The following is a 60948-nucleotide window of genomic DNA, read 5'->3' on the forward strand; positions in this document are numbered from 1 at the left end:
CGGGAGCAAAGACACGTCTGGCGCACCTGAGCTCCGGGAGACCGGGAGCTGTGACGTTTTCGAGGAGGAACAGATGGAAGCAGCTGAGGACAACCCAATGCTCTCTGCCTACAAGACCCCCCTGATGTCACCCGAGCGGCACAAGCCCTGCATGAAAACTCAGGAGGGGTTTCTGAGCCCAACCAACGTGAAACTGCTTGCGCACACGATGGGTATGCAGGAACATCCCGAAGGGGAAGGACTGGGACTAGCGAGGACAAATGGTATGGGAAGCAACAACTAATTTTTAGTAAAAAATGGGTGAAAGAATTGCTTCCATTAATGTGCGTAGCATTAAATCTACTACGCGATGTGTTTCAACCTTGGATTACCTTGCCAAGGTCAAAGCTGACCGACTGTTTCTGCAGGAGTGTGGAATACCACACCTCAGCACCTACAGGCAGTGGTCGCGATGGTGGTCCCACGGGCCATCGATCTGGTCGGGGGGTAATGACTGCCGTTCCTCCGGCCTGGGTATTCTGCTGCGGGGAGGTAACTTCACCATCTCCGGTTAAGGAGGTGGTGGGCGGTCGCCTCCTCGTAGCAGACGTGATGTACAACAACGCTCCGCTCCGGTTGATCAACGTGTACGCCCCGGTACAACGCAGCGAGCGGCTGACCGTCTTCCAGCAGCTCCCACTGCTAGGCGGTGACTTCAACTGCATCATCGATGTGGCTGGACGATCCGGCAGTGACGACAGCAAACTGGACGCTACGTCCAGATTCCTAATAGAAACAGTTAAAGATGCCAAACTGCACGACGTCTTCAGCAAACCTGCAGACGGAGCGCAGCGCAGATACACATGGTCAAGATCGGACGGGTCTGCCCGTTCCAGGATTGACTTCCTGTTTGTGTCCCGTGCTGTCACGGTCGGATCCACCGACGTCAAGCCGGTGTTCTTCTCCGACCACTGCCTCTTACTGGCCGACTGTCACTTACAGGACGACCAGCGGGTTGGCAGAGGGACGTGGAAGCTCAATGCGACACTGCTGACCCCAGAGAACGTTGAGGAACTCAAAAGGGATTACAATGGTTGGAGGACCGTGAAACCCCTCTTTGAGTCTCCAGTTCACTGGTGGGAAGCGATTAAGGAGAACATCAAGAGGTTCTTCATCCACAAAGGTGTTCAGAAGGCGAGAGAGAGACAGAGGGAAGTGTCCCGACTCCAGAAAATTATGCAAAATCTACTCCGGTTGCAGTCAATGGGGGTCGAGGTCAAGGAGGACCTCCAAGAGGTGAAGAGCCAGCAGGCCTCGCTCTTTGCCAAGGAGGCCTCCAAGATCATCTTCCGGTCCAGAGTCCGCTCCATCGAGCAGGATGAGACGTGCTCGCGTTACTTCTTCCAAAAGGTACACAGAGAGAGCTCTGTTATCAGCAGCCTGAAGGAAGAAGATGGCTCGGTAACGTCTTCGCAGTCCGACATACTAAGGATCAGCAAATCCTTTTATGCTGGGCTGTATGACGCGAAGCCCACAGACAGCAGAGCCTCCCAGTCCTTCCTGTCATCTATCACAGAGGTCTTAGATGACAGCAGGAGGGAGAGACTGGACAAGCCGCTAATTCTAGACGAGCTGACAAAGGCCGTCGAGTCTTTCGAGACGAGTAAAACACCCGGGAGCGACGGCTTACCGGTCGAGTTGTACTCGGCCCTGTGGGACTGGGTCGGCCCGGACCTGCTGGAAGTATACGAGAGTATGCTCCTGGCCGGCAGCATGTCAGAATCCATGAGAAAAGGCATCATCACCCTCATTTACAAGCAGAAGGGGGAGAGGGCAGAAATCAGAAATTGGCGGCCCATCTCACTGCTTAATGTTGATTACAAGATTCTGTCCAAAGTCATAGCCAGTCGAGTCAAGTCTGCTCTGGAGTTGGTGATTCACCCCGATCAGACCTGTACTGTACCCGGCAGGAAGATCTCTGATAGTCTCGCGCTACTCAGGGATACGATCGCCTACGTATGGGACAGGAGGGTGGACACCTGCCTCATCAGCCTGGACCAGGAGAAGGCTTTTGACAGGATATCGCACACCTACATGATGGACGTGCTTTCCAAAATGGGGTTTGGGGAGGGAATCTGCAATTGGATCCAACTGCTCTGCACAAACATCAGTAGCGCAGTCTCAATCAACGGGTGGGAATCTGAAAGTTTCCCGATCAAATCTGGAGTCAGACAGGGCTGCCCTCTGTCCCCGGTCTTGTTTGTTTGCTGTATTGAACCCTTTGCTGAGTCTATTAGGAAGGATGCGAGCATAAGAGGGGTGACAATCCCAGGCAGCGGAGGCACTCAGGTCAAAACCTCCCTGTACATGGATGACGTCGCCGTTTTCTGCTCGGATCCGCTGTCCGTGCGCAGACTGATGAGCATCTGCGACCAGTTCGAACTGGCCTCGGGAGCCAAAGTTAACCACGGCAAGAGCGAGGCCATGTTCTTTGGCAACTGGGCTGACCGATCCTTTGTCCCCTTCACCGTCAGGTCAGACTACCTGAAGGTGCTGGGGGTATGGTTCGGAAGGGCCGGGGCGTGCACCAAAACATGGGAGGAGCGAGTAGCCAAGGTACGACAAAAGTTGGGCATGTGGGGGCAGCGATCTCTCTCCATTGTGGGTAAGAACCTGGTCATCAGGTGCGAGGCGCTCACGTTGTTGCTCTACGTGGCGCAGGTCTGGCCCATACCCCACTCCTGCGCCGTGGCAGTCACCCGAGCCATTTTCCGCTTCGTCTGGGGATCTAAAATGGACCGGGTCCGGAGGGACACGATGTTCAAATCTCTGGACAAGGGCGGGAAAAATGTACCCAACGCGGCCCTCATCCTGATGACCACCTTCGTGTGCGGCTGCATCAAGCTGTGTGTAGATCCCCAATACGCAAACTCCAAGTGTCACTACGTGCTGAGGTTCTATCTGTCCCCGGTGTTGCGAAGGATGGGCCTGGTCACATTGCCGCGGAATGCTCCGTGCAGTTGGGCGGTGCCGTACCACCTATCCTTCGTGGAGCAGTTTCTGCGGGAAAACACCTTTGACCACCGGTCCATCAGGCAGTGGTCTGCATGGAATGTCCTCAAGGCCCTACGGGAAAAGGAGATGGTGGATCCTGTCGAATGGTTCCCCGAGCAGACCGTCAAAGTCATTTGGCGGAATGCCTCATCACCAGAACTTTCAAACAAGCACCAAGACGTAGCTTGGCTGGTGGTGAGAAGGGCCCTCCCCGTCAGATCCTTCATGCACAGCCGAAGTCTCGCCCCCTCCGCACAGTGCCCCCGCGTTGGCTGTGGTGGGGAAGAGACGGTCGCCCACCTCCTCCTGGAATGTGCCTTTGCAAAGCAGGTGTGGAAAGAGATGCAGTGGTTTTTGTCAAGGTTCATCCCAAGCAGCTCTGTAACACAGGAGTCTGTGCTCTACGGGCTGTTCCCAGGGACGCACACCGAGACAAACATCAACTGCTGCTGGAGGGCTATCAATTCGGTGAAAGACGCCCTTTGGTCTGCCCGAAACTTGCTGGTCTTCCAGCGCAAAGAGTTGTCCACCGCCGAATGTTGCAGACTGGCACATTCCAAGGTCCAGGACTACGTGCTGAGGGACGCACTAAGGCTTGGGGCAGCCGCAGCAAAGGCTCAATGGGGAAAGACCACAGTGTAAGGTTCCCCCACCAAGCTGGACTGAGGGGCTGGATCCATGGGAAACCCCTCGAACTGTATCGTTAATATTCTCAATTGCTGTAAATGTAAAACTGTAATTGACATGACAATTGTGAAACAGAAGGGTTGGGAAGAAACTCATGACAGTATTGAAAGAAACTGATCTCTTTTGCAATGTTTGTATTTTTTGGTGTGGTTTGGAAACTGTTTGGCAATGTAATTTTTACAGATTTTTATGAATAAAGTATATTTTGGAAAAAAAAAAGAAATTCAATGCAGAAAAATGTGAGGTGATATATTTGGTAGGAAGAATGAGGGGAGACAGTGCATACTAAATGACAACATTTTAAAGGCGGTACAAAAACAAAGAGAATTGGAGATGTTTATGCACAAATCTTTGAAGTTAGCTGGGCAGGTTAATGAAGTAGTTAATACAGCATAAGGAATCCTGGGCTTTATAAATAGAGGCATAGAGTACAAAAGCCAGGAAGTTATGCTAAACCTATATCAAACACTCGTTGGGCCTCAACTGGAGTATTGTGTCCATCATGCTTTAGGAAGGACAGGAAGGCTTTGGAGAGGATGCAGAATAGCTTTACTAGAATGGTTCCAGGGATGAGAGTTGGATTGGAGAAGCTGGATTGCTCTCCTTAGAGCAGAGAAGACTAAGAGGAGTTTTGATAGGCATGTTTAAAATCATGAAGGGTTTAGACAGAGTAATTAAAGGGAAACTGTTTCCAGTGGCTGAAGGGTGGAGAATTAAAGTGATTGATAAAAGAACCAAAGGGAACATGATGAGGATTTTTTTTTTAATGCAGTGAGTGATTAGGATTTACTGCCTGATAGGGTGGTGGATACAGATTCAATAGCAGCCTTCAAAAGAGAATTGGATAAATACTTGAAGGAGAAAAACATGGAGGGATATGGGGAGACAGCGGGAGGAGTGGGACTAAGTGGATTGCTAGATGGCAAGATTCAATGGGCCAAATGGTCTCCTTCTGTGTTGTCCTATACTATGATTCTAGAGACAGACCCATTGGTGGGACAATCAGTATCTGATATCTCATCTTGTCAGTGGATAATTTGGCTGTGGATGGCACTGTAGCTGGGCCCATTCTAACCTGGCGTGCACATTGCTCAGCAGGGGACGTGATCGGGGTTGGGAATCCCAGCTGCTTTTGTTCCTGCTCTCTAACCCAGGTCACTGAGCCCAATCACAATGCCCTCATACTGTCTCAACTGAGATCAGCGGATTATCAAGCACATTCTGGACTGTGGAGTTTTGTGCTTTACCAGTCACTCACTTTACTCTCTGTTACAGGAAAAGGTATGGTCATCCTATCATTGTGGGGTTAACGTCTCTATTGATATTCTGGTATGATCTAATTCTTAGTGAAACTTGCTCCTGGATTCTCTTTGATGTGTAAGAATTCAATCAGATAAAGAACCCATCACTGAAATTCTGTGGGTGGAGGGGCAACATCCCAGCATACGTGCCAGGATTTACCTGCTGTTGACCCCTAGCATAGCTCCTGCCAGAGTTCATAGGATCAGGAAGAGGTTACCTAAGTTCAATGCCTCAGAATGCATGTTGGGTTCCTATCTTACCCCAGGGGGCCAGAAATTGTGCCTTAATTCAGCCTCATAGGGTGCAGGGAGGTGCCTGGTCTTGTAAATCATCACCAAGCAGCTCTGAGAGCCAGGACTCTGGATCTCCAGGTGTTGGGGCTCCTGGCCTCTGGATCCACCACCTCAAACACCATTGGCCTTTTAAGGGACAGTGGAGATCCACCTCATAAGGCCCACGGAAATACTGATGTAAAGATGCGACCCTGTGTATCTAAATCCTGGGCTTATTTCTGGCCCTTCTGGCAACATCTACTTGTATTATAGCAGGAGTAAGAACATAAGAAATAGGAGCAGGATTAGACCACACGGCCTGTCAAGCCTTCTTCGCCATTTAATATGATCATGGCTGATCTTCTGCCGCAACTCCACTTTCCCGCTCACTTCCAATATCCCTTGATTTCCCGAGAGATCAAAAATCTATCCGTCCCAGTCTTGAATATATTCAATGATGGCACATCCACAACCCTCTGGGGTAGAGACTACCAAAGATTCACAACCCTCTGAGTGAAGAAATTCCTCCTCATCTCAGTCCTAAATGATCTGCCCCTCATCCTGAGACTGTTTCCCTGTGTTCTAGATTCCCCAGCCAGCAGAAACAACCTGTCAAAAACCCTGTCAAGTCCCTTCAGAATCTTCCATGTGCAGCAGAAAGACTGCTGATTTTTGCTTCTCCCTTTTCATATGCCCAAATACTCATTAAAAGCAGAGTTTTTGGAGGCACAATTGTTGACAATAACATGTTAAGTGCCATAGTTATTTGGACAAGTGCATTTAATTAGTATTAGCAGATACTTTCACCATAGTGATCAGTAATTGATGAATCAATTTGCCTGGGCTGATATTTTCATCTTTATAAGATAATAAAGGGAAAGTTCTTAATTAGATTTTATATTGCAGAAGTTTCAATAATGAAAGGCACAAGTTTGAAGATGAACAAAGTCTGTAAATAAAAATGTTCGATAATAAAAACAAGAAATGCTGGAACCACTCAGCAGCATCTGTGAAAAGAGAAGCAGAGTTAACATTTCGGGTCAGTGACCCTTCCTCAGAATAAAAATGTTAAATTGTATTAAAGCACAGTTTAAAGGGAGTTGTGGAACCATTACGGGAATACAGTATAACAGTGCAAAGACATGGACGGTTTTCACTTGAAGTTGGAAGAACATTGCTGATGAACCAGAAAGACTACAAATGGTTTGTGGAAGACATACCTCAGAGACTGGAACCAGTAAACTGCAGAGAAAAACAGAAGTGATATAGCTGAGCTGTTAAACTTTATCAAAGAAGTTACGTGTTACATTAATACTATCCAAGATATAAGCTTAAAGAGGAAGAGCACAGATGCTGCCTTCCACATCACTATATAAGCCACAATAGGTTAATTTTTCCAAGTACATACTGTAAAATTCAAAATGGAATATTATAGCCCTGATTTTAACATGGAGCAGGAATTGGGTGGGTGTGGTCAATGCGAGTGCCAAACCAGGCTGTCTTTGGCAGTGAGGTCAAGGCTACTTTAACCCAGGCCTTAACTGCCCGCCAGTGGTTAACCAGTTACCTGAAATGAAAATACCTTCTCCTCAGCATGCAATGAGATCCTGAGGACCTTCCTAGGGTTTTATTGTAGAACTTCATCAGATCGGTCCAGGCATCGGAAGTGCTGTTTTAAGACGTCTATCATAGCTCACTGATGATAGTGCTGACTGCATGGCCTACTTGATTACGACTGCCTCAGAAGTGTCATGAACCAGACTCTAGAGAATAGTTTTGGTCTCCTCCGAGCCAACTTTTCACACTTCCTTTTGGCTCAAATAATCCTGGCATCATGAACTGTCTTAGAGTGAAGGCATCATGAGTTGGATTTAGGGACATATTCACAGATGGTGTGAAACTAGAAGGGACAGTTGATTCTGAGGTGGTAGCTTGGGAACTTGGGCTGGATGTCATATATGCATGTACATAAGAGGTGAATATGGTTAATATGCACAAGTGCAAAGAGTTGCACAAAGGAGAAAAAAATGGACAAAATAAGTAGCCCATGAATGGTGGTGTAATAGTGAAGGATGGAGTTGAAAGGAAACTTGGATATTTGGAGACTCAATGCACAACTTGTCCAACCCCTATGGACCAGCAATCAAAATACATAAACAGAATGTTGAATTTATAGCCCAAACCAGTAGATCACAATTTAGAGGAAGTCATGCTTAAACGGTATAGTGCTCCAGTTAGACTATATCTTCAGTAATGCATTGGGTGTTTTATTCTTCCCATTACTATCTCCTCCTGAAACAGAGGACAGAATCTTCCGCTGAAAGATTATTTTCCAGTCCCAACCACACGTGGGTCTGCAGTGTGCATTCCAGCGCAACCTTCCGGGAGGCAGCCTCAAAATGGAGGCCTCAGAAGCTTGCATGAAATGGCAAAAATAAAGAGGGCTCAACCCAGTAGGGGCATTGGAGTGGAGGAGAAACCCCTCTGGAGGAATGGTTTCCGCCGCGGGAGAGGCCTTTCATCCCGTCAATGTGCATGGAGCCTTCTGCTCTGATGGACCCCCCCCAGGCCTGCTGCTGGGGGGCCACCTCCATGGAGCCTCCAGGCTCCCCTCTCAGAGGGAGTCCACATGACTCTGGGTAGATCCTGGTGGAGTCCTCACTATGCACCCCCAGCTTATGCACTTAATTGACTATCCTCTGTTGCCGGGCGAGTAGCTGGTGCTGTGATGACCCCTTCTCCAGCATGATTGCCCAGAGGAGGGACCTCTCTCTGATTTTCCTCCTGGTCCTGCCTTCAAACCCATGTCTGTGGGGCCAAGAAGATTCCGCCAAGACTGTTTGCAGCCTTAAAGTCCTTTGTAACCTGCACTGAACTAACCGAGCTATCCTCTCAGTCACATAAGAATGTGTAACAATGTGTTACGATGATATTAACATTCCTGCAGTGACTTGTCAGGTACGTCCCACCCAAAATAGTAGGTTGACTGAAAAGTTTTCCATTTAAAGCTTAAAAATAATAGACAGAAAGTATTCAGGACACAACATGAAAAAGATTGTGACTGAATTATAGGCCACATTAGAATAGATACTCCTCCTATTCACCTGACCTTGCAATGCACAGGGCAGTGGCTGTGTTTTGACCAGGTCTCCTGACTCTGGCTACTTGTGCATTTATCTGTCCCTTTGCCCAACATTGACTTTTTTTTTATTCATTCATGGGATGTGGGCGTCGCTGGCCAGGCCAACATTTATTGCCCATCCCTAATTGCCCTTGAGAAGGTGGCGGTGAGCTGCCTTCTTGAACCGCTGCAGTCCATTTGGGGTAGGTACACCCACAGTGCTGTTAGGAAGGGAGTTCCAGGATTCTGACCCAGCGACAGTGAAGGAACAGCGATATAGTTCCAAGTCAGGATGGTGTGTGACTTGGAGGGGAACTTGCAGGTGGTGGTGTGCCCATGCATTTGCTGCCCTTGTCCTTTTAGTTGGTAGAGGTCACGGGTTTGGAAGGTGCTGTCGAAGAAGCCTTGGTGCATTGCTGCAGTGCATCTTGTAGCCACAGTATTTATATGGCTACTCCAGTTCAGTTTCTGGTCAATGGTAGCCCCTAGGATGTTGATCGTGGGGGATTCAGCCATTGAATGTCAAGGGGAGATGGTTAGATTCTCTCTTGTTGGAGATGGTCATTGCCTGGCACTTGTGTGGCGCGAATGTTACTTGCCACTTATCAGCCCAAGCCTGGATATTGTCCAGGTCTTGCTGCATTTCTACACGGAGTGCTTCAGTAACTGAGGAGTCAGGAATGGTGCTGAACATTGTGCAATCATCCGCGAACATCCCCACTTCTGACCTTATGATTGAAGGAAGGTCATTGATGAAGCAGCTGAAGATGGTTGGGCCTAGGACACTACCCTGAGGAACTGCTGCAGTGATGTCCTGGAGCTCAGATGATTGACCTCCAACAACCACAACCATCTTCCTTTGCGTTAGGTATGACTCCAGCCAGCTGAGGGTTCCCCCCCTGATTCCCATTATCCTCAGTTTTGCTAGGGCTCCTTGATGCCATACTCGTCAAATGCTGCCTTGATGTCAAGGGCAGTCACTCTCACCTCACCTCTTGAGTTCAGCTCTTTTGTCCATGTTTGAACCAAGGCTGTAATGAGGTCAGGAGCTGAGTGGCCCTGGCGGAACCCAAACTGAGCCTCACTGAGCAGGTTATTGCTAAGCAAGTGCCTCTTGATGGCACTGTTGATGACACCTTCCATCACTTTACTGATGATTGAGAGTAGGCTGATGGGGCAGTAATTGGCCGGGATGGATTTGTCCTGCTTTTGTGTACAGGACATACCTGGGCAATTTTCAGCATTGCCGGGTAGATGCCAGTGTTGTAGCTGTACTGGAACAGCTTGGCTAGGGGCGCAGCAAGTTCTGGAGCACAGGTCTTCAGTACTATTGCCGGAATATTGTCAGGACCCATAGCCTTTGCAGTATCCAGTGCCTTCAGTCGTTTCTTGATATCACGTGGAGTGAATTGAATTGACTGAAGTCTGGTATCTGTGATGCGGCGACTTCAGGAGGAGGCCGAGATGGATCATCAACTCGGCACTTCTGGCTGAAGATTGTTGCAAATGCTTCAGCCTTATCTTTCACACTGATGTGCTGGGCTCCCCCATCATTGAGGTTGAGCATATTTGTGAAGCCATCTCCTCCAGTTAGTTGTTTAATTGTCCACCACCATTCATGGCTGGATGTGGCAGGACTACACAGCTTAGATCTGATCCATTGGTTATGGGATCACTTAGCTCTGTCTATCGCATGCTGCGTACACAGTTTGGCACGCAGATATTCCTGTGTTGTAGCTTCACCAGGTTGACACCTCATTTTGAGGTATGCCTGCACTCTTCATTGAACCAGAGTTGGTCTCCTGGCTTGATGGTAATGGTAGAGTGGGGGATATGCCGGGCCATGAGGTTATAGATTTTGGTTGAGTACAATTCTGCTGCTGATGGCCCACAGCGCCTCATGGATGCCCAGCTTTGCATTGCTAGATCTGTTCGAAATCTATCCCATTTAGCACGGTGGTAGTGCCACACAACACGATGGAGGGTATCATCAATGTGAAGGCAGGACTTCATCTCCACAACGACTGTGCGGTGGTCACTCCTACCAATACTGTCATGGACAGATGCATCTGCAGCAGGCAGATTGGTGAGGACGAGGTCAGGTATCTTTTCCCCTCTTGTTGGTTCCCTCACCACCTGCCGCAGACGCAGTCTAGCAGATATGTCCTCTGGGACTCGGCCAGTAGTGGTGCTACCGAGCCACTCTTGGTGATGGACATTGAAGTCCCCCACCCAGAGTACATTCTGTGCCCTCACCACCTCCTCCAAGTGCTGTTTAACATGGAGGAGTACTGACTCATCAGCTGAGGGAGGGCGGTAGGTGGAAATCAGCAGGAGGTTTCCTTGACCATGTTTGATCTGATGCCATGAGACTTCATGAGGTCCAGAGTCAATGTTGAGAGCTCCCAGGGCAACTCCCTCCTGACTGTATACCACTGTGCCGCCACCTCTGGTGAGTCTGTCCTGCCAGTGGGACAGGACATACCCAGGGATGGTGATGGCAGTGTCTGGGACATTGTCTGTCAGGTATGATTCCATGAGTATGACTATGTCAGGCTGTTGCTTGACTAGTCTGTGGGACAGCTCTCCCAAGTTTGGCTCAAGCCCCCAGATGTTAGTAAGGAGGAATTTGCAGGGTTGACAGGGCTGGGTTTGCTGTTGTCGGTGCCTAGGTCGATGCCAGGTGGTCCGTCCGGTTTCATTCCTTTTTATTGACTTCGTAGCGGTTAGGTACAACTGAGTGACTTGCTAGGTCATTTCAGAGGGCATGTGGGTCTGGAGTCACATGTAGGCCAGACCAGGTAAGGACAGCTGATTTCCTTCCCTAAAGGCCATTAGTGAACCAGATGGGTTTTTACAACAATCGACAATGATTCATGGCCATCTTTAGACTAGCTTTTAATTCCAGATTTATTAATTGAATTCAAATTCCACCTTCTGCTGTGGTGGGATTTGAACCCATGTCCCCAGCGCAATTTCCTGGGTCTCTGGGTTATTTGTCCAGTGACAATACCACTACGCCACCGCCTCCCCTATTATCCCTTCTGCTATCCCTTCAGCTGCCCAGCTGCTCTGGAATTCCCTCCCTCTCCTCAGCCCCTGCTTAAAACCAAGTTGTTGTTGTAGAAGCTTGAAAGTTTCTTTGGCTCATGACCAACATCTCCTGCCCCACCCTACAGAATGGAGACCCCATTATTTCAGGTGCAGTTTTGTCAGGGGAAAATTAGATCAGTAGTGAAAATGTCACTTCCTTTTATTTTTGCCCTGTTTTCATTATTCGAGGGGATGGTAAAGGCCATTTGGAAATCGGGAAATTAGCATATTAAAATAAAGCGGCTCTTAGCTAAATATTAACCAATAGGATTGCACAGGTTTTCCACACCCTTTCAGTAAAAAAAAAGCTGAGTGAAAACGAACCAGATCGCTCGAGTCCAGAAATCAGCATCTGCACTTGATAATACTTCAGGAATTAAATCCGGACCTCGCCTCATCCTTAGGTACAGCACTTTCACCTTTTAGTAATTGATTTTACTTCTTGTATTTTGTATACGTGTTGTATTTTGCATCGTTTTGTGCTTTTCTTTTGTCCCATTAGAATAGCTCACGTTAGTTTCACTCAGTTTCCTCACAGTTCTTACTTTCCCAAGTGGGATCATTAGATGCAGAAATGCATTGGATCGCGGAATAGGTGTGAAATTGCAGTTAACACAATAAAGATTTGGGTTGGGGAAAGGAGTTATTAAAGCTCCTGGTTGTTTCGGAGAACGCTGTTGTTAAACTCCACCCTGACTTATGCTTTGGAAAAATGGCTCCCGTTCTTTATTGGTTGTGTTGGGAAAATGTTACAGTGAGAATTTTCTGATGCTCCGCTCCCACTTACACGGAGCGATGGGGAATGATGTGATTGACTGCAGCACAACAGGGAATAGACATGCAGTCTCTTTGAACCGGTTGTTTGGGGGCTTTAAGAGATCTTGGAAACTTTCAGGAGTTGTTCTGGTCGAGGTACATATCGCTTGCAAAGTAGTGCTTGCAATTCCACTGTTTCGTGGCGGCGGATTACGAATGGGAAAGGCGATCGACAGAGTAAAATGCGCAGACTGGAACTGGGTGTAGCTATGAAGACGGAGCAGACTGTAACTCAACGCAGGTCGTAACTGTGTATAAACTGGGTGGTTTTCTAATAAAAAAAAAAGTCAACAGATGAAACTCTCTGTCGAACAAGCGGGGGGTGGAGGGGTGCCACCACCACCCGGTAAACGGGACCTGGAACAAGCAGAGATCAGCAACGGCCAGCCTCTCAATCCGGTGCGGGGGAGGAGGGTGGGGTAATATTGTAATACGGTGCAGACTGTTATAAACTGCAGTGCAGGCTGTAACAGAGTGCAATATGGTGTGGACTGTAACAAGACTGTAACATGGTGCAAGCTGTAACAGACTGTAAAACGGTACAGGCTGTAACACGGTGCAGGCTGTAACAGACTGTAATACAGTGCAGGCTGTAACAGATTGTAAAATGGTACAGGCTGTAACATGGCGCAGGTTGTAACAGACTAATACAGTGCAGGCTGTCACAGACTGTAACATGGTGCAGGCTGTAACAGACTGTAATGGTGAGGCTGTAACTAACTAACAGTGCTGGCTGTAACAGACTGTAACACTGTGCAGGCTGTAACTGACTAACAGTGCAGGCTATAACAGACTAACTCGATGCAGGCTGTAATTGACTGTAATACAGTGCAAACTGTAACAGACTGCAACTTGCACAGGTTGTAATTGACTAACACGGTGCAGGCTGTAACCTGATGATGTAACAGACTGTAACATGATGTTGACTGTAATTTACTGTAATTTGATGCAGGCTTAACAGACTGCAACATGATGCAGGCTGTAACAGACTGTAGCATAATACAGGCTGTAACAGACCATGATATGGTTTAGGCAATAACACACTAACACAGTACTGGCTTAACAGACTGTAACGTCACACAGGCTGTAAAAGACTAACTCAATGTAGGCTGTAACTCACTTTTATAGTGCAATCTGTAATTGACTGTAACATGGCACAGGCTGTAACAGACTGTAATGGTGCAGGCTGTAACTAACTAACACAGTGCTGGTTGTAACAGACTGTAACACTGTGCAGGCTGTAACTAACTGTAACACGGTGCAGGCTTTAACAGACTAACACAGCGCAGATTGTAACAGACTGCAACATGGTGCAGGCTGTAACTGACTGTAAGGCAGTGCAGGCTGTAACAGACTGTATCATGATGCAGACTGTAATGCAGTGTGGGCTGTAACTAACTGATGTGGCACAGGCTTTAATAGACTGTAACATGGTGCAGGCTTTAACAGACTGTAACACGGAGACTGTAACAGACTAACGGTGTAGGATGTAACAGACTGTAACATGGTACTGACTGTAACTCAGTGCAGGCTGTAACAGACTGTAACTCGGTGCAGGCTGAAACGAACTATAACTCGATGCAGCCTGGCTTCTCCTGATGCCCAAATCACTCTGTACCCTGTTCCTTTCTAAATCTGGAAGATGCAGTGGGGGTTTGAGAGTTTGGCCTGTGTTATTTACCATGTCAGTGTTGATTGGAAGTTGAAATGAAAACATCCCAAATTTTTTTTAGTTAAAAAAGGCGTTTGCGACTTTTTTTTTCCTTACAGAACTAAAATGTCCCAAAGATTTGAGTAGGTGTGAGCAATTGGAGAAAGGTTGCCTAGGTTCATTGGAGATTTGTATGTACTCACTAAACATGATGTGTTATTAGGACTAAATCCTCTGCTGTTTGATATGAACAGAATGTGGTTTAGCTCATTCTGTTTTGATGCGCTTTCCTCTATCTGATTAGTCAATAGTCACTTCCTTCCCCGGGTTTAAAGAGCGCTGCCGTTCTCTTGCTGTAACAGTGCTGCTGTTCAGAGTGCTCTCTGGCTTCCCAAGATGCTCAGCTGCATCAGGACAACTGTAGCGGGAGAGGGTGGAGTTTGAGACTGAAATATGGATGGTTTGTCAGTGGTTTCATGGCAGCTTCTGGCTCCCTTTGTTTTTAAACGTTTGACTGAATTTTGAGTTTGAGGCTTTAATGTTCAAAGCCTGCACACCACCAGTTCAAAGTATGCTCACCGTGTAGTTTAACTTTCCCTATGTCTCGTTTTGAACAACAGGACCCCAATTTAGGACAAAACACTGGGCTCATTAATCTGAAACCATTATCCATCTAAACCCCTCAATAAAAGCTTTAGAAAACATTGGTCGTAATTTTCAATATCATAAAATGTTACAGCATGTAGGAACAGACGGTTAAGCTCATCTAGTCAAATTTCACTGTCCTGCTTCCCATTTTATATTCCTCTTTTTCAAGCAACTATCTAATTCTCTTTTCAAAGAAGAACTTTAACAAAGAACATTTAACAAAGAATTTCGCATTTTAACTAACCTATGTGTAAAGAATGGTTTCTTACCCCCACCTTTGATTCTTTTTATGCTGACATCTCATGACCAGTGCAAATACCCTTTCGCCATTTACCTCCTATAAACCTTCATAATTTTGAAGGTCTCTACCAGGTCACCCATTAACCTAATTTTACAAGCCTCTCTTATTAACGGTAATGCTAATTCCTAGCAACTTCCTCGAGAATTTATGCTGCATTTTTGTCCCTTTGCTATTCTAATAATAAAGTGCCCAACCGATATTCCATATGCACCCTAAAGTCTTGTATAAATCCAAAGTTATCTCATTACTATTGTATGCTATTTGTACTGCCACCTTTTTTAATGACTTTTGTTTCTGGGTTTGAAGATCTATCTGCTCCGCCAGTCCTTTAAACTTTACCATTTAGGGGGTATTTTTTCCCTATTGTTCCAAAGTGTACTGCTGCATATTAATCTGTACCTGCTCCCCAATCAGTGTTCCGTAGCCTTTCACAATCCACATCACAATGAAAAGCAGTTCCTCCACAATGTATGTCAAGCAGTTGTAAAATAGTCGTGCTGAAGCACACCAGTTCTCCCTAGTATCCCAGTGAAATTCAATTCAGAATAAGCACCCTAATAAGTAAGCCATGCAATAGGGAAGACATTGCAGGCATGGAGAGGAAGCAATGGGAATCCTCACTGGCAAGAGAATTGGTTTATGCTTCCAATGACAAAATGGATGGAATGCAGTTCATAAAAATCCTGGAACCCCAACAAATGAATTAGACTGATTCGGTCACTGTAAAATAGTAACCCTGATTACAGCAGAAGGCACTCCCTTAGCAGTCCATTATAGGCAAAGTTATTGGTTTTTTTATTTAAGCCACAGCAAGGAAAAACAGAAAGCATTGTGGATTGCAATCTCTGAAACATCAGTAAAAATCTCATGTAATTAAAACACAATTTGACTTATTTCCTAAACAGAAACTAGTAACTCTGCCTATTAGGTATCCTGAATTTGGTTTTCAGGTTGGGAAGAAAGAACATTTTTGTTTTCAAAAAAAAGCTTTTAAAGTATTTGAAAATAGTTCCAGGAGAATAAACATAAGCATTAGGTATACCAGCCTAAAGCTAGAGCAGAAAGCAGATTCCCCAGGCTACTACTGTGCAAACTACATCCCTTTCAAAATATTACTAATTTGTCAGTGAGTTTGGTGAAAGATTTTCAGCTGACTAAATAAACTTAGGGTGACTTTTTATTTGACCTAAAGTGTATGAACATTCATTTATTAAGATGCTTTAGTAGAAATAATCTAATATGCTAGTTACCTATTCTGGCACTGACTGGATTGCTCTGTGGAGAGCCAGCATAGACTTGATGGGCCAAATGGCCTCCTTCTGTGCCGTAAATGATTCTATGACTCTATTCAGCAGCTATAAGAATGCAATTTGCTCTTTTTAAAAAATGAGCTTAACTGAGGGAAGCACTGTTGCGTATCTGAAACCAGCATTTGCTCTCAATGGAAATGACATGCTAACTTGTATGATATAAATTTCTGGATAGGCAGAGGCATACAAACTGGATTAAGTCATGTTTTCACAAGATTCTGCCAGGTTAATTGCTACACCTTACTGGTGGGACTACTTAGTATCCTAGGTCCTGAATCATTCACTGAATTGCACAATTTATTTTGTGCAGACACATCATACGTTCTGCAGCAAAACAGACTTTTTCCCCAGAAGTTTATGTATCATGTTGGTAAACTGACTGGGAGGAATAAATTCTTTAAATTTTCTATTTGACGTATTTCTAAAGTCAACTTAATCAATTTAAAATAATTTAAAGAAAAATATTCATAAGACACCTTAGAAATTTCCATTAATTATTTTCTTAAACATGCCAAAGTGCAAGAGGGCTTTGTTTTGTTTTAAATCCTCTATTTATCAGTAAACAGTGCTTCTGAGAAACCCACCACCATAAGAATTAAGCACAAGTTGGGGTCTTCAAAGACTCAGCTTTAAAGCAAGTTTCTGAGGACATTCAGAACCCACCTGTTGGGCTGGATTTTAAGTTCCCACTGCTAATCTCAGCAGCGAGCTCAAAAAATGGCAAGAGTTACCATGAACTTAAGCACAGTGGCTCATTTAAGCAGCCAGGGCGGCTGGCACCCCCCCCCCCCCCCCCCCCCCATCTCGTGGAGGGTCAACCTGTCCATCCCTGGCAATGGCATCAGCTGCCTGTGCGCAGGCTCTGGCACCATTTTTACAGGGCAGCCAGCTTGCTGTCTAATTTAAATTTTTAAAGATAGATCCCCCCAAAATTAAATAAATAAATTTCTAATGCTTCATTCCCATCCCCCCCCCAATAACAATTCATTAACTATTTGCTCTTTCCCCCCCCCCCCGCCAAAACTTACCTTTAACATCTGATCTTTACACGCTCAAACTGCACAAAGTTTAAGGTTCAACCTTTCCCACCATCCCCTACACCCATTAAGTTCATTTGATCCCCTTTCACCCCCCACTGCGCTAAAAGTCTTGCCTCCTCTTCCCCCCCTCCCCACCAGTGTGGTGCCGCCTTTCCCCAGACAGGGATTTGAAGGCACGGGAGTGCTGGCCGACGTGCAGAAGATCGCGGGGGGCCCTCAAGATCGCAGGTAAGTGTATGGTAATTCATTCATTTTATTGATTTGAAAATTTTAATTGTGGTCCCGGCGGTGGCGGGTGGGGGGGGGGGCCGCCACAGAGCCTCGCCTCCGCTGGGAGGATTGGGCTGGGCCCTCACGGCATTGAGGTCCGTGGCGGGCCTCATCTGGAGCCATCTTCAGAACCCCCCCCCCCCCCCCACCGCCACCACGGAACCCGACTCCTGGGGGAGAACAAGATCCGGTCCTTTATGTGGTTACATGTCTTGTATTGGATGCACTTTGCAGTAATGTCATGGGGATTAACATTTTCTGTGTCCTTGATGGAAATCATTTGCTTGACCAGCTTTGAATCAAAGTGTTGCCAATGTGGCACTGCATTAAAAAATTCATTGGACCATCTGTGCTCAGTCCCTTACTTTCAAGCATTAGAGAATTGAATCAAGACATTCACTTGAATTGAAAATTTAACAGTGGGATGTTGGGTGGGGCAGTTAGACAGGATTTAAATGCAGGTGCTGTGTTCTGACTACTTAAAGTGTTCATCAGATCAGTATGTAGACACTCCTATTTAGATACTGTTTTGTAATCACTAGGTGTGTTTACTTATTTTAAAATCCAAGTATTGTTTTTTTCTGCAATAAGTTCTAATTTCTGTTAGACTTTTCAGATTTACTACCAAGATCCTCGTCTGTTCCTTGTTAGTTTCTTCCTGTGGATAAGTTGCAAAAAATGATGGTTTTTAGTGAGTGCCTGAACTGCACCAGATTGTCCCTCCACTGTAACATGGAGGGTATGGAAAGCTACTTACTGTGCTACACAGATGATTTGGTCAGCTGCTAATACATCTTGTACCTTGTTAAATTGCTGACTTCCCTTTGAAACTGCCACTGCCCGCAGACTAAAAATTTCTGTATCTCAGCATTCTACTTGTTAGGTTTACTTATTGCTTTTGTCTATCTCCAGTTATCCATGGTGTAATTTTCCTTTTGCTCTCCACAGACAATGGCTTTTCACGAGGCATTTACAAATGCTGGCCAAAAGCCTGGGCTGACAGTGTGGAGGATTGAGAAAATGAACCCCGTGCCAGTACCTGAAAAGCTGCATGGCAGTTTTTATGTTGGTGATGTCTACATTGTACTGAATACAACTCCAGATTTTTCATACAGTGCCCACTTTTGGATAGGTATGTCTATGTTCATATTTGCCTTTGGATTTTCAGAACTGCTGTTAATGCAAGACCGATTACTTTTTTTTTGCTATTGTAGGTTAATCTTGGATAAATATTTTCTTCCAGGAAGCCAGAGCAGTCAAGATGAATCTGGAGCTGGTGCCATTTTCTGTACTCAGCTGGATGATAGTCTCAGTGGTAAACCAGTGCAGTATAGGGAATCACAAGGCTACGAGTCAAGCAAGTTCCTCGGCTACTTCAAAAATGGACTTGTGTACAAGGTAATGTAGACAATAAACAGAATCTTTTAAGGAGCTTGGAATCTTTCACAAAATATCAAACCTCTCTTGAATGTTTGTGTGTTCTTGTTACACATAAGTGTGCATTGTCACCAAATGCTGGAGGCACCATTTGTCTGTTTATGGATTAAATGGCGTAAAAAAAAAAGTTTTTTTCATAATAGAGATTGCAATGATCCCTCCAACAATTATAGTAGCTTGTTTAGTGTGGATTCTTTGTTTCTGGTCCATACAAAATTCAATCAGTTAGTCTCTAACTTTGCCCTGTTTATGTGCATTTAAATTTCAGAAGTAGCTTGGACATCTGCCTCACTGGCTCTACATTAAGTAAAAGTTGTTAAAGGGGCTGGCTGATATACTAATAAGAAGGTCTACTTAAATTAAGCATTTCCCCTCCCCGTCCCTGGGATACCACCAGGTGTATCAAGTGAAAGGTCAACTTCCATAGATGGTTATGTAGGACATTTAAATACATTGACTTTGAACTAGTCCCATTTTCATACATCACCCTCCACCTTCTGCTTTACTAGTCTTTTACTCCATCACTGCTTAATTCCTTCCAACTTGCCCATTTGAAGTGGAATAGACAACACAGGAGCTACACAATATCTTAAAAAAAAAACCCTATCACAGACCTTCCCTTTTGCTCTTCTTCATTCCCCTGCCCCCCCTTCACTTCTCAAAACCTATTACGTTTCTAACTTTTGCAGTTCTGATCAAAGGTCACAGATCTGAAACATTAACTCTGTTTCTCTCTCCACAGATGCTGCCAGATCTGCTGAGTATTTCCAGCACTTTCTGTTTTTGCTTCAGATTTCCAGCATCCGCAGTATTTTGCTTGTGTAACAAAATATCTAAGTGGGCACAAGTGGGCAAATTACATTTAATACAAACAAATGTAAAGTACTGCACCTAGGAAGAAAAATAGGTAATAAGTATCCTAACTTAAATGGTGTTGAAATAGCTAAGAATGAAGCTGAAAGAGATCTTGGCATTTTAATAGACTTGGCATTCAACATGTCCAAGCAGTGGGGAGCAGCAATCAACAGAACAAATACAATGCTGAATTATATAACCAAAACAGACTAAAAGACAAAGAAACTTAAACTGTATGCTGCTCTGGCCAGATTACACCTTGAGTAATGTGTCTAGTTCTGGCTACTAACACATAAGAGACAAGAGACACTCGAGCCCTGGAGGTGATTCAGAGAAGAGTGGGGAAGCTGTTCTGTACCATCTAGAAAATTGCGAAATGAAGGAAAACAATTGAGAAATGTCCTACTAAAGGTATAAAAGTTAATGAGCAGAATGGAACAGGTAAATCTGGAAAATTATGTCTAACTGAAAAGTGAGAGTAGGGTAAGAGGACACTATTCAAACTACTAATGGAAAAATTTAGGACTGAATTTGGAACATCTGGGTAAACTAGTGGAGGTAAAAACTCAAATCAGTTAAGAAACAATTGGATGCTATGATTGAGAGACTGTAAGATTTTCTGGCTGAATGAGATGAGGTGAACTGAATAAGTTTGTGACTATGCATCCTTCCTCAGTTGGGAGTGGGCTATAATCCCTGAACGCTACCATACTGACCCTTGCCCACACCCATTAATGTAGTCAGCCCTACTGATTTTTTTTCTTTCTCGAGAAAAGGTGAAATGAGAGTTGAAAATGATACTACCATGATTAAATAGAAACATGTCAGCTGTAAGTCAAGTGTATAACTGTGAGATTATCCACTTTGGTAGCAAAAACAGGAACGCAGACTATTATCTGAACGGCTATAAACTGAGAGAGGGGAATATGCAGCAAAACCTGGGTGTTCTCGTACACCAGTCACTGAAGGTAAGCATGCAGGTGCAACAGGCGGTAAAAAAGGCAAATGGTATGTTGGCCTTCATAGCGAGAGGATTCGAGCACAGGAGCAGGGATGTCTTGCTGCAATTATACAGGGCCTTGGTGTGACCACACTTGGAATATTGTGTGCAATTTTGGTCTCCTTATCTGAGGAAGGATGTTCTTGCTATAGAGGGAGTGCAGCGAAGGTTTACCAGACTGATTCCTGAGATGGCGGGTCTGATGGATGAGGAGAGATTGAGTTGGTTGGGCTTATATTCGCTGGAGTTCAGAAGAGTGAGGGAGGTTCTCATAGAAACCTATAAAATTCTAACAGGACTTGACAGGGTAGATGCAGGAAGGATGTTCCCGATGGTGGGGGAGTCCAGAACCAGGGGTCATAGTCTCAGGATACGGGGTAAACCTTTCAGGACTGAGATGAGGAGAAATTTCTTCACCCAGAGAGTGGTGAGCCTGTGGAATCCGCTACTACAGAAAGCAGTTGAGGCCAAAACATTGTAAGCTTTCAAGAAGGAGTTAGATATAGCTCTTGGGTTTAAGGGGATCAAAGAGTATGGGGCAAAAGCGGGAACAGGTTACTGAGTTGGATGATCAGCCATGATCATAATGAATGGTGGAGCAGGTTCGAAGGGCCAATTGGCCTACTCCTGCTCCTATTTTCTATGTTTCTCAGTCCACCAATGAAAGCCTCGGGACAAGACTCCTGATTTTAGGGGAAGTGGTGGTGTAGTGGTAATGTCACTGAACTAATAATCCCGAGGCATCTGCTCTGATGATGCAACCTTCCACATATGTCTACCTTTTTCCACAACCAAGGATTCCCCCCCCACTGTGTTTGACAGGGCCCTCAACTGTGTCCGTCCCATTTCCTGCACCAATACCCTCACCACTTCCCCACCCTCCCAGAACCGCAACAGGGTTCTCCTTGTCCTCCCTTTCCACCCCACCAGCCTCCACAGCCAAAGGATCATTCTCCACCATTTCCAGCGTGATGCCACTACCAAACGCATCTTCCCCTCCCTTCCCCTGTCAGCATTCCGAAGGGAACGTTCCCTCCGTGACACCCTGGTCCACTCCTCCTTTACCCCCGACACCTCGTCCCCTTCCCATGCAGTCGCAGGAGGTGTAATACCTGCCCCTTTACCTCTTCTCTCCTCACTATCCAAGGCCCCAAACACTCCTTTCAGATGAGGCAGCAATTTACTTGTGCTTCTTTCAATTTAGTATACTGTATTCGCTGCTCACAATGTGGTCTCCTCTACACTGGGGAGACCAAACGCAGAGTGGGTGAACGCTTTGTGGAATACCTTTGCTCAGTCCGAATACACCCCTCCCCCCCACCCCCCCCCCCCCACCCCGCTTCCTGTCGCTTGCCATTTCAACACAACCCCCGCTCTCATGCCCACATCTCTGTCCTGGGATTGCTGCTGTGTTCCGGTGAACATCAACGCAAACTCGAGGAATAGCATCTCATTTACCGATTAGGCACACTACAGCCTGCCGGACTGAACATTGAGTTCAGTAATTTCAGAGCTTGACTGACCCCCCCCCCCCCGCCTTTTTATTTTTAGTTTTATTTTTTATTCTCATTTTATTTTAGTTTGTTTCATTATTCATTTTTTTTATCATGTGGCTGCCCATGGTTTTTGTTATGTTTGTGCTTTTGGCCAGGGCTGTTCCTTATTCGGTCATTTAACAGCCTCTCTGCACTAACACTTTGTCTTTCATCACACCATTAACACATCCTTTGCCTTTGCTCCATGACCTTCTGGTCAGTTACTCTCTGTGACCCTCTGTCCTTTCAACACTTTCCCTTGTTATCTTTTCCCCCACCCCCGCTTTATTTGCTTAAAACCTATAAAACCTTAAAACCTTTGCTTAAAACATTTCTAACCTTTGCCAGTTCTGATGAAAGGTCACTGACCTGAAACATTAACTATGATTCTCTCTCCACAGATGCTGCCAGACCTGCTGAGTATTTCCAGCATTTTTTGTTTTTATTTCAGAATTCCAGCATCTGCAGTATTTTGCTTTTATCCAGAGGCTCAGGATAATGCCCTGGGAACATGAGTTCAAATCCCAACACAGCTGCTGGTGGAATTTAAATTCAATTAATTAATAAAAATCTGGAATTGAAAGGTAGCTTCAGTAATGTTGCCATGAAACTATCATTGATTGTCGTAAAAACCCATGAGGTTCACTGATGTCCTTTAGGGAAGGAAATCTACCCTCCTTACCTCATCTGGTCTACATGTGACTCCAGACCCACAGCAATGTGGTTGACTCTTAACTGTCCTCTGAAATGGTCTCACAAGCCATTGAGTTGTCAAGGGCAATTATGGATGGGCAACAAATGCTGGCCTTGCCAGCTACGCCCATGTGGGACAAGCATGATCTCGGTTTGCAGAGTTTGCTTCATAGCTGATGCTATTTGAGAGGATTGGCAGACCCCGTCCATTTAGTGGCATCAATAAGAAAGAAGAAGCAACGGTGAGTTTGATGTCAGTCTAGGAACCTAAAGGCCACCCTGACACCTGAAATCCTGTTAGTGTCAGCAAGTATTTTGTCATCATGTTTCAGTTTATGCTGTCTTAGTCCTTTAACTGTAGGGCTTATGAACAGGAGCTTTAATGGAAGATACTTGTGCTGTTCCTTTTTCAGTGTAGGATAACTTCTATAAATTAGTGCTCCCAGACCAGAACGTTTCCCAACGGGAATGTTCAGTTGAAATGTTGTGTCCCTGATTAGATTGGGCAGGCTATGGACTGGGAGAGCTAACGGTGCCTGACATTTTGATTAATATCCACCTTTGTGCATAATTATGTGGTGGGAGCTATAATTTGTAAAAACCTAACCCATTGTTTTGGTGAATTATTCTTACACAATGAGGAATGACTGCCAGGGAATTAAGTATTTTTCTTTTTTATACCAAGTGTTAAAATAGAGCATTCCTGGGCCTGAAAAACAGGGGGTACTTTGAGGATAAAGCTCTATTTATAATAATATTGTGTAATATCTCTATATTTTACACCATCCATCCTTACAGCATATCTGTGTGAGATTGCCAGTTTGCTCCACATTATAGCCATTTTTTTGCTGTAAATGTATAGAATTGGCTTAAGACTTAACCAGATTCCTTTCTTTGGGATCCTTGAAGTCATCAATCTTTATTAGAATATAACCCAGGCCCGAGGCTGTATTTTGTAATGCAGAGAAGAATGTTGGACTAGTTCAGGTGCATTACTTGGCGTCACTGTCTGTTATGTTTTATTTAACTTAACCTAGGTTAAATGTAGGAAACCCACAACAATATATGAGTACAAAGGCCTGTAGCAATTGATGGGATATTTTGATCCTTTTTTTTTTAAAACAACTCACTTTATTGTTGCCTTTATAATCTTCTACAGCATTTAAATTTGTGTCTCCTTTGCAGGAAGGAGGTATTGCATCTGGGTTTGCACATGTCATCACCAATGACATCAATGTAAAGAGGCTGTTACATGTTAAAGGCAGACGAAATGTGAGAGCCAGTGAAGTGCCTTTCGCGTGGTCCAGCTTTAACAACGGAGACTGCTTCCTCATTGATACAGGAGCTGTGAGTATAATATTAAAAAGAACTGGCAGTAAGCTCTGTTACACTTTGATCCTTACTCCTTTCAGTATTCCCCTCACCATGTTATCTATGGTTATCATGCTTTCCTCCCTGGTTATGAGGTTCAAGGACAATCCAGCTCATTGATATTACTGAGCAGTGCCAATGCAAGTCAATGTGCCTTGTGATTTTCTTGGGTTCGTTACTCCTTTTAATTTTATTTTAGCTGCAGATTGATTCTGCTAAAGGTGTTGACTCAAATTGGACACCATTCCATAAGTGCCAGCCAGCCTTTGGTAGCTTATCCAAGTGGCCACTCAGCATGTTACCCAGGACAGCAACAAAAAACTGTGCTAATATACTGTTTTTAATGTAATAAAACATTCCAAGGCGCTTCACAGGAGTGTTATAAAACAAAATTTGACACCAGTCCACATAATGAGATATTATTGCAGATGACCAAATGCTTAGTCAAAGAGGTGGGTTTTAAGGAGCGTCTTAAAGGAGAGAAGGAGAGGTGGAGGGAGGGAATTCCAGAGCTTAGGGCCTAGGCAACTGAAAGCAGCCGTCAGTGGTGGAGTGATTAAAATCAGGGATGCTCAAACGGCCAGAATTTGAGGAGCACAGAGATCTCGGGAGTTATAGGGTTGGAGAAAGTTACACAGTGAGGGAGGGGCAAGATCGTGGAAAGATTTGAAAACAAGGATGAGAATTTTAAAATTGAGATGTTGCCGGATCAGGAGCCAGCGTAGATCAGCGAGCCCAAGGATGATGCATGAATGGAGCTTGGTGCGAGTAAGGACACGGGCAGCAGAGTTTTGGATGACCTCAGGTTTGGGAGACTGGCCAGGAATGCATTGGAATAGTTAAGTCTAGAGGTAACAAAGCCATAGATGAGGGTTTCAGCAGCAGATAGCTGACTCAAGGGTGGAGTCGAGCAATGTTACATAGGTGGAAATAGGTGATCTTAGTGATAGTAAAAGAGGTAGGTTTTAAGGAACATCTTAAAGGAGGAGAGAGAGATAGCGAGGCAGCAAGGTTTAGGGAGGGTGTTCTGGAGCTTAGGGCTTTTGCAGCTGAAGGCACGGCCACCAGTAATGGAGAGTTTAAAATTGGGAATATAGAAGGGAAATTTTGGCCAAATAGTCAGCCATGAGGAGGCACTCACAGTTGAGCAAGATTCTGTCTTCCCCACATGTGCAGATTCAGGCAGGGGTTACTGAATAGTGATCATGAGTGGAAATCCTTGCTGATTCCCCTCTGTAACCTAAGGGTACTGAGGCCCATTGTGGCGCTCCATTGCCTTGGCTGAGTTCAGCAAACCCGGAGAGGTGATGAAAGTTGTTTTTCTTTCATACAAAGTACCTGAGGAAGATTGGAGAACCTCACCTCACCTTCTATGAGAGAGCCAGCACAGAAATGATGGACTGAATGGCCTCCTGTGTTCTATGATTCTATGACAATACCAAGTTCTTTGCTTTGAGAATCTAGTGCTGAGGCTGTTACGTCACAGTTGTAGGAGAACTTTTTTTGCTAATATTCATTGCTGAGTGAGCAGCCCGACAGCCCCAATATGTTTTCAAGAAGGAGTTAGATATAGCTCTTGGGTCTAAAGGGATCAAAGGGGATGGGGCGAAAGCGGGATCAGGCTACTGAGTTGGATGATCAGCCATGATCATAATGAATGGCGGAGCAGGCTCGAAGGGCCGAATGGCCTATTCCTGCTGCTATTTTCTAATATCAGCAAAATCCACTGACAGGGTATTCAGGAGTGAGGTGCAGAAACAGTGGAGACGGACTGAAGCGTTGAAGCAGATATAGACTGGGATAGTAATAGTGTAAAGGGCAGAGAGGGGGGAAGAGTTTGTGAAGTGTATTCAGGAGAACTTTCCTAATTAGTATGTTCCTGGCCCAACGAGGAAGGAGGCATTGCTGGATCTGGTTCTGGGGAATGAGGTGGATCAAGTGTCAAGAGGGAAAATTTAGGGAACAGTGATCATAGTATAATAAGGTTTAAGTTAGCTTTGGAAAAGGACAAGGAGGAATCCAGAGTAAAAATACTTAATTGGAGGAGAGCCAATTTCAGTGGGGTGAGATCAGATTTGTTCCAGGTAAATAGAAATCAAAGATTGGCAGGCAAAGCTGTAAATTAAAATGGGCTGCCTTTAAAAAAAGACCTAGTTCAGGTACATGAGGCGGAAAGGTAGGACAACCAAAGCCAGAGCCCCCTGGATGACGAGACAAAAATTAAGATGAAGCAGAAAAAAGGTGCATATGACAGATGTCAGGTTGATAATACAAGTGAGAACCAGACTGAATATAGAAAGTTCAGAAGAGTAGCGAGAAAGGAAACATGAGAGACAAAGAGAGAGTATGAGAAGAGTCTGGCAGCGAACATTAAGGAGAATCCAAAAGTCTTCCATAGGCATATAAATAGTAAAAGGGTAGCTAAAAGAGGGGTGGGGCCGATTAGGGACCAAAAAGGAGATTTACACATGGAGGCAGAGGGCATGGCTGAGGTAATAAAGGAGTACTTTGTATCTGTCGTTGCCAAGGAAGAAGATGCTGCCAAAGTCAGAGTGAAAGAGGAGGTAATTGAGACACTAGATAGGCTAAAAATTGATAAAGAGGAGATACCAGAAAGGCTAACTATACATAAAGTTGATTTATTGTCAGGATCAGATAAGATGCATCCAAGGATATTGAAGGGGAAAAAAGGGTGGAAATTGCAGAGGCACTGACCATAATCTTCCAGTCCTTTTGACATACAGGGGTGGTACCAGAAGACTGGAGAATTGCCAATGTTACACCCTTGTTGAAAGAAAGGACGTAAGGATAAATCCAGGAACTTCAGGCCAGTCAGTTTACCCTCTGTGGTAGTTCTGTTTTTAGAAATGATGATCGAGGTTAAAATTAACAGTCACTTGGACAAGTGTGGATTAATTAAGGAAAGCCAGCACGGACGCGTTAAAGACAAAATATGTTTAACTAACTGTGATTGAGTTTTTGATGAGGTAACAGAGAGCATTGATGAGGGTAACGGGGTTTATGTGATGCACATGGACTTTCAAAAGGTGTTTGATAAAGTGACACATAACAGGCTTGTCAGCCAAGTTAAAACCCATGGGATAAAAGGATAAGTGGCAGCATGGATACAAAGTTGGCTGAGTGACAGGAAAGAGATAGTAGTGGTGAATGGTTTTTTGCACTGGAGGAAGGTATATACTTGGGTTCCCCAGGGGTTGCTGTTAGGACCCCTGTTTTTCTTGATATATATTAACGACCTAGACTTTGGTGTACAGGGCATAATTTCAAAATTTGCAGATGACACAAAAATTGGAAGTATTGTGAACTGTAAGGAGGATAGTGATAGATTTCAAGAGGATGTAGACAGGCTGGTGGAATAGGCAGAAACGTGACAGATGAAATCTAATGCAGAGAAGAATGAAGGGATGCATTTTGGTAGCTAGAACAAGGTGAGGCAATATAAAATAATGGGTACAATTCTAAAAGGGGTGCAGGAACCAAGAGATCTGGGGGTATATGTATACAAATCGTTGAAGGTGGCAGGGCAGGTTGAGAAAGTAGTTAAAAAGGTAGGTGGGATCCTGGGCTTTACAAATAGGGGCATAGAGTACAAAAGTGCAGAAATTATGGTGAACCTTTGTAAAACACTGGTTTGGCCTGAACTGTGACCAATTCCTGGCACCACACTTTAGGAAGGATGTGAAGGTTTTAGAGAGGGTGCATAAAAGATTTATGAGAATGGTTCCCCAGATGAAGGACTTCAGTTACGTGGATAGATAGGAGAAGCCAGTGCGTTATCCTTAGAGAAGAGAAAGTTGAGAGGAGATTTGATGGAGGTGTTCAAAATCATGAGAGACCTGGACAAAGTAGATAGGGAGAAACTATTCACATTGGGAGAAAGGTTGAGAACCAGAGAATGCTGATTTTAGGTGAATGGCAAAAAAACCAATGGTGACATGAGAAAAGCTTTTTTTACACAGCAGGTGGTTAGGATCAAGAATGCGGTGGAGGCAGATTCAATCATGGCTTACATACGTACGAACATACGAATTAGGAGCAGGAGTAGATCACTCAGCCCTTCAAGCCTACTCCGCCATTCAATAGTCAGTTCACGGCTCAACTGATTACTCCTCATTTCCACCTACTCCCGATAACCTTTTGAAAGGGAGTTGGGTAAATGCCTAAAGAGAAAAAAAAAATTGCAGGGCTATGGGGAAAAGGTTGGGGAATGGGACTAGCTGAGTTGCTCTTGCAAAGAGCTGGCACGGACACAACAGGCCGAATGGCGGCCTCCTTTGCTGTAACCATTCTAGGTACGTGTAGCTGGGAATCCCCTGATAGCCTCGGGTCACATGAGGATCTCCTGTGAGTTATGAATGTGGAAAAAAACAAGCAGCTGAAGATGTTGAAATGGTAGCCTCCCTGAATTAATAAAAGTTACTGTTCTCCACCATGTATTTAAAAGGAAAACATAGAATATTATAAGCTACTCTATTGGCCAATCAACTTGTAGTACATGTATATCTGTATATTTAAGGAGAGAGTATAGAACAAGAATGTCCATTGAGCTCAACAAATTGTTTTCTGCACAGACCATATGCAATCTACCCTATCATTGACTATACTTTGCTGTTTTTTTAAACTCCTGAAGAAATGTTTTAGACATATATCCTTTAGAACTTTAATAATCAAGCAAAACACCAGATTATTATGCTTCTCCAGTAATCCATTCTTAATCCTGGTGTGCACAGCTAAAAACAGGAATCACCATAGACAACATCACCCAACTTCTCCTGCCATTTTCCAGCTCCAGCAGCACAGACAACATTGTGTACCTTGAAATATTAATCATCTCGGTCTAAAGCAGTGAGAATGGGGGGAGAGTGAGAAAGGAAATGAGCAGAGAATGAGGAGAGAGGAAATGAACAGATGGTGGTTGGGGAAGCGAGGCTAGGTTACAGTACATTTTAAAGTTTAAGCTACTGATCAAAAGGCAAATTATAAACATTCATGGATGCTGAATTTTACTTAAACTGGCAAGTAATGTACTTGATTAGCATAATGTTTAGATTCAGTTTAAAATACAGTCTTACAGAATATGAAGTCACACTTAAACTTTGCAATTGTAGATGATCTATCAGTGGATTGGATCAAAGAGCAACTACCAGGAGCGAGTGAAGTGCTGTTCTCTTGCTGCAAGTATCCGTGATGGAGAGAGGATGGGACGTGCAGAAATAGAGGTGGTGGATGAAGGAGATGAGCCCAGCGAGGTTATCAAAGTGAGTATGTGGAGAACATGCGGGACTTTATTGTAAAGCTTATATCATGCTTGAGGGATTAAGCGTTTCCTCTTTTTTTTTTTAAAATGGCAGTTACTGGGTGACAAACCAGCCATTCCAGATGCAGCTGAGGAAGATTCTGCAGCAGATAAAGCCAACAAGCGAAAAGCCAAACTCTATATGGTAACTATTTTTTCTTAAAGAAGGTCCTTGATAATGTCTGCTTTCATTCCTGACTCCTATTGCTAGTTTTCTCAATCAACAGCAATGCTTTGCGAAAATACTACACAAATAACCACAAACCTGGATATCAAGCATTGTAATCTCTTTTAGATTTCTGATGCCAGTGGACAGTTGTCTTTAACAGAGGTGGCTGCTGAGAGTCCATTTTCCATGGCTACACTTTCATCCAATGAATGTTACATTCTTGACAATGGGTCACGTGGCCATATATTTGTGTGGAAAGGTAAGAAAGTCCAGACACTTGTGCTTTTAATACAGTGTGAACATTACCAGATTTATTGTTCAATTCTTTTATTTTTTAAAAAGTCAATTTTTTTCTATGATTATAATGATTATTCTTTATTAAATCTACTGTGGTTTAATGATTCTCTTTGTAAGATTTTCAACATTTCCAAAATGAAATTTCAAATAATTGTAGTCTTATTTTCGCAATTGTTTGGGGTCAGAATTTCTAAAATAAATCTGACTGTTTTGGAGCAGTTTCAGAGTGACAGGAATGGGAAATGTAGTGGGAATCTGTTCCATTGGCTCCCTTGCTTCCGCCACTACTTGTGGGATGTTCCATCAAAAGTGAGGTGTGACATTCAGGATGCTCACTTGTATTGCAGCAGGCTTGTGCAAATGGCAGCAATGCATCATCTGATGTATTTCCCGTCATTAATACATTAGCAACACTGGTCGTCAGGCACACCCGTCACGCTCCTGGCAGGCAGTGTTGCTGAGGCAGTCGAGGTGGAAGGGGCCTCCATACCCAGTGCAGTGTATCACTGAGCATTTTGTTTGCACTAGGCATGGTGCGAAATTTGGGGCGAGGAGGTAAGTGTTTACATTTATTTTTCTTCAGCTGGCATCGTTAGTCATGCAATATTGCAGCAAGTGCAGCATCAACTCCTTCCCATGATCCAGGTGCACATGAAAATATTGTCAGGAGTCTGCCACAAAGATGTAAGTTTGCCTGACTCCAGAATACCTGCCATGCTCAGAGTAGGGAGATGAATGTGTATAAAGCCTGCACTGCCAATCAGGCCTGATTCCTACTGGATTGGAAACTGCAGGCCCACAACATCCATACCAAGAACATCAGGAACACATGTTTCATGTGCTTCCTGAATGAGGCTGCACTTTTTCCAAATTGTTCCTTTTTCAAAAACTGATTCCTTTCAGTCCCTTGATTCAGCTGCTTGTGCTTCAAAATGAGTTCATAGAGTGTATTTGGACTTTTTCTTAGTGCAGGACATTTTAGAGCCAACCAGGGAGCAGGCTATTCTAGACCTGGTAATATGCAGTGAGACAGGAATAATCAATAACCTCATGGTAAAGGAGCCTCTAGGCGACAGTGATCATAACATGATAGAATTTCACGTTCAGTTTGAAGGGGAGAAGTGTGCTCTAGGACTAATGTTTTAACCCTAAATAAAGGCAGAGCTAGTTGAAGTGAACTGGGAAACTAGGTTAAAAGGTAGGACAGATGCTGTGGCAGACCTTTAAGGGGATATTTAATAATTCTCAGCAAAGATTTATCCCGGTGAGAAAGAAAGATTCTTTGAGAAGGATGCTTCATCCATGGCTAAATAAGGAAATTAAGGATAGTATCAAATTGAAAGAAACACAGTACAAAATCTACAAAGATTAGTGGTAGGTTAGAAGATTGGATAGATTTTAAGAACCAGCAAAGAATGACAAAAAAAGTATAGTGAGAGCAAACTAGCTACTAATAGAAATAAAAATAAAAACATATAGTAAAAGTTTCTACAAGTATTTAAAAAAGTAATTAAAGCTAGTGTTGGCCCTCTAGAGAATGAGTCTGGGGAATTGTTAATGGAAAACAAGGAAATGGCAGTGGCGTTGAGCAGGTATTTTGTGTCTGTTAACACTTAGAAAACCAGCTAAAGATACTTGAAAATCAAGAGAAGAAAGGGAGGGAGGAACTTAAAACAATCCCCATCACCAGGGAAAAGGTGCTGGGAAAACTATAAAAGCTAACAAGTGCCCAGCACCAGATGGCCTGCTTCCTAGGCCCTTCCTAGGGCTGCAGAGATAGTAGAGGCTTTGGTTATAATCTTCCAAAATTCCTTATACTCTGGAAGGTTCCCAGCGGATTGGAAAATAGCAAATGTAACACCTTTATTCAAGAAAAGAGAGAGACAGAAATCAGGAAACTATAGGCCAGTTAGCCTAACATCTGACATGGGGAAATTACTAGAATCCATTATTAAGGAGGTTATAGCAGGATACTTTTTTTTAAAAAAATCATAATGGGATCTGACAGACTCAACATAGTTTTGTAAAAGGAAAATTGTGTTTAATTTATTAGAGTTCTTCGAGGAATTTAACAAGCAAGGTGGATAAATGGGAACCTGTAGATGTGGTGTACTTGGATTTCTCAATGGCATTTAATAAGGTGCCATATCAAAAGTTATTAAATAAGATAAGAGCACATGGTGTAAGGGTAACACATTAGCATGGATAAAGGATTGGTTAGCTAACAGGAACAGAGTAGGGATAAATGGCTCATTTTCAGGTTGGCAAGCTGTAACTAGTGGAGTAGCACAGGGATCAGTGCTGGCACCTCAACTGTTTACAATTTATATAAATGACTTGGATGAGGGGACCGAATGTATGGTTGCAAAATTTGCCGATGACACCAAGATAGGAAGGAAAGTAAGCTGTCAAGAGGAGATAAAGAGTCTACAAAAGGATATAGATAGTTAATTGAGTGGGCATAAATTTGGCAGATGGAGTATAGTGTGAGAAAATGTGAACGTGTCCACTTTGGCAGGAAGAATAAAACAGCAGTATACCATTTAAATTGAGATTGCTGAACTCAGTGGTACAGAGGGATACCATATAACTATATGAATTAGGAGCAGAAGTAGGCCATTCAGACTGCTGAGCCTTCTCCGCTATTTAATAAGATCATGGCTGATCTGTTTCTCTCTGGAATTCCACACTCCCATCCATCCCCGATAACCTTTGATTCCCTTGCCTAACAAGGGATCTGGGTGTCCTGGTACATGAATCACAAAAGGTTAGTATGCAGGTACAGCAAATGATTAGGAAGGCAAATAAAATGTTGCCATTTATTCCAAGGGGAATCCTCTATAAAAGTAGGGAAGTTTTACTGTAGCTGTACAGGACCTTGGTGAGACCATATCTGGAGTACTGTGTACAGTTTTGGTCTCCTTATTTGAAAAAGGATATAATTGCATTAGAAGCAGTTCAGAAAAGGTTCACTTGATTAATTCCAGGGATGAAGGACTTATGAAGAAATGTTGAAAAGGTTGAACCCATTGGAGTTTAGAATGAGAGGTGACCTTATTGAAACATTTAAGATCCTGAGGGGACTCGATAGAATGGATACCAGGCGGATGTTTCCTCTTGTGGGGGAGACTAGAACTAGGGGACACAGATTAAGAATAAGAGGTCTCCCTTTTAAGATAGAGATGAGAATTTTTTTCTTTCAAAGGATCATTAATCTGTGGAATTATCTTCCCCAGAAAGCAGTGGAGGCTAGGTCATTGAATTTATTCAAGGCTGAGTTAGATAAATTTTTGATAGACAAGGGAGTCAAGGGGTATGGGGGACAGACAGGAAAGTGGAGTTGAGACCACAACCAGATCGGCCATGACCTTATCGAATGGTGGAGCTGGCCGAAGGGCTGAATGGCGTACTCCTGCTCCTGAGTCCTATGTTCCTAAAGACTGCACTGCAGTCTAGACACATAGAGGTAGGAGTTCTACATGGGTTCCCCAATCTCCCGCTGTAACTTTGTCAGCATTTCAGCTTTATTATGACAATTTCAGGAATTTCTAACAAACTTCGGAGGTTCAAGAGAGATCCTGGAGGAAATTATTGGTGATAATGTTTACAGTAACAACTGATCCTTCAAAGACCTGTGGTTACTTCCTTCCAGGAAGCTGATGCTTGCTATTCAGAATTCAATCACTTATCAACAACTACAGTTAAAACAAACTCAAAATATGTCTAAAATAATGAAAACAAATTGCAACTTAACACACCTCATTTAAAGCAAATTCTCTTTCAATATCCTGGTAGTAATAAAAAAATTTTTGTTCCTGGGATGTGGGCATCGCTGGCTAGGCCAGCCTTTATTGCCCATCCCTAATTGCCATTGAGAAGGTGGTGGTGAGCTGCCTTCTTGAACCGCTGCAGTCCACGTGGGGTAGGTACACCCACAGTGCTGTTGGGAAGGGAGTTCCAGGATTTTGGCCCAGCAACAGTGAAGGAACAGCGATATAGTTGCAAGTCAGGATGGTGTGTGACTTGAAGAGAAACTTGCAGGTGGTGGTGTTCCCATGCATCTGCTGCCCTTGTCCTTCTAGTTGGTAGAGGTTATGGGTTTGGAATGTGCTGTCTAAGCAGCCTTGGTGCGTTGTTGCAGTGCATCTTGTTGATGGTACACACTGCTGCCACTGTGAGTCGGTGGTGAAGGGAGTGAATGTTGGTGGATGGGGTGCCAATCAAGCGGGCTGCTTTGTCCTGGATGGTGTCGAGCTTCTTGAGTGTTGTTGGAGCTGCACTCATCCAGGCAAGTGGAGAGTATTCCATCACACTCCTGACTTGTGCCTTGTAAATGGTGGACAGACTTGAGGAGTCAGGAGATGAGGTACCCACCTCAGGATTCCTAGCCTCTAACCTGCTCTTGTAGCCACGGTATTTATATGGCTTCTCCAGTTCAGTTTCTGGTCAATGGTAGCCCCTAGGATGTTGATAGTGGGGGATTCAGTGATGGTAATGCCATTGAATATCAAGGGGAGATGGTTAGATTCTCTGTTCTTGGAGATGGTCATTGCCTGGCACTTGTGTGGTGCGAATGTTACTTGCCACTTATCAGCCCAAGCCTGGATATTGTCTTGTATAACTCTCTGAAGATGGGATTGGCTTTGGGTCTGCTGCCCTGCATGTTCAAATAGATGCTCACTGATGAGACACTTTGGCTGTCTTATGTACATAAATGAAAGTGTATGTCTTAAAGCTTGTCTCAAGCACAGTGGCGCAGTGGTTAGCACTGCAGCCTCACAGCTCCAGCGACCCGGGCTCAATTCTGGGTACTGCCTGTGTGGAGTTTGCAATTTCTCCCTGTGTCTGCGTGGGTTTCCTCCGGGTGCTCCGGTTTCCTCCCACATGCCAGAGACTTGCTGGTTGATAGGTTAATTGGCCTTTATAAATTACCCCTAGTATAGGTAGGTGGTAGGGAAATATAGGGGCAGGTGGGGATGTGGTAGGAATATAGGATTAGTATAAAAAATGGGTGGTTGATGGTCGGCACAGACTCGGTGGGCCAAAGGGCCTGTTTCAGTGCTGTATCTCTAAACTAAACTAAACTGTTGCTAATTGCCCAGTTCCTAGGACAGACAGACTCTTGTGTCACTGGTTTCTGCTGCCTCTTCTCTAACCTGATGATGAGCAAGGTCCCTTAATTGGGGGAACTTGAATAAAATCTGGACACCTTTTGCAAGATTGCCCCATCTGATCAGTCCGAGCATGTGACCTTTTTCTACAGGGTGCTGATATCTGCTTCAGCAAGGCCCGAGTAGCTGCATATACTTTATTATCCCACTCTTCTAGTTTTGTGCTTGGGTAGCTCAATGGTCTAAGTGGCCATTCAGTGTGACTCTTGGGACTATTACAGACAAAGCTTGTAATCTCCTCTGTTTAATGCGGTCGTCCTCACAAAAAGCACCTTTTATCGCCACATAATTTGTTTATATGTAATGCATTCAGAAAGGCTCAAATCTAGTAAAAGCTCTTTGTGTAGATGTCTTTCTACGGATATAGTGAATGTGAAAAGCTTTTTGTTTGCTTTGATGAATGTGATAAGATATGAGACTTCTTGTTCTCAGAAGTGCAAATAGAAATAGATACTGCAAGTGAATCTCTTGAGGATTCGGTGCAGTTTTGTGCTGTAGGCTGATGCTACTCAGAACTTGATGGGAATAAATTGTGGGCAATGCACCTGTGATTATCTGATATTCGTGGGCAGGGTCTCTGTGCCAGCTTATTGCCACCATGTAGTTAAACAACCAAGTATAACCAATTGTACGCGCCATATTGAAGTTTATGGCATTTGGTAAAAGACTTACAACTTCCATACTCTGTAAATGTTTGCACATTGGGTCCAGACTGAAGTCTCCCCTACATTGATCAGGTTTCTTTTTTCCCCCTGAGATTGACTAGCTATGGCATCTATTATTATTTTTTGGTTTTGTTTTTATTTCAAATCCTCCACGATCATAGGTTGTTCCTGATTCATCTGGCATCTTCTATTCCCCTCACGGTATCTTGTGCATGTACTTTCACATTTACACTAAAGGAGGACGGAGAAACAAGTGGAGCAATTATCTGGCAAGCACAATGCTCGTTAGTTTCTAGCAATGTTAATTTCAAAGCTTTACTTGGGGTCAGCCTGAATGACATATTCACGATGGGCCGAAGGGCCTGTTTCTGTGCTGTATGACTCTAAGCGCTCAACCCATAATTGCATGCAGGCCTTTAAATGACGTTGTTGATCCCTTTCTCCACCACTGCCCTATATTTTCCACACCCTTTGCCTAACAGCATAATTGATTTTCTACTGGTGGAATTTGTGTCCTTGGCCCAACATAATTATTGGAAATGACATGCGGGGCTGAGTTTTATGGGCCCCCTGAGACGAGCTCGGAGGCCAAGGGGGGAACCCATAGAATTGCAGTGAGGCAAGAAGGGCCCGTCACCTTTCTGTCGCATCAGAATTTAGTTGGGACGAGATAGGCCGATGGCAGGCTTCCCACCCAGAGGCCAGTTGAGGCCCTTAAGTGGCCTATTACCGGCCACTTAAGGGCCTCTTCCTGCAACCACTGGGATTTAATTGGCGATTGGGGGGGCCTCCGCCACGTGGGGAGGTCGCCCTGTAAAACGAAGTGACCCCCCCAGCCCCCCCAAACTTTGCGGGCATGGTGGGGGACGGGGGGGTGTCCTCCTCCATCATCCATCATCATGGGGAAACTGACCCATGGAGGGCTGCCACCAGCAAAAACATCATGCATGTGACCCGCCTCTCCCTGCTCTTAAACGCCCACTCTCCCCTCACTGGGGCCTGCCAGTCTGGCCCCGGCAACCCTCGCTTCACTCACGTCTGGTCTGGGGTTCCAGCGCTGGGCCTGGGTCCAAGGCCTCTTGCAGTACTGGCAGTGGCCACCACTCCCAGTGGCCTTGCTGATACTGCTGAGCTGTATCAGCCCTGTGCTAGGCTGTCAGCTCTTGGAGGTGGGATCCCTCCTTTTAAAGGGACAGGGATCCCAGCACTGGGCTGTCAATTGGCCCAGCACCATAGAATCCCTCCAGAGGGGGCTCCAGCTGGCCGAGGCGGGGTTCCCCATGCCTTTCGGCCCGGTGCTGGGAGCCCCGCCATCAGAACAAAATTCAGCCAGCCTGTTGTGGTCAGGCTCCTCGTATTTCAGTGCACATAAATGTTGCATCATTGCGATGCACGGCCACATTGGAGTATTGGGGAATTTTAGGGATTTTGGAAGATTTAACACAGCATTGTTGTAAATTTAAAAAAAAACTTTTTATCTTGATTATGTTATCCTGTTCTCGTTCTCGTTTTCAGTGATTCAAAAGCATTATTAGTCACTTTTTCAAAGAAGTTTCAATATTCACATCTTAGCACGTGATGGAATGATGTAATAGTTGGACCTGCTAACTTCAGCTTTCCAGCATCATAGCTTATCTGTTTTATCACATGACAATAATGCAATATTACAGAGGCTACCTGCAACAGCTGCAAGACCATTTTATAATGCAGTTTATGATTTGCAGAGGTACTGTTGGCCCCTTGGAAATTCCCATTTTAAACATAAAGGAGCCTTTACCTTGACTAATTCTTAAATCAGATCTCTGTGTTTATTTGGCAGGTAAGTTGTCTCTGGACAACCAGTTGGCATTTTCAATAAAGTAACTGCAATCCACTTTAGAAATGGCTTGCCACAAGTCTAATTATAAGATGTACAATATCTGTTAGGACACAGCTATGGTATCTCCTGATCTCGTGCTGCAACGTGGCAGTAATCCTAGAGGAATGGCATAAAGGAATGTGTACAAAGATCTCTCCGGTGTTTCTGCTGGTTCTGGCGGGAGATCCAGGTACACTGCAAAGATTTGACCTCTCGGTCTTTAGATAATTGCAAGTGTATGGGTGATAAGAGCTTGTACTAGTTCATGAGCTTTTAAGGTAGGTTCTGGAGGTTCAGGTATAATGAACTATTCTTCCCTCAGGAAAGGCTTCCAGCAAGAATGAACGGAAGGTTGGATTCGATACATGCGAGTTCTTCATAGCAAAAAAAGGATATTCAAAAAATACTCAGGTAAACAACAAATTCCCAACACCCAAAGTCTAGGCTCACAGTAGTGTGTGGGGGGTACTTAGAAAAGTAATTAGGAGAGCAAAGAGGGGACATGAAAAAACACTGGCGGGCAAGATAAAGGAAAATCCCAAGCTGTTTCTAAGTATATGAAGGGCAAGAGGATAACCAGGGAAAGAGTGGGGCCCATTAGGGACCAAAGTGGCAATCTGTGTGTGGAGCCAGAGGACATAGGTAAGGTTTCATCTGTGTTCACTATGGAGAAGGACGATGTAGGTGTAGAGATCAGAGCGGGGGATTGTGATATACTTGAACATATTAGCATTGAAATGGAGGAAGTATTAGCTGTTTTTAGCGAGCTTAAAGGTGGATAAATCCCCAGGCCCAGATGAGATGTATCTGAGGCTGCTATGCGAGGCAAGGGAGGAGATAGCAGGGGCTCTGATGCAAATTTTCAAATCCTCTCTGGCCACAGAAGAGGTACCAGAGGACTGGAGGACCGTGAATGTGGTACTATTATTCAAGAAGGGTAGCAGGGATAAACCAGGTCATTACAGGCCAGTGAGTCTAACATCAGTGGTAGGGAAACTATTGGAAAGAATTCGGAGGGACAGGATTAATCTCCACTTGGAGAGGCAGGGATTAATCAAGGATAGTCAGCATGGCTAGTCAAGGAGAGATGGTGTCGAACAAACTTGGTCGAATTTTTCGAGGAGGTGACTAGATGTGTAGATGAGGGTAAAGCAGTTGATGTAGTCTACATGGACTTCAGTAAGGCTTTTGATAAGGTCCTGCATGGGAGATTGGTTATGAAGGTAAGGGCCCATGGGATCCAGGGTAATTTTGACAAATTGGATCCAAAATTGGCTTAGTGGCAGGAGGCAGAGGGCAATGGTAGGGGGTTGTTTCTGCGAGTGGAAGCCTGTGACCTGTGGTGTACCGCAGGGATCGGTGCTGGGACCCTTGCTGTTTGTAGTGTATAATCAACGATTTAGACGTGAATATATGAGGTATGATCAGTAAGTTCACAGATGATATGAAAATTGGTGGTGTCGTAAATAGTGAGGAGGAAAGCCTTAGATTACAGGACGATATAAATGGGCTAGAAAGATGGGCGGGGCAAATGGATTTTAATCCTGAGAAGTGTGAGGTGATGCATTTTGGGAGGACTAACAAGGCAAGGGAATATACAATGGATGGTAGGACCCTAGGAAGTACAGAGAGTCAGAGGGACCTTGGTGTACTTGTCCATAGATAACTGAAGGCAGCAGCACAGGTAGATAAGGTTGTTAGGAAGGCATATGGGATACTTGCCTTTATTAGCCGAGGCATAGAATGTAAGAGCATGGAGGTTATGATGAAGGTATATAGAACACTAGTTAGGCCACAGCTGGAGTACTGTGTACAGTTCTGGTAAACACACTATGGGAAGGTTGTGATTGCACTGGAGAGGGTGCAGAGGAGATTCACCAGAATGTTGCCTGGGCTGGAGCATTTCAACTATGAAGAGAGGCTGGCTAGGCTAGAGTTGTTTTCCTTAGAGCAGAGAAGGCTGAGGGGGGACCTGAGGTATACAAAATTATGAGGGGCATTGATAGGAAAGATAGGCAGTAACTTTTTCCCTTAGCGGAGGGGTCAATAACAAGGGGGCATAGGTTTAAAGTAAGGGGCAGGAGGTTTAGAGGGGATTTGAGGAAAGATTTTTCACCCAGAGGGTGGTTGGAATCTGGAACATGCTGCCTGAAGGGGTGGCAGAGGCAGGAACCCTCACAACATTTAAGAAGTATTTAGATGAGCACTTGAAACGCCATAACATACAAGGCAACGGGCCAAGTGCTGGAAAGTGGGATTAGAATAGATAGGTGCTTGATGGCTGGCACAGACACGATGGGCCAAAGGGCCTGTTTCTGTGCTATATAACTTTATGACTATAGTCACCTAGTCACTTGGATGGGGAACCGGAGGGAGGTTGGGAACCACAGGAGCTGTACTCCAGCATGTGTCAATTGAAGCAGGAGAGCATTTACAATTTACAGAAATACCTTTGACATCTTGCACATTCTCATTTTAAGCATAAAAGGCGAGTCCTACTCTTGAATAATTCTTGATTAGATTTCTGCGCTTACAAGACAGACAACTGGCCATCAGCAACGATTTAAGATTTTTAATGACGTACATGAAGTCCATTTTAGGGGTGGGTTACCACACCTTTTTTAAATATAGGATGTGCAACTCTAATAGGACACAGCAGCAGGAAATACGACGAGGTGAACTTGCTCAGGGGTTTGCTCGCTCGTCTGCTGTACCTTCAGAGAAGTGCCGCAGGTGACACGGGGGAAAATAACAAACGCTTATCTCCTGAGATTTCCGTGGTGCTTCCACCGAAGGTAGGGTTGCTGATCAGGAGAATTCCTAAGAAAGTTCAACAGCAACGACAGCTTATGTTTATATTGTGCCTTTAACTTCATAAAACATCCCAAGACGCTTTACAGGAGCATTATAAAATAAAATGTGACATCAAACCGCCACAAGGAAATATTGGGTCAGATGACCAAAAACTTGGTCAGAGGTAAGTTTTAAGGAGCATCTTAAAGGAGGAAAGCGAGGTAGAGAGGCGGAGTGGTTAAGGGTAAGAATTCCAGAGCTGAGGGCATGGCCACCAATGGTGGAGTGACTAAAATTGGGGATGCTCAAGAGGCCAGAATTAGATGAGAGCAGATATCATGGAGGGTTGTGGGGCTGGAGGGGATTAGAGAAAGGGAGGGGCGAGGCCATGAGTAATTTGAATTCGCCTCCTAAGGCTTTAAATGATTCTGAATAGATAATCAACAGGAGGCCTGTGCTGGTTCTGTCGCTGCTAATTAACATAAATTAGCATATATAAGATTCAAATTTAAGAGGGCTTTTGACCTCCCTATTTTGCATGCTGATCCATATATTGATCTCTGTTTAGTTCCAAAATCAGGTAATTATGTGGTAAATGTAATGTCTGTAATAAATAGTGCAGTATCAATTCCTTTCTGTTTAATTTATTGAGTGGAAGTGCGTATAAGTATGTGTTACTATACAGTTTTCCATTTCCTCTTTTTTGAACTTCACCAAGGACACACTTCCTATTTCATTGGAGAGTACAGTACAGTCTGTTTGTAGATTTCGTGATAGCTATGATCATTGCTTTTCTGATTATCTAATGGAATATACATTTCTGTGAGAATAGACTGATCCAGTAGAATGCAAGATATTAGACTGCTACAAAACCTTTTGATAGTTTGCTCCATTACTGCTGATTCAGACCTTCGGCATTCAGCTACTGGGTAGGCATGCAAACAAAGGCTTAGAAAGTGGGCTGCATTGTGCCTGTTTTCCAGGCATTGGGCAGGCGACTAAGTCCTCCAAAGTGTGCTGCCAACCATAATGGATAAGAACAAACAAGGGGCGACCTTTAAACTCCTCCCCACTTAAAGTAGGTATTAGACCATTTGCATATGCAAATAAGGGGCCTAATGACTGTTTTTGAGGTTCCCACTCAAAAGATTGATTTTCCCTCAGGCAGCCAACACCACCGCAATACTAGCAGCAGCCTGATTTTTCACCAGTCTTCACTGATTGACTCCATTATAATAAAGGCCTGAGGCCCAACATCTGGGAGATTCAGACCTCACCATTATGGCGCAGGGTATGTATCCAAGTGCCACCAATACAACCCAGATCTAAGCCTAGTTCTTCTATAATAATAGAAATGCCAATTATACCATGCAAGCACCCCTCTCGCCAGAATGGCAGGGTCCAAATGCTATCATGTACAATCGGCAGGGAATGGGGAGAAAAGACCCTCAATTTACAGATGCATTTTACTTGTTCTAATAGCAGTTACACAGTCAGTGAATTCTTTTTCTCATTTGCAAAGCTTTTGTGTTGGTGGGGGAGACATGGGTGGTGCAGGAGTGATGAGGGAGGGGAATGGGGTGCACAGAACAGAAGCCTAAGTCTTGTTTTATTTTGTAGATTGGAATACTTCATGAACATAGTGAGACGTCACTGTTCACCCAGTTCTTTTCGGACTGGAAGGTTAAAGACCAAAGTGAAGGGTTTGGAAAAGTGTACACTATCGGCAGTATTGCCGAAATCAAATCCGTTCCCTTTGATGTCACGAAGCTTTACAACTCAAACGCCATGGCCGCACAGCACAACATGGTGGATGATGGTTCGGGCAAAGTCCAGGTAACAAGTCCACAGCTATCACTCTAGGTTTTTACCTTACCAAAGCACAGGGCCCTAGGGTCAGTAATATGCGTGAAAATATACTTAATGTTTATCTGCAGATTTGGCGGATTGAAGAGTTCGATAAACAGCCTGTTGATCCTTCATCGTATGGTCAGTTCTATGGTGGAGACTGTTACATTATTCTGTACACTTATCAATTAGGCGGAAGGGAGAAGCACCTCATTTACACTTGGTAAGCTTCTTCACATGCTCATGAAATATAAAAGTTGGACGGACTAAGAAAGCTAATATGAGTGGACTTAAAAAAAAAAGCAAGGATTTTTTTAAACTTCTGTTGACTTTTTTAAGGCAAGGCAAGAAAGCCACCAAAGATGAGCTGGGAGCGTCGGCTGCCCTCACAGTTAACCTTGATGATCAGATGCAAGGTTCGCCTGTCCAGGTATGTGTTAACCAACCATCTAGATTGATCATTCATTTACTGCACTATTTGTGTTCACACATACACATGATCAAACTTTACATCTAAAGTTCAGTGTATTCTTTTCTTGGCAAGTTAAAGAGAAGTTCCAAGTTCTAAACAGTTTATGTTTTCCACTTGGTGCATGCCTCTGGTATTTGGTGTCTTTCCCTGCCCTTGTATACAATAAAGGTAAACGGACAATGTGTTACCTCCTTGTACCGAGAGCAGCCATTGGAAGAACAAGTGGAAGGACAAGTGCATTATTAATTATGGTTTGCCATACTGCAACCATTCCTATGAATGCTACCTTACGCTACAACTTGTCTGGTTTGTTCCCCCCCTCTTTGGCACTTTCATTTTATTCAGGAGAGTGCTTAAAGGATTGGTGTTCTAACTCTCTTTGTCCATTTAACATGATGGAAGTTTCCAGTTGCCACCAGACCTGGGATTAAACATGCTGGTGTGAACGAGGTGATGCATTTTAAAGGCCTGCTACCCGACGGGACCCGATGGCATGTGTTGGGTTCAGGTCGGGTCGGGCCCATCTGCAGAGTATGGGTTTTGGGCTCGGGTCGGGTCGGGCCGGACACACACTGTAAGTGCACTGCTGGTAAGTATTGAAATTAAAAAAACTTACCTGAGCTGAGAGTCCGGGACGAAACTGAGTCTGACACGAAAGTGAGTGAGTGGCGACATTATGACATCATCGCGCATGCGCTGCAGCTTCCCGGTCGGAAGGTAAGTAAAGGGATGGTCGGGTCAGGCTGGGATCGGGTCGAGCCAGGGTGGGATCGGTTCAGGTCAGGCTTGGGACAAAATCGGAGGGGGTTGGGCTCGGGTCTGCTGTGGTTTGGGTCAGGTTCTTTTTTCGCGACCTGAGCAAGCTTCTAATGCATTTATCAATTGAGCAGTTTTTGGATCCCCAGTGCAGAAGGAACCTTGTACCGAGGTCAATAATATTGCTATTTATTCATAATATTCCCAATAAATTAAATGGCAGGACCCTACAAGTTAGTTCATTGATAAAATAATATGCAGTCATGTTAACTTTTACTATTTTCACACCCACCCTCTGGTTCAGACTCTGCCTCTTCCTGTGCATTTCTTGCAGATTCTTTTCCCTCCATTTCTGTATTTCTTTTTATGGCCTTCCTTCCCCTTAGACTCTGAGTCCTTCTTACCCTATGTGTCTCTAGTGCAGTCTCTCACACCAGGCCTTTTCTGAAATAGTCGGGAATGAAAGACTCCATCGAAGTCTCTTCCTGAGATGTTAAATATATATGGATGAAATCACCCTGTTCCTTCCTTTTCCTGCCCTTGTAGCAAGAAGGAGGGAGACTGAAGGAAAAAAGCTGTCTCCAGCCTTCTGGTAATGTAGATTATCCCCAAAGGAAATGGACGGTGTTTAGAGCTTGGGGGAGCTTGCATAGCCTCTTCGGTTTGACTGAATCACATCCGTGCTGTGATAGCGAGATCAATGATAAGAAAACATGCACGTTTAAGGGGTACAGTAGCACAGTAGTTATGTTACTGTACTAGTAATCCAGAAGCCTGGGCTAATAATCCAGACACATGAGTTCAAATGCCACCATGGCAACCGGGGAATTTCAATTCAATTAAATTAATTTCTGAATGGATTAAAAAGCTGCGTGAGTAATGGCGACTGTGAAACTACAGTTTGTCGTAAAAACCCATCTGGCTCTCTAATGCTGTTCAGGGAGGAAATCATACGAGCAAGCCACTCAGTTGTGTTCAAGCAGGCAGCTCACCACCATCTTCTTAAGGGCAATTAGGGATAGGCAATGAATGCTGGCCTTGCCAGTGCTGCCCACATCCTGTGAATGAATAAAAATAACAACATGACATTAGCAAAACAAGGGGTTTGTGCTCACAAGGCCTGAGCCTCCAGGAGATAGAATTAACCTCGTTGAGCCACATGATGTGGGCACCACCATGCCACCTACAGTACTGACAGTGTCATGGCTGCTTGTCGGTTTCCAATTATGATAAATATCTTGGACTGCTGTACTTCGCTCCTTGGCAGCAGTGTAGCCTATTCACCACTTGCTATCACCAGAGACCGCAGCAGCTGCTTCTGAGATGATGGAACTTTGATGTTCTATTCCACAACCTTTTTCCATTTACTGGGATGCGATGAACCCTTTTTCAGTTAGTTAGTTGTATATTGAGTTCTGTTTATTTCAGTTTAATCAGACACAGGTAGCACACATCATCTCATTTCATCCTCCACTAGTAGTCCGACATAACACTTTGGTTTCTGTGTGTATTAGCTAAAAGTAGATTCCTTACAAGTACAATCTTGTAGCAAACAATGACTTAATTGTTATAATCAAAATAACACATAAAATACGCTTGTCAACTTAGTTATATCTTGGCATCTCTCTACTTCACCTTTCTAAGCAGCTTTCTAAGCAACTGGGGAGGTGGTGGCGTAGTGGTATTGTCACTGGACTAGTAACCCAGAGACCCAGGGTATTGCTCTGGGGACATGGGTTCAAATCCCACCACAGCAGAAGGTGGAATTTGAATTCAATTAATAAATCTGGAATTAAAAAGCTAGTCTAATGATGGCCACGAAACCATTGTCGATTGTTGTAAAAACCCATCTGGTTCACTAATGTCCTTTAGGGAAGGAAATCTGCTGTCCTTACCTGGTCTGGCCTACATGTGACTCCAGACCCACAGCAATGTGGTTGACATGCCCACTGAAATGGCCTAGCAAGCCACTCAGCTGTATCTAACCGCTACGAAGTCAATAAAAAAGAATGAAACGGGACGGACCACCCGGCATCAACCTAGGCAACGGCAAACCCAGCCCTGTCGACCTTGCAAAGTCCTCCTTACTAACATCTGGGGGCTTGTGCCAAAGTTGGGAGAGCTGTCCCACAGACTAGTCAAACAACAGGCTGACATAGTCATACTCACGGAATCATACCTGACAATTTTCCATCGCCATTAATTGCTGTCCTACCCGCAGGACAGACCCAGCAGAGGTGGCGGGGCAGTGGTATACGGTTGGGAGGGTGTTGCCTTGGGAGTCCTCAACATCAACTCTGGACCCCATGAAATCTCATGGTATCAGGTCAAACATGGACAAGGAAACCTCCTGCTGATTACCCCCTACCGCCCTCCCTCAGCTGATGACTCAGTACTCCTCCATGTTGAACAGCACTTGGAGGAAGCACTGAGGGTGGCGAGGGCACAGAATGTACTCTGGGTGGGGGACTTCAGTGTCCATCACCAAGAGTGGCTCAGTAGCTCCACTACTGACCAAGCTGGCGAGTCCTAAAGGACAGGGTATGCGGCAGGTGGTGAGGGAAAAACATACTTGACCTCGTCCTCGCCAATCTGTCTGCCACAGATGCATCTGTCCATGACAATATTGGTAGGAGTGACCACCGCACAGTCCTTGTGGAGACTATGTCCTGCCTTCACATTGAGGATACCCTCCATCGTGTTGTGTGGCACTACCACCGTGCGAAATGGGATAGATATTGAACAGAACTAGCAATGCAAAACTGGGCATCCATGAGGTGCTGTTGGCCATCAGCAGCAGCAGAATTGTACTCAACCACAATCTGTAACCTCATGGCCCGGCATATCCCCCACTGTACCATTACCATGAAACCAGGAGACCCACCGTGGTTCAATGAAGAATGCAGGAGGGCATGCCAGCAGCAGCACCAGGCATACCTCAAAATGAGGTGTCAATGTGGTGAAGCTACAACACAGGACTACTTGCAGGCCAAACTGCGTAAGCAGCATGCGATAGACAGAGCGAAGCGATCCCATAGCCAACGGATCAGATCTAAGCTCTGCAGTCCTGCCACATCCAGCCGTGAATGGTGGTGGACAATTAAACAACTAAATGGAGGAGGTGGCTCCACAAATATCCCCATCCTCAATGATGGGGGAGCCCAGCACATCAGTGCGAAAGATAAGGCAGAAGCATTTGCAACAATCTTCAGCCAGATGTGCCGAGTTGATGATCCATTTCAGCCTCCTGCTGAAGTCCCCAGCATCACAGATGCCAGACTTCAGCCAATTCGATTCACTCCGCGTGATATCACGAAACGACTGAAGGCACTGCATACTGTAAAGGCTATGTGCCCTGACAATATTCCAGCAATAGTACTGAAGACCTGTGCTCCAGAACCTGCCGCGCCCCTTGCCAAGCTGTTCCAGTACAGCTACAACACTGGCATCTACTCTGCAATATGGAAAATTGCCCAGGTATGTCCTGTACACAAAAAGCAGACCAAATCCAACCCGGCCAATTACCGCCCCATCAGCCTACTCTCAATCATCAGTAAAGTGATGGAAGGTGTCAAGCGGCACTTGCTTAGCAATAACCTGCTAGTGACTATCAGTTTGGGTTCTGCCAGGGCCACTCAGTTCCTGACCTCTTACAGCTTTGGTTCAAACATGGACAAAAGAGCTGAACTCAACAGGTGAGGTGAGAGTGACTGCGTTTGACATCAAGGCAGCATTTGACCAAGTATGACATCAAGGAGCCCTAGCAAAACTGGAGTCAATGGGAATCATGGGGGAAACTCTCTGCTGGTTGGAATCGTACTTAGCACAAAGGAACCTGGTTGTGGTTATTGGAGGTCAATCATCTGAGCTCCAGGACATCACTGCAGGAGTTCCTCAGGGTAGTGTCCTAGGCCCAACCATCTTCAGCTGCTTCATCAATGACCTTGCTTCAATCATAAGGTCAGAAGTGGGGATGTTTGCGGATGATTGCACAATGTTCAGCACCATTCGCAACTCCTCAGATACTGAAGCAGTCCATGTAGAAATGCAGCAAGGCTTGGGCTGATAAGTGGCAAGTAACTTGCGCGCCACACAAGTGCCAGGCAATGACCACCTCCAACAAGAGAGAATCTAACCATCTCCCCTTGACATTCAATGGCATTAGCATCGCTGAATCCCCCACTATCAACATCCATGGGGCTACTGTTGACCAGAAACTGAACTGGAGTAGCCATATAAATACCGTGGCTACAACAGGCAGGTTAGTGGCTAGGAATCCTGTGGCGAGTAACTCACCTCCTGACTCCCCAAAGCCTGTCCACCATCTACAAGGCGCAAGTCAGGAGTGTGATGGAATACTCTCCAATTGCCTGGATGGGTGCAGCTCCAATAACACTCAAGAAGCTCAAAACCATCCAGGGCAAAGCAACCCGCTTGATTGGCACCCCATCCACCAACATTCATTCCCTCCACCACCGACGCACAGTGGCAGCAGTGTGTACCATCTACAAGATGCACTACAGCAATGCACCAAGGCTCATTAGACAGCACCTTCCAAACCCACAACCTCTACCAACTAGAAGGATAAGGGCAGCAAATGCATGGGAGCACCACCACCTGCAAGTTCCCCTTCAAGTCACACACCATCCTGACTTGGAACTATATCGCCGTTCCTTCACTGTCGCTGGGTCAAAATCCTGGAACTCCCTTCCCAACAGCACTGTGGGAGTACCTACCCCACATGGACTGCAGTGGTTCAAGAAGGCAGCTCACCACTACCTTCTCAAGTACAATTAAGGAGGGGCAATAAATGCTGGCCTAGCAAGCGATGCCCACATCACATGAATGAATTTTTTAAAAATGCTGCATCAAGCAGCTTATTCTTTTTCATCCTCAGAAATCTCTTACTTTCTTCAGCTGTTTCATTCCTGCCCTTTGAGGATTTTAATATTTATGAACCGCTAGCATTATGGTATGGGTGGTTAGTTAACCTACAATGACTTCTAACTATGTGGTATGTTTGCTGGGCTCCTTTATGATGACAAGCTTAAAGTGGCATGAGGGACAGAATTTTACCAGCCCTGGGGTGGCGGGCTGGGAGGTGAAGGATTGGGAAAATGGGGGGCTGTGTCGGGATGGCTCCCTGAAATATTCCTGCTGCTGGAAAGCTTCCCCAGAGGCGGGCTGGGAGCTGATCGGCTGGGAGTCTCACAAAGGCAGGCAGCCAATCTAATTCATCTTTAGGGGTGATTTTTCAGGGCTGCTGACATTTGCCGGTGGTGAGGCAGCACCCCTCCCCCCCGCACCCCCGGCCATGTCTGGAGGCCTCCAGTTTCAGAGAAGCAGTCTCCCTGCGCTAGCCCAGAGGTACGGGGTTTCTATCGGAGCTGGAGGCTCCATCCCCCAAAGAGGGGGCCATGGGGAGGAAAGGCACCCCCAAGGCGCAGTGCTCCATCCAGAGGGGCTTCCCTTCATTCCCATGAGTACTTCCCCTCGGCCATCCAAAATATTAAATTAAAATTTCCACTCCAAGGGCACCTCCTTTTTTAGGTGCCCTCGTGTTGTCTGAGCTGCTTCAGCAGTGCCCACCTCACCTGACGAGGCTGCCAAGGCTTCAGAGTTGCCAGCTCTCTGATTGGGCAAGCAGCATCTACATCCCACCAATTAGGAGGACGCCTCTGGGAATATTGCTAAGCTGGTCCCGCTGCCCGCAGTTGTGGACTCGGGATCCACATTTGGTCCTGACATCGGGACCAATCCACCCCTAGATGTTTTTTGTGGGCTGTGTCTTGACTTGTCCAGTTGGGAGAAATGTGCAAGAGAATACAATGGGGAGACTGGAGTAAGGAATGGCATCACTTTCTGCCCTTATTCTGTTGTCTTGTACCACTATGTTCCCTTTTCCCCTGAACTTTCATCTCTTGTTCCTTCTAAACTCTAAAACCATATGTTCCCACTGTAGTGAAATGAAGACTGGAATTGTCTCAGATCTGCTCCCGCTTCACTGCATTTCTAATGAAGTTACAACAGAGGAGTGGGATCAGCTCCGAGGACAATCCCAGCCTAAGACTCATGGCGCAACCACCTTCCCTAACTCGTTTCTCTTAGGGCCACAATACTGCGGAACTCCTTGCTTCTCTCAGTGTTTCATTCTGTAATGTTTAAGCTTTTACAACCCGAGCCTCGCGTCGTTACTTCCGCATCAACTTCAACCTCTCTTCATTTTTACCTTTCTGGTCACTGCGGTTCTGAATTAAAAACTTTTTTTGGAATCGTTCTTGGAAACGGGTTGTTGTTTGCTTTCTAGGTACGGGTGACACAAGGTCAGGAGCCTCCTCACCTGCTGAGCCTGTTCAAAGATAAACCTCTCATTGTACACCTTGGAGGGACCTCGAGGAAGGGTGGCCAAAGCCCTGCTGCACCACATAGACTTTTCCATATTAGGAAAAGCTCAACAGGAGCTACTAGAGCTGTTGAGGTAAGTCAAACCAAAATGCACCATTTAGGTTCTGATAATTTCCCTAACGTCTAAGTCAGCATTTACTCCACCAAAGCAAATGCTAGATTTATATTTACTTTGATTAAATGGAGTGTGAACGATTAGCTGTATCTAGCGATAATCCCAAAGGACCTCTTCTATTAAAATTGCATTTTAAGTGACTTGTACCCTCAGGCTAAAAGTATTTAAGCTAATGTGAAAATGGGAGGAGGCTGAGGAAGCAGACTCTGATTTTAATTGAAATAAAAATGGTAATGTAATGTGACATTGATGAATCATCAGTATTAATTTCAGTCTCACTTATTAGGACGGGGTCCATGTGTACTTAAGATATATAGAATATATATTGCCTCCTCAAGGGCAATTTGGGATGGGCAATAAATGCTGGCCTGGCCAGCGATGCCCGCATCCCATGACTGAATAAAAAAAAAAGGAAAAAGACACTTAAGTAGGAGCTGAATCAACAAGATAAAGTCAGGCAGTCTGGTTCTTACTTACACTTTAAAGATAAAGATGAAATGTAGAATCATAGAATGATAAACACAGAGGAGGCCGTTCTGCACATGGTGCCTGTGCCAGCTCTTGGAAAGAACTGTACAGTTTTCCATTAGTCTCACTCCCCAGCCCTTCCCCATAGTCGTCCATGCTAAGTATTTATCCAATTGCCTTTAGAAAATTAGTATTGAATTTGCTTCGACTGGCTTTTTTAGGCCTTGAATTCCAGATCTTAACAATTTGTTACATTAAAAGGAATTCTCCTCATCTCACCTTGGGTTCTTTTTCCAGTTACCTTAAATTTGTCTCCTCTGATTACCTACCCTTCTGCAACCTGGAATAGTTTCTCCTCATTTACTCTTTATTAAAATCCTTCCATGATTTTGAACACCTCTACCAAATCTTCCCTTAACCCTCTCTGACATCGGGAGAACAACCTCTATTTCTCTGGTCAGTTCATGAAACTGAAGTTCCTCAATCTAGGTACATTCTAGTAAATCATCTTTGCATCCTTTTTAAGGCCTTGATATATGTCCTATAGTGTGGCATCCAGAATTGGGCACAGTGCTCCAGCTGAGGCCTAACCAGGGTTTTACAAATGTTTAGCATAACTTCTTTGTCTTTTATTCTACGATCTATTTAATTGAAAAGGTATTGTCTTTCCGTACATTTACAGTGTAACTGTAGTGTTGATGTGATTCCGTTTCCATTTTGCACTGATGGTCCTTGGTCATGGGATGTGGGTCCCTGGAGGATGCTGTCTCATTCCACTTTGCTTCACACTAACAGGACTGTTTCAATGAAGACCATCGCATAGAAATTCCAGTGCTTTGGGAGGGTGGGTGGTGGGAAGGAGGAAAGAGATAAGGAATTGGGAATTTAGGGCAGGCCTGTTGCGTTTGTTCTTCTCTCCATTTCTGGCTGTGCTGGCAAATATTGATGGGGGAGGGGGGGGGATTGGTGCTTCATGTGCCCATTTCCCCTTCTGTCATCTTTGGGGGTGGGAGTGGCGAGCGTCCCTCAAAATCCCAGTCGTTGTGCCCACTATAAGGATGCCAGCAGATGTGTTTGCTGCTTGTTGTGACTTTAAGTTGGGGGCCACGATGACGTTTCCATGACCAGAGAGATTGGTTGCTGTTTGGAAATAGGCTGGTCAGTGAGGGAGCAAAACTTCAGGCAGGTTTACAACTTTGGACACTAGCTTGCCCAGAGGTTTGCCTCCCAGTCAACAGAACAGCATGGTCTGGCTCTGAAATCCTACTGGGTGCATGGTGGGGTGCTGTTAGTGGTGCAAGGCAATATTCAAGTAGCCCTTTCGCTGGAGCTTGGGTCATGGTGAGGGCAAATTACCCCTCCCCACTCCCGCCCCCCCCCTTACTGCATTTCTGACAGTGCCTTACTGCGACCACAGTTTCCATCCCTTTCAGTCACAAGGCATCAATTTTTTTTTTTTTAAGAACTTTGATTTATTCAATAATAAAAGAAATGAATCATTGTAACTCCTTATTTTGCTGAGGTATTACAAAGGCTAGTGATTGCTTACAGTAAGATTTTATGCTTTACAGGTGACTTGTGAAGCACAGTCGCTGAACAGCAATGACACATTTGTGCTGAAGACACCACAAGTGACCTACATTTGGAAAGGCCTGGGTGCTAGTGCTGCTGAATTAAAGACTGCACAGTACGTCAACACCGTTCTTGGGGGAAATGCAATACAGGTCCAAGAAGGAAACGAATCAGGTAGAGCTTTCACTTCACCTTTTAAATCCACTGGGGAATTCAGGAGAAACTTCTGTTACCCAGAGTGTGGTTAGAATGTGGAACTCGCTACCACAGGGAGTAGTTGAGGAGAATAGATGCCTTTAAGGAGAAACTCGATAAACACATGAGGGAGAAAGGAGTAAAAGTATATGTTAATAGAGTGAGATGAAGTAGGGTGGAAGATAGCTTGTGTGGTGCAGAAACCCGTGCATAAACCTGAGGGGCCAAATGGTCTGTTTAATTGAATCATAGAATTATAAAGCGCAGAAGGAAGCCATTTGGCCCATTGTGCCTGTGCTGGCTTTTTGGTAAAGCTATCCAATTAATCCCACTCCCCTTGCTCATTCCCATAGCCCTGTACATTATTTTCCTTTCAGGTTTCTGTGCTATAAATTCAATGTCATGCAATAAATTTGGTGGAAGTAACGGGATACAAGAACAGGTCTGGTCACATGGGATTAGGACAACTGCCAGTAAGGACTGGTTGGGCCAAACGACCTGATTCTGTGTTGTGATTGTATGCAACTGACCTACTATGGCCACTATTCAAATCAGAAAATTAATTGGTCAACTTTGAACTGCCAAGCCACGTGATAATACTAATATCCTGTAAATAAATACGCAGCATCAGGTAAAGGTACTTGCCTGCAATTTCTGTGGTAGTTCTTCCAACTTCCTGTTGTACCTTCAGCAGAGACTTTCAAAGAAATGGCATGAATAGTTGCGGATGACGTTTTCCAGGGATTTCCGCCAAAGTTACAGTGAGAGATTGGCGGGAAATCACTGTAGAAATTCTACCTCACTGCTGCAGTTCAGTCTGTGCTTTCTCCCAAATACAGAGGACTTCTGGAAGGCTCTTGGAGGCAAGCAGAAATACCAGAGCTCCAAATGTCTCAAAGAGGAAGTTGCTACACACCCAATTCGTTTGTTTGGTTGCTCAAACAAAACTGGAACATTTATTGTGAGTTAATGCTCTTTGAATCCTGAAATATTCAAACTATGCTTCAGATAGAGATTGATTCCATTTTTAAAGAATTATGGCTTTGATTTCATATGATTGCTAAATGAAATTAATATTTTTCCACATAGATTGAAGAAGTTCCAGGTGATTTCACACAGAGTGATTTGGCAGTTGATGATGTGATGCTGTTAGATGTTGGGGATTATGTAAGTTGTGGCTCATTTAAATTGTGTATTAGCGTGGAGCTTTCCCAGTAGCCTTGATGCAGCACTAAGTGATGCAGATTTGAAAGTACCCAGCTTGGTTCCTGACCTTCGCTTGAGGCCAACCACTGGTGCCTCAAACAGGTTTCCTGCTCCTGGTTGCTATCAAATGACAATAGCTTAGAAATATGTGCATGAGCCTTGGCATTAGGTCAGATCCAGCTCCAGTTTGGCTGTGCTCCTCCTGACTCCACAAAACAACTCTGGGCCACTGCCAGCTCGCTCTTGCATCAAGCAGCCACCCGAATGCAGCTGCTGTGGGTCTCTGTGCCAGACAGAGTTGGTCAGGCTACCCAACAGATGTGCATTTCAGGGCCTCACAGCTAGCCTGAATTGTCATGGCTAGGCTCGAGGATAAATTCAGGACAGCCCTTGGCCCTCTACAATCCAGCAAACTGCCGGAATCGCTCTCGATTTGGGGCACTAATAAATTTAGGCCCCAGTGGCTTCAGGAGGGGGTGCTTTGTGGGGGGAGCAGGTGGGGTAATGTGCTAAAACTGGCTATGTAGGTACTGAGGTAGAGTTGTACCCACTATAAGGTCAAGACATTGACATGCTTTAATTCTTTACAATTTTATAGATCTTTCTTTGGCATGGCAAGGATGCAAATGAGGTGGAGAGGTCGGAGTCATTGAAATGCGGTGAGTAGCTAGAGCGGGGGTAATTTGTAGGAGGAGTAAGAATCAGTAACATATATTGCACAAGAATTTTACTATAAAAAGTATCCATCTGTATAATTATTACAATTTTGCTAAACTTCTTTCCTCCCTTCCCATTTGTAAAATTATTTCGTTCCCTTGTCAGGGTTCTGATATCAGTCATTGCTCTGGCTAGCAGGATAGGTAGTGACCTGCACCAGGCCTCACTCATTCAAACATTGAACAAAGAACAAAGAAAATTACAGCACAGGAACAGGCCCTTCGGCCCTCCAAGCCTGCGCCGATCTAGATCCTCTATCTAAACATGTCGCCTATTTTCGAAGGGTCTGTATCTCTTTGCTTCCTGCCCATTCATGTATCTGTCTAGATACATCTTAAAAGACGCTATCGTGCCCGTGTCTACCACCTCCGCTGGCAACGCGTTCCAGGCACCCACCACCCTCTGCGTAAAGAACTTTCCACGCATATCCCCCCTAAACTTTTCCCCTCTCACTTTGAACTCGTGACCCCTAGTAATTGAATCCCCCACTCTGGGGGAAAAAGCTTCTTGCTATCCACCCTGTCTATACCTCTCATGAGTTTGTACACCTCAATCAGGTCCCCCCTCAACCTCCGTCTTTCTAATGAAAATAATCCTAATCTACTCAACCTCTCTTCATAGCTAGCGCCCTCCATACCAGGCAACATCCTGGTGAACCTCCTCTGCACCCTCTCCAAAGCATCTACATCCTTTTGGTAATGTGGCGACCAGAACTGCACGCAGTATTCCAAATGTGGCCGAACCAAAGTCTTATACAACTGTAACATGACCTGCCAACTCTTGTACTCAATACCCCGTCCGATGAAGGAAAGCATGCCGTATGCCTTCTTGACCACTCTATTGACCTGCGTTGCCACCTTCAGGGAACAATGGACCTGAACACCCAAATCTCTCTGTACATCAATTTTCCCCAGGACTTTTCCATTTACTGTATAGTTCACTCTTGAATTGGATCTTCCAAAATGCATCACCTCGCATTTGCCCTGATTGAACTCCATCTGCCATTTCTCTGCCCAACTCTCCAATCTATCTATATTCTGCTGTATTCTCTGACAGTCCCCTTCACTATCTGCTACTTCACCAATCTTAGTGTCGTCTGCAAACTTGCTAATCAGACCACCTATACTTTCCTCCAAATCATTTATGTATATCACAAACAACAGTGGTCCCAGCACGGATCCCTGTGGAACACCACTGGTCACACGTCTCCATTTTGAGAAACTCCCTTCCACTGCTACTCTCTGTCTTCTGTTGCCCAGCCAGTTCTTTATCCACCTAGCTAGTACACCCTGGACCCCATGCGACTTCACTTTCTCCATCAGCCTACCATGGGGAACCTTATCAAACGCCTTACTGAAGTCCATGTATATGACATCTACAGCCCTTCCCTCATCAATCAACTGTCACTTCCTCAAAGAATTCTATTAAGTTGGTAAGACATGACCTTCCCTGCACAAAACCATGTTGCCTATCACTGATAAGCCCATTTTCTTCCAAATGGGAATAGATCCTATCCCTCAGTATCTTCTCCAGCAGCTTCCCTACCACTGACGTCAGGCTCACCGGTCTATAATTACCTGGATTATCCCTGCTACCCTTCTTAAACAAGGGGACAACATTAGCAATTCTCCGGGACCTCACCCGTGTTTAAGGATGCTGCAAAGATATCTGTTAAGGCCCCAGCTATTTCCTCTCTCGCTTCCCTCAGTAACCTGGGATAGATCCCATCCGGACCTGGGGACTTGTCCACCTTAATGCCTTTTAGAATACCCAACACTTCCTCCCTCCTTATGCCGACTTGACCTAGAGTAATCAAACATCTGTCCCTAACCTCAACATCCGTGATGTCCCTCTCCTCGGTGAATACCGATGCAAAGTACTCATTTAGAATCTCACCCATTTTCTCTGACTCCATGATATATTAGTTATACCATTATGCCGCCTTATTTGATTCTCTTTCCATTTTTGGGAGGCTAGATAAAGCAGAGTTTTAGATCAGTTGGACTTCTCTCTACCTGACATAAGGAATCTACTCATACATTGAACCCAAATCTAAATTTGCCAGCTGACAAACGGTGCAGCCTATAATTATGGAGTATTAAAACGATTGGGAGTAATTCTTGACCATCCACTGAAGATATTCAGTCAATGTGATCTTCAGTACTACTCTTGCATTGGGTTGAATCTGACGGGTATTTAAACATTCTTGCTTACTGACGAAGTCAAACTTTGAGAATTATGTGTGATTTTCGGCATCCTATCTTCAAACGAACTTTAGAAGAATTCTTTCATGGGATGTGGGCATCACTGGCAAGACCAACATTTATTGCCCATCCCTAATTGCCCTTGAGAAGGTGGGAGTGAGCCACCTTCTTGAACTGCTTCAGTCCATGTGGGGTAGATACACCTGCAGTGCTGTTAGGGAGGGTGTTCCAGGATTTTGACCCAGTGACAGTGAAGGAACGACGATATATTTACAAGTCCGAACAATGTGTGACTTGGAGGGGAACTTTCAGGTGGTGGTGTTCCCATGCATCTGCTGCCCTTGTCCTACCGTGTGGTAGCAGTCACAGGTTTGGAAGGTGCTGTCAAAGGGGCCTTGGTGAGGTGCTGCTGTGCATCTTGTGGATGGTACACGCTGATACCACCGTGCACAGATGGTAGAGGGAGTGAATGTTTAAGGTGGTGGATGGTTTCAAGTTTCTTGAGTGTTGTTGGAGCTGCACTTATCCAGGCAAGTGAAGAGTATTAATAATTTTAATTAATGAAAGAGGTTTAAGAGAAAAATGGTAGGGATCATTCCAGGATTTGGAACTTGAATGAGGGAGAAGCTCTCTTAACTAACTCTTGTTCACAGTGGAGAAAAGAAGATTAATAGAAAACAAATTCGTGCCTTAAAATGCTGAGAGAAATGGATAACTGACAAAAATAACTTATTTTTCTTGGACTCTGGATGTTAGCATAAAATGAACAAATTTCAGGCAAGACTAAAAAGTTTTTCTTGTCATAGAATAGTCCATATGTGAAAGTCTCCCACATAAAGCTGTTAGCGCCAGGTCAGTTAATGCCGTTGAAAAGAAGCCCATCTGTTCAAGAGCTGGGTCAATGGCTATAAGGTTGAGTACAGATGGTGGTGATCTGTTGCTGTATCGAATATGATGGCTCCTGTTGGAACACTTGCAGAACCAGCTGTATGTTTGGGCACCAAAATCATTTATCTCTTGCTGACTGTGAGCAACAAAATTCAAACCAAAAGATAGTTTTTTTTAAAAAGTGAAAAGGAAGAAATATTGCTTCCTAATACAATTTTACAGCATTTCTGACAAACGCCAAACCTCAATTCAATTTGATAATTTAAAAAAAATTTAATCTGACTAGATGTAAAACTGAATGTGAATGAACTGAATTAGCGTCACCTATTGCATAAAATTTTCAAACTGATATATTTATTTTCTTTCTCCCAGCAAACCAATACTTAGAAGCTGACCCATCTGGAAGAGACCTTGACACTCCCATTACCATTGTGAAACAAGGAGAAGAACCGCCTACATTCACAGGGTGGTTCTTAGCTTGGGACACCACCATGTGGGATGTGAGTCCTCTGCAAAAAGCTCTGGACAAGCTTCAGATGAAGTCTTAAGAAGGGATTAACTGAGCTACTTTTTTTTATTTGCATGCCTTAGCTGTAAAGCATTGAAGAGTTGGATTTTATAGTGCCAGTAGCAATTCAGCAAAATTGTTCACAGTTTAAGGATATGTGAGTGACTATTTTTACGCTTAATGCTGCTTTGACACGTCATAAATTATATTGGGATTAAGCACAGTAACGCTTCAAAGTTGCCTCCACTGTGGGTTCACACTTTCTGAAAACTAAGAAATGTGAACCAGACATCAGTTGAAAAACTAGCTACTGTCCCAGAGTTTCACTTGTGATCTTTCCCTCCAAGTCAGTGCCATAGTTCTGGCTCTTTGTTTGATGGAATGGAGTCTGGTGGTTTGAGCCAATCAGAAAACCTGAACTCAAATTGTGCAAAATCATTCATTTTAGACTCTTAAGTTACTGTCAAACACAGTAACATTATTTGAAGAGTTTTGATCACTTATTGTTGGTTGTAAATGGGGCTTGAACTGAATCAAGTGGAAAATGGCAGCCATTGGTCAGAAGAGAATCTGTGTGATGCTCCTGTAGTCAATTGCTTGGAAGAGGCTTGTGCAGTAACTATATGTGAATGTTTACAACTTAAATAGAGAAGACACAGACTGGTCATGCTCACTTACCATTTAAGATCAATAGTAACTCTGAAAGTGACTCAAATATCAGCGAGTACTCAGTATCTAGGTCAGGTGCAGGTTTGAGGATGACTGGTAACCATGTTAAATTTTGAAATGTTGTGGGTGGAACATTAGGAAACATGCCACACCAAAAATAGTTTAATTTGCAAAAATGAGTATCACTTGCACTATATCACAAAATCTTAAGGAGTATTCTGAACCTTTGTGACCAAAAATGCGCTTAACCTAAATCTCTGCCTCTTGCTCTAAAGCTGTGCGTGAGCATGCATGCCAATATTGGATTGTTTAAGCATCAAAGCTGGGCTGCTAATCTTCACCACAGTCATATTCATGCAGCTGACTTATTGGATTTTGCAGCATTTCCAGTTTTTTGCAGACGGCAGGGGAATTGTAGGTGTGAAAGTAGCAAAGCTTTTGCTAAATTGCTTGGCTCAAACAAAAAAGGAATGTTACAAGTGTATCCTAATTTGTGGTTTATTCCTATGTTGGTGTCTTAATAAAGTCCTGGTATTTGCAAAACTATTTCGACTGTTCTCTCACTTTTAATGTGCACCTTTCCACACTGTGCTTCGAGTTGGTTGTGCGGCCTTACGCAATCGTATTTTAGTAATTGTCACTTTAATATTTCCATTTAGGCTTCTGCATCATGTTTTGGGTGAATGCAGCAGTATTTTTTAAGAGCCTCTACAATCTTTCAGAAGTTAACAGAGTTTCCCCAGCTTGCATTTCAGCTGGAAAAGCCAGACATTATCACCCTGGTATTGGTGCATGTGGAATTGGAGGAGCCCACACAATGTGCTGGGTTATAGGTTAAAATAATTATAGTTCTGGTTTTAACCATTTTTTGCACATTTAGGAAGTTCTTTTTCTCTACTCTTTACATCTGGCAGGTAAAGCCTGGCTACCCGACCCAAACTCGACATGTCTGGTTTGGGTCGGGTCTAAATTCTGTGTGCTACATTCGGGCTCGGCTCGGCTCGGGTTGGGTTCGGGTTTGCTGTGGTCGGGTTTTGTTTTGTATTGTTTTCTTTTTAATCTATGTTTTGATGTGATTTTTTTTTTCTGTACTAACAACAAGGAGGTTAACACTCATGTGATTCATTACACAGCAGTAGCAATGCACTGTGCCCCAGTACCAGCATTTTTCACCTCCTTGTTGTTAGTACAGAAACATGTTTGATATTTTCGGGTCGGGCATGAAAAAAAATTGAAGGACTCTGGCCCGGATCGGGTTGGCTGTGGTCGGGTTGGGCCCGGTTCAGGTTTTAATTTTATACCCGAGCCAGGCTTTACTCCAGCCAAGCAAGCAGATAGCCAGGCTTCTATGTCTCTGCCTGTGCTGTCTTTTGAATTGGGTGTTAGAAGTTGTGTGACTCATCCATAGACATCTGCTTCCTTCCCTGTAGAGATGTGTCTAGATTCCACTTGACACAGACAACTGGTGGCATGGCTGATGGGGAAATTTCCTGTATGAAGAATTGCAAGTGTGTAGTCGAAGACTAACACTCATGTGATTCATTACACAGTAGTAGCAATGCACTATGTCCCAGTACCAGCATTTTTCACCTCCTTGTTGTCAGTGCCTGGCCGATGCCATTAGATAATTCGATGCAATGTGCTGTAACTTCTGTTTTTATTGACACTGTGGAGTACAGCAGCCATCAGCAAAGGTGCACCAAGAGAAGACACCCCACCGAAATGGATTGCTGCGTGACCTTCATCTTTCGTAGATAGAAGGATGCCAACCGAGGAGAGCATGATGAAAATATGTTTTACCGCTTCACTTAGAATCGGAATGCAATAAGAAACCTCGGGATTGCAAGTTCCCCTCCAAGTCACACACCATCCTGACTTGGAACTATATCGCCGTTCCTTCACTGTCGCTGGGTCAAAATCCTGGAATGCCCTTCCTAACAGCACTGTGGGTCTACCTACCCCACATGGACTGCAGCGGTTCAAGAAGGCAGCTCACCACCACCAGTGGTTAGCACCGCAGCCTCACAGCTCCAGTGACCCGGGTTCAATTCTGGGTACTGCCTGTGTGGAGTTTGCAAGTTCTCCCTGTGTCTGCGTGGGTTTCCTCAGGGTGCTCCGGTTTCCTCCCACAGCCAAAAGACTTGCAGGTTGATAGGTGAATTGGCCACTATAAATTGCCACTTGTATAGGTAGGTGGTAGGGGAATATAGGGACAGGTGA

The 60948-nt window shown here is 44.5% G+C and overlaps 1 protein-coding gene across 2 annotated transcripts; it reads left to right on the top strand.

Moving 5' to 3' along the window:
* Window positions 1-11802: 11802 nt before the first annotated feature.
* scinlb (scinderin like b) lies at window positions 11803-59274 on the top strand. Of its 2 annotated transcripts, XM_068036808.1 has the most exons (18): window positions 11805-11912; window positions 17413-17502; window positions 18493-18676; window positions 18788-18942; window positions 24250-24411; window positions 29565-29714; window positions 29808-29897; window positions 30048-30180; window positions 38235-38323; window positions 42326-42541; window positions 42643-42776; window positions 42893-42983; window positions 50089-50259; window positions 52341-52515; window positions 53376-53497; window positions 53626-53703; window positions 54341-54401; window positions 57924-59274. In XM_068036808.1, the coding sequence occupies exons 3-18, from the start codon at window positions 18496-18498 to the stop codon at window positions 58097-58099; spliced, it is 2184 nt and encodes a 727-aa protein (XP_067892909.1). In that variant the 5' UTR covers window positions 11805-11912; window positions 17413-17502; window positions 18493-18495; the 3' UTR covers window positions 58100-59274. The 2 variants fall into 2 exon arrangements, with proteins under 2 accessions (XP_067892908.1, XP_067892909.1); XM_068036807.1 differs by lacking the exon at window positions 17413-17502 and having other exon boundaries at window positions 11803-11912.
* The last annotated feature ends 1674 nt before the right edge of the window (window positions 59275-60948 follow it).

The sequence above is a fragment of the Heterodontus francisci genome, chromosome 8 (assembly GCF_036365525.1).
Source record: "Heterodontus francisci isolate sHetFra1 chromosome 8, sHetFra1.hap1, whole genome shotgun sequence".
NCBI lineage: Eukaryota > Metazoa > Chordata > Chondrichthyes > Heterodontiformes > Heterodontidae > Heterodontus > Heterodontus francisci.

Bases quoted from the DNA above. Each gene is read 5' to 3' on its own strand.
- scinlb (XM_068036807.1), top strand. From the start codon at position 18,496: ATGGCTTTTCACGAGGCATTTACAAATGCTGGCCAAAAGCCTGGGCTG. The intron at 38,324-42,325 runs GTAAACAACAAA...TTTATTTTGTAG, and splicing joins GATATTCAAAAAATACTCAG to ATTGGAATACTTCATGAACA. The intron at 42,777-42,892 runs GTAAGCTTCTTC...GACTTTTTTAAG, and splicing joins AAGCACCTCATTTACACTTG to GCAAGGCAAGAAAGCCACCA.